General features: G+C 43.8%; 9 protein-coding genes across 11 annotated transcripts in view; 5 read left to right on the top strand and 4 right to left on the bottom strand.

Annotated features, from left to right (window-relative positions):
• The window catches only part of LOC142903390 (galectin-related protein-like), a 4,340-nt gene extending 3,540 nt beyond the window's left edge, over window positions 1–800 (bottom strand). Inside the window, exon 1 of the mRNA XM_076048974.1 lies at window positions 658–800. The gene's annotated coding sequence lies outside the window, so the exon portion shown is untranslated. The remainder of the gene's footprint in view (window positions 1–657) is intronic.
• Window positions 801–1,432: 632 nt separating this feature from the next.
• Window positions 1,433–8,759, bottom strand: LOC142903378 (equilibrative nucleoside transporter 2-like). Its single transcript, XM_076048960.1, has 13 exons — window positions 8,565–8,759; window positions 7,714–7,779; window positions 7,468–7,549; window positions 6,819–6,973; window positions 6,465–6,604; window positions 6,149–6,283; window positions 5,971–6,068; window positions 4,801–4,876; window positions 3,827–3,933; window positions 3,275–3,383; window positions 2,727–2,812; window positions 2,447–2,643; window positions 1,433–2,102 (listed from the first exon to the last, which is right to left on the bottom strand). The coding sequence occupies exons 2-13, from the start codon at window positions 7,743–7,745 to the stop codon at window positions 1,991–1,993; spliced, it is 1,329 nt and encodes a 442-aa protein (XP_075905075.1). The 5' UTR covers window positions 7,746–7,779; window positions 8,565–8,759; the 3' UTR covers window positions 1,433–1,990.
• Window positions 8,760–11,008: 2,249 nt separating this feature from the next.
• Window positions 11,009–21,506, top strand: LOC142903379 (E3 ubiquitin-protein ligase pellino homolog 1-like). Of its 3 annotated transcripts, none has more exons than XM_076048963.1 (8): window positions 11,009–11,255; window positions 11,957–12,244; window positions 14,758–14,893; window positions 16,940–17,069; window positions 17,194–17,295; window positions 18,739–18,936; window positions 19,112–19,300; window positions 20,136–21,506. In XM_076048963.1, the coding sequence occupies exons 3-8, from the start codon at window positions 14,808–14,810 to the stop codon at window positions 20,727–20,729; spliced, it is 1,299 nt and encodes a 432-aa protein (XP_075905078.1). In that variant the 5' UTR covers window positions 11,009–11,255; window positions 11,957–12,244; window positions 14,758–14,807; the 3' UTR covers window positions 20,730–21,506. The 3 variants fall into 3 exon arrangements, with proteins under 3 accessions (XP_075905078.1, XP_075905077.1, XP_075905076.1); XM_076048962.1 differs by having other exon boundaries at window positions 11,954–12,244; XM_076048961.1 differs by lacking the exon at window positions 11,957–12,244.
• Window positions 21,507–21,644: 138 nt separating this feature from the next.
• On the top strand, window positions 21,645–38,841 carry LOC142903305 (sialoadhesin-like). The gene is made up of 20 exons (XM_076048858.1): window positions 21,645–22,178; window positions 23,149–23,487; window positions 23,573–23,800; window positions 23,913–24,242; window positions 24,360–24,587; window positions 24,765–25,031; window positions 26,121–26,381; window positions 26,623–26,704; window positions 26,938–26,989; window positions 27,119–27,321; window positions 28,175–28,290; window positions 35,171–35,380; window positions 35,507–35,836; window positions 35,954–36,181; window positions 36,746–37,012; window positions 37,274–37,534; window positions 37,692–37,773; window positions 38,007–38,058; window positions 38,188–38,387; window positions 38,501–38,841. Exons 1-20 carry the CDS (start codon window positions 22,127–22,129, stop codon window positions 38,556–38,558), a joined length of 3,846 nt encoding a protein of 1,281 aa, XP_075904973.1. The 5' UTR covers window positions 21,645–22,126; the 3' UTR covers window positions 38,559–38,841.
• Window positions 38,842–48,615: 9,774 nt separating this feature from the next.
• On the top strand, window positions 48,616–52,159 carry LOC142903384 (B-cell receptor CD22-like). Its single transcript, XM_076048969.1, has 9 exons — window positions 48,616–48,698; window positions 48,825–49,154; window positions 49,272–49,499; window positions 50,064–50,330; window positions 50,592–50,852; window positions 51,010–51,091; window positions 51,325–51,376; window positions 51,506–51,705; window positions 51,819–52,159. The coding sequence occupies exons 3-9, from the start codon at window positions 49,331–49,333 to the stop codon at window positions 51,874–51,876; spliced, it is 1,089 nt and encodes a 362-aa protein (XP_075905084.1). The 5' UTR covers window positions 48,616–48,698; window positions 48,825–49,154; window positions 49,272–49,330; the 3' UTR covers window positions 51,877–52,159.
• Window positions 52,160–55,353: 3,194 nt separating this feature from the next.
• Window positions 55,354–64,749, top strand: LOC142903376 (B-cell receptor CD22-like). Its single transcript, XM_076048957.1, has 10 exons — window positions 55,354–55,478; window positions 61,391–61,720; window positions 61,806–62,015; window positions 62,142–62,471; window positions 62,589–62,816; window positions 63,381–63,641; window positions 63,799–63,880; window positions 64,114–64,165; window positions 64,295–64,494; window positions 64,608–64,749. Exons 1-10 carry the CDS (start codon window positions 55,427–55,429, stop codon window positions 64,663–64,665), a joined length of 1,803 nt encoding a protein of 600 aa, XP_075905072.1. The 5' UTR covers window positions 55,354–55,426; the 3' UTR covers window positions 64,666–64,749.
• Window positions 64,750–66,180: 1,431 nt separating this feature from the next.
• LOC142903391 (histone H3) lies at window positions 66,181–66,683 on the bottom strand. Its single transcript, XM_076048976.1, has one exon. It carries the CDS (start codon window positions 66,633–66,635, stop codon window positions 66,225–66,227), a length of 411 nt encoding a protein of 136 aa, XP_075905091.1. The 5' UTR covers window positions 66,636–66,683; the 3' UTR covers window positions 66,181–66,224.
• A 133-nt stretch (window positions 66,684–66,816) lies between these two features.
• LOC142903392 (histone H2A-like) lies at window positions 66,817–67,436 on the top strand. The gene has a single exon (XM_076048977.1). The coding sequence runs from the start codon at window positions 67,003–67,005 to the stop codon at window positions 67,387–67,389; it is 387 nt and encodes a 128-aa protein (XP_075905092.1). The 5' UTR covers window positions 66,817–67,002; the 3' UTR covers window positions 67,390–67,436.
• Window positions 67,437–68,615: 1,179 nt separating this feature from the next.
• LOC142903387 (histone H1-like) overlaps window positions 68,616–68,656 on the bottom strand; it is a 768-nt gene continuing 727 nt past the window's right edge. Inside the window, exon 1 of the mRNA XM_076048972.1 lies at window positions 68,616–68,656. This exon is cut by the window's right edge and continues 727 nt beyond it. The gene's annotated coding sequence lies outside the window, so the exon portion shown is untranslated.

Below are 68,656 nucleotides of genomic sequence, written 5' to 3'. Positions count from 1 at the left end.
AGAACTTGGTGGTTCTGCAGGATGTTGACTTTGTCCTTTGTTGCAACAGATTCAGAGTACAAGAACTACAATAATTTAGTTTTCTTATTTTCCATTTGTTTGTGTGCCTCAGATGCAGCCAAACCATTTGAAACGACAACAACAAAAATCAGACAAACATTTAATGACAATAATTGAGTGTCCAAAAACTTTTTTCCACTATTATAGTTCTTCCAGCCTTGTAATGGGGTGGGAGAAGAAAAACAGCGAGTTCATCTCTGTGTGTGAGTGTTAGCGGCAGGCAGAAGAGGCTGCAACGCTGATCCTCAGCATTAACCCTCTGTTTGTGTTCACAACGTTGAAGATGACTGCAAACACACGTGACAGCAGCGGACAGAGGTGGGGCCTTGGCAGGAAGTGACATCCAGTGATGTGGTCGCCACCCACAAGATTCGACAACCTCAAGGCCGTCAGCCAATGAAATCAGGTGGATTTTTTTTCTTACAGATGCTGTAGCATCTAGGCTAGGAGTAAGTGACTGGTCGTGAGAGCAGGCAGGGAAGTCTGAAAACAGACAGAACTTCCAGTTCCAGCTTCGTCCACTGTAACCACTTTCCAGATTTCAATGTTGCCATTTTTTTTTAAAGGGTGACAGAAATAAAAAGAAGAGAGACTCACCTGCATTTCCACGCTGCTTGAGGGAAAACTGTCTGTGTTGTCCTTTCCCTTGTTGGATGTTCTGCATGTTGGATGGTGGAAGAATGGGAGGAAGCAGGAAGAGGAAACACGTGACCCGCCTGGCCACCGTGACTTATTGAAGCGTCCCGACCGCCAGTCTGAGGAGAAAGTTTCCCTGGAAAACCCTCTGACGCCGTGCACAGAAGTCCAAAGTCAAAGCAATACAAATGATCACAAGTTACAAATGTGATCAATTAAGTTGAAGACAAATGCGGAGAACAAGACGGAGACGACAGGACCGAATCATCCAGTCAGATGATGGAGAAATGAGTCAGGTGGGAACTTTTAAAAAGGGTCCACATAATCTGTAAAAACCCTCTACAAGGGTATTTTTCAAATTTCATTTGTGATGTCACCGAGGGCGCAGACAGCAGCTCAGGCTGGCTTAGCAAGGTCCGACCAAGCGTCTGTTTTATTGGGAGGCTGTAAACAAAGGGGTAAGTATGCTGACGATCGGTAGGATGGAGGAACCTTTAAAAAACAAAGTCAGGATTTTTCAACTTGCAGACTTTGAAAATAAAGAAATAATAAAATATACGTAATATATGCTACTAAAAACAACACAGTAATATTTATTCAGTAGATTTACCAACTTTCAACTTTCTTCAAATTTCAATTTTTTCAAGTTTTGTCTTTATTTAGAGGATCAGTTGTTTCTGAGCATCACAAGAACAAGAACAAGAACAAGAACAAGAACAAGAACAAGAACACACTGAACTGCTTGTGCATTTAATATGAAACCAAACAGAACCAACCCAGAACAGTCCCAAACTGCTTGTTTCATTGGCTGGGGGAATCTGAGGTCACATGACTCTGTACCGGTAAACATCTTCAGTAAATAAACCGTAACAAACAACATTCAAAGTTCAGCAAGACAGAAGAAAAAGAAAAAAATGCTTTAGCTGCTCAATGTGTTGTGCTTCTTCTGCATGAAGCCTTTGAAATAAAAACATTTTAACAGATTTAAAAAAAAACAAAACAAAACGAAAAAACATTGCAATTGACAAATGAATAGTATTATCAATACTACTACTAGTAATAATAATAATGAGTATTTGGTTGCACTAGCGTGTCTGCTGCCACTAGATGGGGCTACAAGCCAGAACAACTTGACCCACTGCTGACTATATCCAAATATTAAAAGTCCTGCTGGGTTCGCTGGCTGACTGCAAACACCTGTAGCACCTGTGCAGCACCTTATCGGCTTCACTTGGAACACTAGGGGCAAGTTTTCCTTTTTTCTCAGAGGGGGACGACACGGCCTTCAGCAGGTTTAAACCAGTCGTCCCAGCAGGAAGGACAGAGACGCTCCCAGTGCCAGGCCCAGGATGAGGAAGAAGGTCATCAGTGAGCCGGCTGTCTCCCGGTCGGCGCCGTGGACGAACCTGAAGGATGGAAGAAGAAGAAGAAGAAGAAGAAGAAGAAGAAGAAGAAGAACAACAACATTTTTTGATTTTGTCCAACCACTCTTTGCTTTAAAAAACTGGAAATTATGCACATTTTTCACACATACATACATTTATGGAAAATAAAAAAACAAACAAATAAATACTAAACAAAAACAATCCAACAAAAGCCTAAAAGAAACATTCAATCTTTCAATGGTTCAGAAAAAAGAAGAAGAACACGTGGATCAGCTTGAAAAAAAAGTGCAATCCAACCAACAAAAATGCTACTTTGTAGCTGTCACATCTTTTTAAATCCTCGAAATTCCTGGACGAGGACTCACTGTGGAGCGTAGGCCATGCACAGTGTGGCCAGGTAGCCGTTGCTGAAGGAGAACAAGGCGTTGATGGCGACGAAGGCGGCGTCGTGGCTGAAGACGACGACGAGCCGCGTGTTCTCCACGTTGCACAGCATGAGCAGCGGCACGAAGAGCGTGCGGGACGCCACGGCAGCCGGGAACAGGGCGCTGTCCTTGGAGGGCTGCGTGAAGGTCGCTCAAGGTCACCGAAGAAGGAAAGAGAAGAGGGAAGGTGTGTTTTTACAATGCAGGCGGGCGCACTTACCCAGTGCAGCAGAGAGGGGGCGCTGCGGCCAGCCAGGTCCATGACGTTGAAGACGATGAAGCAGCAGACGCAGGTGAACACTTTGTCTGTGGGAGGAGAAAACCCCCCCCACAAAAAAATGTTTTAATACCCAGAAACAGAAACACACTGGGAGAGTGAGGCCTGGATGTGTACACTGCCACCTGGTGGCTGGGAACAGTGAAACTCATGCAAAACCTCTGGATGGATAGTAATGAAAGAAACATTAGACACTGCTGTTGGAGAAGAGTGAAGAAGAATGACGGAGTGAAGAAAAGTCACAAACAGGGAAGAGTGACAGACAGTGACAGAGTGAGGGAGAGTGAAAGAGGACTGAAGAAGAGTGATGGAGAGAAGAAAAGTGACCAACAATGAAGAGTGACAGAGAGTGACAGAGAGCAAAGAACATTGAGGAAGAGTGATGGAGTGAAGAAAAGTGATGGAGAGTGACGAAGGGTGATAAAGAGTGACAGAGAGTGACAAACAGTGACAGAGAGAGTGAAGAAGAGTGAAAAAGAGTGGCATCTCACCCCAGCCGGCCGAGTCTTTGTAGATGGTCTGCACTCGGACGGTGACGACAGGAAACACAGACAGGGTGACGGCAAACACGCAGGTCACACAGGCAGCCATGAGCCAGATCTGCAGGAAGATTCCACATTACCGACACGCACAGCAGGGAATCCTGGGAATTTGGAGAACTCTTCAGGGGCTTGACGCTTTGTCTTTGCTCGACAGCTCACTCCGCTCCGCTTTACTTCTGTTGCCTGACAAACTATGTGTATGATGAGACAGGCCCAGTGGCAGCACATTAGCTATCATGCTAACGTCATTAAGCTCAACACTCCAAAAAAATGAGGCCATGAACAAATCGCTGACGCACCCAAAGTGTTACAACAATTTTTTTTTTTTTGGAAGGTGGCACAAAGGTCAATATGAGATACCTGGTCAGAGAAAGAAACATTCAGGCTTATTAGGTTTGTTAATCTGATATATAGGAATGCAGAGAAAAAAATGTCACTGATTCTGTGGCTGTGGTTTGGGGAAAGCGCCGCTTCAAGCCCGGCAGACGAGGTGAATTTAACCTTTTTGAAGACGGCGAAGACGGACGAGCGTTCCTGGTTCTGTCCCGGCTTGCCGACGGACTTCCTGTCCACCTCCAGCTCCTTGTTGTTGTTATTCAAGGCCTTTTCTTTAAAAAGAGAAATGAAAATGAAAGAGGTGGGGGAAGAGTGGGGACACGTTGGTGACATTTTTAAATGACTCAACGGTGACATTGTGGATAACTCAGAATTCCAAATCAGATTCGAAACAGATTTCAATCTTGTGAAATTATAAAACTGATTTGGAACTGGCAGCTAGCCAGTGTGTGTCGCGCAGTGCGACAGGAGGCTTTTCAGTGGAAGGTCATGCTAGCCTGGGAGCGTGAAGTGATCGCATGTTGACACAGCAGGTGTGTTTGCCGACATTTAAATGAGAGTTTACTTAAACATTGCAGTATATTTAATGAACGCCTCCTCTGTATGGATAGCATTTTTTTTTTTTTGTTTATCACTTTATTTATGTGTATGTACATCCGAGGGGCCTGGATTAGCATGCTAGCCTCCAGCTAGCTGACACTTATTTATTGCCTTTATCTTCAACTTCACCTTCTGAAGCTCTTGTGACGATAGTAAAGAGGACAGAGTGTTTCTGCAATTCGGTTATATTGTGGTTGTTGTTGTGGTTTTCTTCGAAATTAGATATCAGATAATGCCGTTTTCCCAAAGAAAGGTGCTGGTGGATGACTTCCATGGCAAAACCAGCCAGATTTCTTCAAGTAAAGTCAGATAAAACCCAAATCAAATCTGATTGGTCTGCTGGGATGTAATCAAGTTTGGCTTCCAGTTTCCTCTGTGTGGGCTTTCTGCCAGCTGGAGTTTGAGATAAACGTCAGGTTAACTCGTTTTAACTTCGGTGTTTGGCCGACTAAAGAGATGAAACCAAAGAACGTTGAGTCAGATTTCCACTTTCAAACACAACTGGACTGATGACCTCTGACGTGAACATCAGAACCGACCTGCTCTGCTGAGGAGCTCTTCCGACGTCTGCGCCTCATCACGCTGACTTCGGTCCAGGTAGAAACGGGCAAATTCCTGCAGAGGAAGAAAAGATGAAGGATCAGGAAGGCGAAGGGTCACCGTTAAGGTTTCCTGAGGCTGTTTGCTCTGGTGGTTTGTTCAGTAAGAAGCCGCTGGGTGCCGGAAAGCAAGCACAGGTGTGGTCGCTACAAACCAATCAGAAGGCAGCAGAATAATTGGCTGGAGGGAAAAATAAACCAGACCAGACCAGAACCCTCACAAACAACCTGCTGCCCAGTTAGTCAGGGCAGATGTTTAGACCTCCGTGTCCAGCAGTCTGAAAATTAAATGTGCATGTGTAAAGCAGAAGAAAAAAAAAGAAAAAAAGAAAGACTAAAAAAAAATGTGACTGCAGGCTGTGGTTTTATGCTTCAAATGTTCTGGTTCCAATGGTGACTTTGGTCTTATTCACTCAGGTTCTGGTTCCTCATGTGGTACTGAGTGATCTGACTGTGGTCACTTGTTGTCGGCTGTCCCTAGTGGACCATAAAGTCAGTATCTCTTTTCTTTCAGAAGAAGTTCATTTGTAGTTTTAATCATGTTTGCTACATTAATTGTTATCATTCAGCACCACAGTGTCCGTCACAATGACATGAAATGGCCAATTCTGCAAATGAAGCAATGATGTCATCTAGCGACTTCTAGCATCTGTTATGACAGCCAATAGCTCCTTTTTTATTATTTTTTTTATTTTTTACCTTATTAGAAAAGTGTTTTATTCGTTTTTATTTGGTCTTTCCTCCTTTTCTCTAATTTTATGGAGTTTTTAAAATGATTTTCTCTCCCAGTGGATTTGTGATGTTTGTTTATGGTGTTTTTGTCTGTTTTTACACTCTGTAACACCTTGAAATTTGTAAAAATGTGAAGTGTGCTATGAATAAATTATTATTATTATTGTTATTATTATTATTATTATTATTATTATTATTATTATTATTATTGTTATTATTATTATTGTTATTATTGTTATTATTGTTGGGGACGTTGCCAACACTGCATCACTAAAATCACAGAATTAAATGAAGCCGACTGCAAATGGAGTGCTGGGGACGGGCAGAAACCCTCTCGCAGGGGATCTCCTCAGGGCGGATCTCCATGGGACTCCTCACCAGGTGTGGCAGCAGCAAGTAACACATCAGGGTTGCCAGCGTGGCCACGCAGGGCGTGAGGAAGTAGCCCAGTGCCGCCGAGCTCTTGTCCGCGTTGCCTGCAACGGTGAGCGGAGGTGATTGGAGGCAGCCGGTTGTGGGGACGCGACCTGAAAAGACCAGGATCGGCTGGACTCACTCAGGATGGAGAGCAGCATCGCCAGCGCGGCGAAGATCCCGGCCAGACCCTGACCACTCATCAGCAGGGTGCTGTAGCGAGGCGGCAGCAGGCCCACCACGCCAAACAGGCTGCCCTGCAGCACGGCGCCAAACACTTTACGTGCACGCACACACACACACACACACACACACACACACACACACACACACAGAATTAAGAGATGGGCTTTCATTTTTGGAGTCTGTTCTTGTGAGACGGCTACGTAAAACAAGAAAAAGAAAACATGTGATGCTATCAGATCCTTTCAGACATGTCACCTGCTGCTCTGACTTACTGTTGATGAACCAGATGGTGGCCATGGTGATGGAGAAGAAGGTGTCCGGCTCCATGGGCACCTGGACCAGAGCGGCCGTGACGGAGAAGAGCAGGAGGATGGCCATCAGGCTGAAGGCCACACGGTGGCGCTCTTTCACCCTGCACAGACACCATCATCATCTTCATCCTCATCCTCATCCTCATCCTCATCATCATCATCACCACTATCACCGTCATCATCATCATCTTCACGACCACCATCATCGTCATCATCACCATCACCACCACCATCATCATCATCATCATCATCATCTTCATCATCATCATCATCATCGGGACCAACTCTGCTATCAGCAGCTCTGTGTTTGCTCACCACTGGTAGAGGAAGGAGTTGAGCAGGGTGAAGAGCAGCAGGGGCAGCTGGGACAGCAGCGCCATCCAGCTGTCATAGTTGTATTCGTTGCCAGTGGCGCTAACTGATGTGTTGTTGGAGGTGACGTTGGCAACGGTGAGGCGCTGGTTGAAATACTACAAGCCAAAAGGACAGCACAGGGAGAGAGTGAGTTACAGATGCTGCTTCTGCGTTTTTCAGACTCATTTCTTCTTTTTTTTTTCTCCCAACGAGTGAAGGATGAACATTACTGTAATGGAGTGAGACAGGCAATTTTATTTGAAAGACAAATATTAATAAATAATAATACAGGAAATAGTATGATGTTTGATGTTTGATTTTGGGGTGGACTATACACTTAATTTGGCATCTCTTAGCAACCCCACCTACGGTAAATACTAGCTTTCACCTCGTGGTGAGAGACGTCATATTTCTTTTTTTTTTTTAAGAGAATCATTTTGTGCTAATGTGACAGGCATTTTATTTAAATAAACAAAACAAAAAACAAACCACAACTGTAGATGAAACAGCAGCGCGCGCTTTTTAACGACTAATTTTGTTTAAAAAGGTCTCATTCTATTTTTCTTGGGCTCTGCTGGCGTGGTTGCAGGTGAACCTGTGTGAGACAAACCTGTGAGGCGGTGATGAAGAAATTCCAGGGCAGCAGTGTCCCCAGGCCCAGCACGAAGATGATGAGGGCCACAGCGTGACCCCTGCAGAGAGAGAGAAGCACACACACACACACACACACACACACACACACACACACACACACACACACACACACACACACACACACACACACACCTCTGAGTCTGTAACACAGACAGACAGACAGACAGACAGACAGACAGACCCAAACAGAGCAACAACTGACTGGTCCGCCGGGGGATTCCTCATCTTCACCATCAAGGATTCTCGGGCCTCAAAGTGCAGCAGGAGCCTTCAGGACCAACAACACAATCACTGACAGACTCATAATATCAGGACTCGTTACATAAAGGACTTTTTCCCCCCTTTTCTCCCTCTGTTCAGGGAAAAACGGATTAAGGGGCGCCACATCTTGAAACATCTGTGATAAAACTGAAAGATCCTTTATGCACCGAGGAAATTCTCATTAATCCGAATGAACTCTTTGCTGGATTAGTTGAACTTGCTTCCACGCAGAGCTGAAAAGCCCCCCTAATAAAGTAAATATAGTGGAAAACTACCACACTGTACATGAATCCACTTTGTTAATACCAGCAAGGTTAACAAACCAATGAACTAAATCACCACATTACTGCTCTGTCACAAGAAGGGATCTTTTACTTTGGACTGAAAACTGAAGTAAAAGATGTAAGAGTAACCGACGTTAAACGGGCTGCTTTGCAAATGTGATGAAAGACTTTCTCAACGTACTTAGACTCTGGGCTTCATCCCAGAGGTTGGAATCAGTCGGTGCACAGTTATTACGTCTTTTTTTTTTTTTTTTGTCTGTTAAGCTATGAGGCGCATATTGCTCAAATTGTTATCAGCCTTTGGTCATTTTTACATATTACATGTTGTAATAGCATCCAAAGCTTTATTTCCAGTCTTTAAAAACAAAAACAAACAGAACGTAACAAATTCTCAATAAATAATTGAATCCACCTTTAACTGGTGGTTTTAATTCACCCGGGGATTAATTTCACCACAGACACCAGAACGTTCAGAAGTGCGTTAGAAAATCGTGAAATTGAAGCTCACCTGCGGTTGTCCGATCACCGGGGGAACCGAGGCTTATCAACAGGTGGACGGAGGTGACCGAGTCCAAGTCAAAGTCCAACTTGTCGGTCAATCGTCCTGGTCACGTCAAGTCACCGCTGCCGTTTGCGCCAATGTGGGCACACGCGCACCGGCTTTCCCGCGCCTCCCAAGGGAAGTAAATAATTAGGCCGAACAGGAAGTCGATGTCAGCGCCGCGCAGTATTTGCAAATGTAATAACGACACAAATGAAATGTTGTGGGATGTGTCTCTGAATGTGTGTGTCATAGGCAGCTTAGTGCGTGATTGGAAGGGAGTGAGTGTGTGTGCGTGGAGAGAGAGTTACAGTGCAATCAACAATAAACTCCTGTCTCAATAGCAACACGTCCTCCTCTGTGTGTGTGCGCCACCGCTTCAACCAGTGTCGGGGTCATAATATTGTTCAAGGGAATTAACCCCGGAGAAAACACGTTACTTCGGCCCTGGAGAAGACGAATCTCCCCCGTGTCTCCCGACCACGGTCCGGAACGGAAGCAGGAACGGTTAACAGAAAAGAGAAATCGTGCATTGTTAAACTTTTAACGCATGCCGTTTTGATACAATTCTAACACACACAAATGCAACCAACGGCACATTCTTATCATTAATCCTACATTTTACATTTTCCGCCCTGCCTGAAACAAACACTGCCTGCTGACCTTTGGTTATTTAAAATGGTGCTTTAATTCGACTAATTATAAAGTCTTCACTGAAATGGGTGTGAGGGTAAATATCTTTAGAGTGTTTTCAAAAGGTAGCAGGGTTATTGTCTAAATGAAGATAAAACATTGGAGAACCTAACTATAAGTAATAAGTAAAAGGAGAAAAAAAAGAGAGCGAAACAAAACAGGTTCTCATAGTTTGAATTTCTTTCTCAACCAGTTTCACCGAATTAAAGTAAAAATAAACATTGGCAGGCTCTTGGAAGAATTCCTTTAGGTGGATTTTCAGGTTTTTGGTCTTGTGAAAAGGTGTGACACCTTCATGAATCATCCAGTGGTTTGTCTTGCTTCTGTACACGCAGTGCCAACATTATCGTTTTCACTCCAGCAGCAACAGACAAAAGAAGAGGGAATTATAGTTTTGTTAGTTAGACAAAAAGTACTATTTGATGGACTGGCAGCAATTTGTGATGTTGGGTGTTCACAAGTCAACACTCATGGACTTAACCTGTAGGGTTCCCCAGGGATCGATTTTGAGACCAAAAATGTTAATTCTCTACATAAATGACATATGCAAAGTGTTATGTATTTAGTTAAGTAAATAGAACGATATAGGAGTGACCCACTAGGGGGAGCTATAGGATTAGGATTAAGCGTGTGGACTTCAAGAGTCAGCGTTTGAGTGGTTGTTGCTTGCTCTCTCGTCAGCGTTGTTAACCTGTTTTGACTTGGTTCCAGTTCCGTGTTATTAAAGCTAATTTATGTCCCTACAATCCTCGTCATTACTATATAAGTAGCGGACATAATACAAAGTATCAAATATTTTAAAATGTGTTTTATTTGCTGATATATAATACAAATATCTTCTGTTCTAGAGACACCCTGCAGCTGCTTTTGAGGGTGATCTCATGAAAATCTAATGAATTAAAACAGTGGTTTGACAGGAACAAACTCTCATTAAATCTGAGTAAAACAAATATTATGTTTTTTGGCAATCGTAAAATAGACAAACAAGCAACTGCAATGATCAATAATATAGATTATAATATATCTTTCAGTTCTTTCAGTTCTGCTGCTCTTGGAATCAGAGAAGCTGAAGATTCTTGATGGATGCTGTCACCTGGAATTAAATCCTAAACTACATGGTGTTAGAGAAATTCAGGATGTACAGAAAACAATATTGAGTTTTTTTGAGGGTGGGCAGTGTTGGTAACTAAGTGTGGGAAGATGCTGTGAACAACAACAACAACAAAAAAAGATTCAAAATTAGAAGAAAAATAGTGTAGGCGTCGTTGAGTCAAGCAACAAGTGAGATGCAATGTGCAACTTATGTCCAACTGAGGGAGCTAGAGAGTTGCTCGAGAGCAGCAACAGCAGCAACAGCAGACTACTGCTGACTACAAGTTCAGCCTCCAATTTCCAGCTTCACACCAGAAGAACCCTAAAATCCAGAGGGCACTGGATCCTTAACATTGATCTCAGTCACAGAGGAGGCTTAAAAGTCGGAGTACGACGGACTACCACAGTCCAACAGAAAAATCTAAGCCAGTGAAACACTCGAGTTTCTACAGAAAATAAAGGAACATCTTTGTAAATATAATGGCTTTTAATAAAAAACAAAACAACAAAAACAACAACCCTGTTATATGGCCCAAGTTGTTTTATTTATTTATTTATTCATTTATTTATTTATTTATTTTCAATTCCGGTCCGCTTTTATTCTGAAATGCACACACGAAGTAGGTAGAGTTGACTCCGTCAGAACAATCCAGAGCCAACTATCTCTGGAGAGACGCAGCAAAAAACAAACAAACAAACAAACAAACAACAAAATATCTCCGTGAGTTTTATCCGCGACAGTTGAACGAGTTTCAAGTTCCATTTCCGGAGGCCGGAGCCGGTCGCTGCACTGCCGGTGACTCGGTGCGCCGGTCAGCCACTTCCGGTTGGTGGAGGAGTTTCAGATCGCTGCTGCTGCTGCTCGGTGACACGGTGAGTTCCAAAAGTCTTTCTCCCGTCTTCCTCTGTTTCACACCATTTTCTTTACCTCAACTCTCCGCCAATCAAATCCTAAATGTCATTTACCTCCACAGTCTTCTTCTTCTTGTTTGACTTTTTTTTTTTCCTTTTGAAAAACTTTGTGAGCGAACTGGTTCGCTACGTGGACGGAAAGCAGCCAAAGTGTCGTTACAAGCTAACAGCAGCATCACCAAGCCGAGTAATAACAAAAGACGTCGAGCGTCCCGGAACCACACAAAAACATCTGTCGGACCCACTTCTTACTCACACTCACAGCCGGCTTAAACAAAATAGACACTTCCGTCGTTCTGACTGTTGAGGCTTCTGTTGTCAAACACGTTTTTAACCGGCTGTTGTTGCTGCTTTGTCTCCTCACCTCAACGCGCCGCAGTCGTGCATCCCAAAACAACACCAACAACAATAACAACACAACTTTTATTCAGTAGCTATGGTCTGTTTCCTCTTTTATGGTTAGTAAAATGTTGTTTGTATTTGTTTTTGTCCAGTTACAGCTTCTCCAAGTTCAAACAAACAGTCGTGTGTTAGTGATGTGATTCAGGTTCTTTCTCTCTCTCTCTCTCTCTCTCTCTCTCTCTCTCTCTCTCTCTCTCTCTCTCTCTCTCTCTCTCTCGCTCTCTGTCTCTGTCTCTCTCTCTTGCTTGTCATGTCAGTAGTACAAGGCAATGGTTTGTGCTATTCCTCTGTGTGTTGGGCTGTGTGGTGTTGTGTAGTCCAGCTGGGCCCTTTTGTCTCCGACCACACAAACCGATTAGCATTCAGCCTCCCGGCAGAGCATCTGTCCCGGCAGACGCTGCTTTTGTTCCCTCGGTGAACAACGTCAAAGTTAGCCAACCGTCCGTCCGTCAGTCCGTCCGTCCGTCCGTCCGCGCACGCCGGGGTCCAGTCTGTCGCCCCCCCCCGGGTGTCTGCATGTTGTCGACTCACAGCCCTTTAAGGGTCAGGTGCGTTTCTGCTCAAGACGTTCAGGTAGAATCAAGTTCCGCAAGTCATTATAATAATAATATTAATAATATTATTAATAATATTATTATTATTAATAATAATAATAATAATAATAATAATAATAATAATAAAAGACTGATTTCCTGTGGCGCCACCTTCCTTTATGTCCAGTTTTCTAGTTTAACTTCAAGTGTGAGATGGAACAAGGGGAAACGTTCCCTGCTACGCTGTGTTGCGACTGCAGGTGTGAAGATGACACACACACCCACACACACACACACTGATCGATAGGGAAACTTTCTCGATGGGGATTCTGGAGCACTTTCAGTTCATGAAACACACACTGGCTTGGTTTATCACCTCACACTTTGTTGCTTCTTTTTCATCTGTACAGTCTCCAGCCTTCAGCCTCACAGTGAGAACAGACCTGCATTAAACTGGCTGTGACGTAATCTAACATGATAAAAATAATAATAACGATAAAAAAAACATTACATCATGAGGCTTGCATGTGTATTTTTAAAAATCTCTGACTTGATCTTCTCTTCCTGGAACTTGAGGTTCAGAGTGATGGTTGACCTCTGACACAGCCTTTGACTACAGGGTCGAACGGCCCCTTGGCTGGTTTTCATTCAGCTGAAATAATCTGTTTACTCAGCGCAGCGACAGGATCAGTCTATTTCCTGTCCAGGGTGTCCAGTTTATCTGGGTGCGTTGCCATGGTTGGCTGTGTGTGTGTGTGTGTGTGTGTGTGTGTGTTGGAAGCAGGGTGGGTGGGTGGGGGGGTGCTCCTCAGTGCTGTAGTTCACTTTTCACATTTCAGAAGAATATAATATAATATTACAGGATAGCATATAGCATAATATATGCTATATACATGTATATATATATATACATATGTATATATATACATATATATAGCATATCATGTATGATAAAAGTGCCCGACGTCCTGATGCGTCAAGGTCAGAGACACTGGCGACGCTTCCTCTCGGCCAATCACAGCTGTAAACAAAAAAACAAAAAGCTAAATCCTGATCACCAACACGTTCAGGAATAATAAGTCAAACGAAGAAGAGTGTCCTTTGCATCTCCTCTTTATGATGTCATCAATTTATCCTGGTGTTGATTTGGCCTCGGCGTCCCTGTCTCCACCCGGCTCAAAGGAGCGCTTGTCTGTGTAGGAGTGAGGTCACCTCTGGGGTTGCGTGGCGTCCAGTGATGGAGGCTGAATGGGCCTCTGTCCCGTCTCCACTGAGCCCCAGGCTTTTCTAAAAGAACTGCATACATTGAGGGAGGGGGGTCCGAGCTCCTGACTGAGCTGCAGGACCAGTTAGATGTTCTGCAGCTGCAGGTCTGAGGAAGAAGAAGAAGAAGAAGGAGAAGGAGAAGGAGAAGAAGAAGGAGAAGGAGAAGGAGAAGGAGAAGGAGAAGAAGAAGATGATGAAGAAGAATTAATAAATAGATAAATAACAAATAAGTGAATTATAAACAAAGCACACAAAGTGTTTTTGTGACACCAGGCTGCCGAGAAGCTTTCAAGGTCTTTCATCATTTAAAAAAAGGCAAATTCGAGCTGGATTCTGCAGCAACTATTGCGGTACCACACCAATGTTGCATCGCTACTGAAAATCCCATCTTTTTGTGTTTCTTTTGGAAACGTAGATATCGCCGTTTTTGCTTCTCCAACAACAAAATTTAAGAGCTGAAACATTCTCCGGATTTTTGTTGTTGTAACCTGTACCTTAGATAAAATTAGTGATTGTAAATTTTTGATTAAAAGAAGAAGAAGGAGAAGAAGTTTTATTCATTCATTCAGAACCAACCAGCAAATCTGAAAGACATAAAAAACTGGAAAATAAACTTTTTTTTAAAAACAAACAAAAAAACTGCCATTATTAAAGTTTTACAGTGCAGCTGGCGTGTCGCTGCTGCTGCAGGAACTGGAGACGCTCCGACCCAAAGTAGGCCACCGCCACCGCCACCGTCACCGCCGCCACTGCCACCACCACCACCACCGCCCGCCCAGGTCACCTCTGCTGCACTGAAAGATGAACCTCTTTTAAACTTTGGAAACTGAAATCAACCACACCGCTGCAGAATTCGTCATGTCGGGCTGTTGCGGGAAGCCGCCACCCCCTGACCTCCTGACCTCAGACTTGTGGCTCTTAAGCACATGACTGGCGCACAAAGAAAAAAGAAGTTTGACACCGTGTCGTCGCTGATATCGCTGACTGTGGTTTCACACCATGGCGGCGGCCATTTACCTGAGAGTTGTGTGACCTCACTAAGGGCTGTGCATGTGTGTGTGTTTTATTTTTCAGCGTGCGCAGTCCGATAAGTCGAGCACATGGATGCTTTAAAGGAAACGTGTTTTTCTTTATATGTGAGATTGTTTTCTCTCTCTGTGTGTGTGTGTGTGTGTGTGTGTGTGTGTGTGTGTGTGTGTGTGTGTGTTGAAGGAAACGTGACCCGGTCACTGTGACGGTCTGTTCTCTGTCGCCCCCTGCAGTTGAGCCCATGGAGACGCACTGACGCCCTCGCTGGCCGTGCACAGCACAAATGTTTTCTCCGGCTCAGGAAAACATCTGCACCTCGCCGGCTTCCACCAAAGGAGCGGTCAAGTATGGAGAGCTCATCGTGCTGGGGTGAGATGGCTTTTTTAAAAATTTTTTATGCTTTGCCCTCTTCCTGTTCACAGGCAGCAACTGCAATATGGAATCACAGGAGTGCCAAAATGAAAAATAAATCAATCAATAAAAAGAGGAATAAATAAATGAATAAATACAAATATAAAGGTACATTTTGTCTTTGTCTTTTCCCTTTTTTCATCGTAAAAGACAAATTGGGAAAAACAATGACAAAAGTTATTTTTTGCCTTTGCCTTTTTTGTTGCTTGAAGGCCAATCAGATGGCTGTGGGTGGGGCTTTCCATCCAGGAATTAGTAGTCGATACCTGATCGCTCCTTAAGGGACGCGTTTCCGCTAGCGCTTCTTGGCTTCACGGTACGGCTCAGTCAGCACGGAGTTAGCTATGCGATTCACGGAGCGATCAGGTATCGATTGCTAATCCTGGTCAGAATGCCCCACCCACAGCCATTTGATCGTAGTTGCTTTTACCAGATGAATAAAAGGCAAAAAAAACAAACTTTTGTCATCGTTTGTCCAATTTGTCTTTTACAATGACAAAATGTACCTTTATTGTTCTATTTATTTATTTTCAATTTTGACACTCCTGTGACTCCATACGGTAATGCCAGTCGAAGCAAAAGAAAACTGCTGGTTTCCTGCTGCTGCAGCGGTGGCGGCGTCTCTGCAGAGGCTCTGATGAGGTTTTCTTTCCACCGCAGTTCCCAGTCAGATGCGGAGATGGTGAAGGGGTCTGGAGTGGGGGGGGGGGTCATGTGGGGTTTAGGGGAGGCGGTCCTCACTTTAACTGAGCCGCAGGAAGTTTGCATTATCCAGCAAAGGATGGCTCCACTTTCCCCTCCAACTCCAGTGTTTACTTGACCTGCGTCTGGCGCCAGAGATAACCGGCCGGATTCAGGAGCACTTTGTAGGATTTAAAGGTGCAACAGCGGTTCTACGGCTCAGGTCCAGCTCCAGGTCCTGGGTTCCCAGTCCTGAGAGAAATTGTTTTCTCAAAATGGTTGAAAATGAGAAAGTTTTTCCCTCTGACAGTGTAAACGTCTCAAACTAAATGATACATGAATCCTCTTTTGTAATCCAGCTTTTCATCATTTTCTTCTTCTTCTTCTTCTTCTGACTAAATGAATAAAATCTTCCGTTCAAAAGACACATTGTGCCTTTCCAGGCTTGTTAAAGCACAATTGTGAAAACGATCTCTTCACCCCCGCACCTCCATCAGACAGAAGCTGCACAGTTGCACAGAGAGCGCTCGGCCAACAAGGCTCTGATTGTCACAAACGCTCAGCGCATTTCTGCATTTACTTGTCATGGTGGCGTCACAAAGGAGGAATAAGAAGAAGAAGTGGAAGAAGAAGGAGAAACCGTTGAGTTCATTGTGATGGCTCGCTGCCCTGCTGTTCGTCCGTCTGTCCGTCTGTCTGGAACAGTGCCAATGGAAACAGTGCAGGGCAGCGTTTCTCAACTGGTGGGTCCCAAAAGTGGGTCGCGGAGATGTTTTGATTGGGTCGCGGCTTCGTGGGCCAGTTCCCTCTGTTCGTGTATGTATACTGTATATATTAGCGGGACAGAGAAACATGTTGGGCATTTATTATGCAGGCCAAAAACTTCAATTCAATAATTTCACGAGTCATTTCTTTACGAGACGATAGAACGGGGGCTAGCGTTTGTATTTTTGTGGAATGAATTTAGGTCTGGACTTCATAATAAGGAAAATGTGGACCCTGAGGCTCCGCCAGTTGAGAACTGCTGGTGCAGAGTGTCTTTCACTACGTCCTCACTCACTAAGACGGGTCTGTCAAGAGGCCATAGCACCCTCTGCTGGAGGGATTGGCCAACTACAGCAGTCTTTTCCATTCCGGTCAGCGTTCAGAAGTTCACTCTGCGTTTCGACGTCTCGGGACTTTTTTATTTATTTATTTATTTATTTATTTATTTATTTTTAATGCGCACAGAGAATAAACGGCAAACTCCCATTAGTATCGGGGCGTTCTTAACAAGTCCCGCCCCTGACCTCTCAACCCCTGCCTCGCTCCCTCCATCCGCAGGTGTAACGGCTCGCTGCCCAGCGGCGACAAGGGCCGGCGGAGGAGCCGCTTTGGTCTGTGCCGCAGGAACAAGGCCAACGGCGTGCGGCCCAGCACGGTGCACTCCTCATGCACGCCGCAGGCCGCCAAGGTGAGAGACGCCCCCCCCCCCCCCCACTCCTTCCCGACACCCCGCGAGCCCCGCCCCCACGCCGCATACACCTGACACTGGCAGGGGGAGGCGTGTTCACCGCACAGTGCGTCTTTCTCTGCAGGCCATCAGTAACAAGGAGCAGCACAGCATCTCCTACACGCTGTCCCGGGCCCAGACCGTGGTGGTGGAGTACACCCACGACGGCACCACCGACATGTTCCAGGTCGGTAGGCTCCGCCCACTCACCCGCCCCATTCCACACACCAGCCTGCATGAATTATTACAGGGAGTGGATGTTCTGGAGAGGCAGAAATGACTCATTTGCAGATATTAACCCAGTTGGATCCACTTGGCTAATAAACTAAAACAGTGGTGCTCAATAGATGGCCTGCGGGCTTCAATCCGTCATTAAGCACCACTGTTTTGGCCCTTGTGGCTCCTGCGGTTCCCGTATTTTTTTATTTTACTTTCACTGTTGTTTCAGAGCAGTTCACATCAGATGCTTGAATCCGTTTATAGGATATATGTTTTTTTTTCTTTTTTTTATTCTTCCTCCTTGTGGTTCTTTGTGTTTATATTTAAAAAAAAAAGAACCAGTCTTTCTCAACCCCTTGCTGACATGATTGTTTTGGATTCAGTCTCAATGTTTTGCTTCGTTCAGCTTTTTATTTTAATTTATGTCAAAATGGAAAGGACTATTTTAAATTTTATTTATTGTATTATTTTTTTTATTTTATTTTATTGATTTTTCTACATAGAGAGAATGTACATGTAGGGTGTACAAGCACATTCATTCAGAAGCAACATTAAACAGCAATAACCCCCCTTGCTCCAACGGAGCCCCATCCCTGCAAACATATTACTGTACCATTAACAATTACAAATGTACATATATATGTATACATAAAAAAGTATATGATAGTGAAAATATATATAAAAATATTACAGAAAATAAATAAGTAAATAGTAATTAAAACAGTAGTTTACTTAAGTGAATGAAGCAGATAACAAAGGAAAAAAACAACAACAAAAACAAATCAAAACTATCAATCCATAACGTTTTTTGAAAGTATACACAATGCAGGATCAGTCACATAAACAACCAATATTAGTGATATCTAATTTCTCTACATAGTTTAAGAGAGGTTTGCATGTAGTATCAAATTTTTGAACACACCTGGTATAATAGCAGATCTTATCTCATACCAGATGGTGTAGAAGGTCATTGACCCGCATCTTAAAGGTAGGGGGAAATTTCCCCTTCCACTGAAAGAGTATTATAATCGCCTAGTTATGAGAGATGCAAATGCTATCATATTCTTGGCCTGGCGATTAAAGTGAGTGAATTTTGTTGTTCTTGTTTTTTTTAATGATTTCCCCCCCTTTTTTTTGTTTCTCTTTTTTCTTTTTCCTTTTTTTCAGGAGAAAAAAAGTAAGAAAGGAAAAGAAAAAAAGAAATCTTATCGCATGTTCTCGTACTGTCACATGCAGCCTAAACAACCTCTTCACCAAATGGACCTTTGACTCATCGAAGAAGTTTGAATTTATTATTTAAAGGACCCCTGATATAAAAGCAACCGCAGCATTTCTCCTCCGGGCTGCACTGACTCTCTCTCACTCTCTCTCTCTCTCTCTCTCTCTCTCTCTCTCTCTCTTTCCCTCCCAGATCGGGCGTTCCACGGAGAACCCCATCGACTTCGTGGTGACGGACACCGTCCCCGGGGGCCAGGTCCCCACCGACGGCCCCGCTCTCCAGAGCACCATCTCCCGCTTCGCCTGCCGCATCATCTGCCAGAGGGACCCGCCCTTCACCGCCAGGATCTACGCCGCCGGCTTCGACTCCTCCAAGAACATCTTCCTCGGGGTACCAGCCACTTCCTGTTCCACTCCCCTTCCCCCTCTCCCTCTCGCTCTCCCGGCTGGGTGGAAGCTAAACCTGTGCGGGGCCTCCCTCACTCTCTCTCCCTCTCTCTCTCTCTCTCCCTCTCTCTCTCTCTCTCTCTCTCTCTCTCTCTCTCTCTCTGTCTCTCTCCGTGCAGGAGAAGGCAGCCAAGTGGAGGATGCGGGACGGCCAGATGGACGGACTGACCACCAACGGCATCCTGGTCACGCACCCCCAGCAGGGCTTCAGCCGGGACTCCAGACCAGGACTGTGGAGGGAGATCTCCGTCTGCGGACACGTCTTCACGCTGCGGGAGACCAGATCGTCGCAGCAGAGGGGCCGGATGGTGGGTGGAGCCAAGTGCCGAACTCTGATACAGCCGTAGCAGCCACCCTCCGATCCTGCCGAATATCATAAATCAGATCTTAATTTGCATAGTTAATTCAGAAATGAGTGAATCTCGGCGTCTCTCAGCCAATAATAATTTGCCATCAAGATCTAAAGTAGCTGCTGATTGGCTGTCACATTATAGAGGCGGGAACTGAGGATACTTGCAAACTTTTTTGTTATACGTTAGCGAGTGAAAATTAGCGTCATTAGCTCCAACGGTGCTAAAGTGGCTCCACGATCAGAATGAAGGACAGGAAGACAAAAAAAGTGGATTTGTAGGAAAATCCTGATTTGAATCAGTAGTAAAATGGAAAGTGAAAGTTTTGTGTGTATTAAGTAGTAAGTAAGTACGTGTTTGTAAGTGTATGTCGTAAGTAAGTAGTATGTGTATTAAGATAGCGTAAGTAAGTGTTGTACCAGTACCAGTATAGAAGATGGCTTGTATCATAATATTTGGAATGGTACCCAGCCCCAGATGGGTGGGGCTTCAGTTCACCTGCAGGATACTTGGCCTGCTAATGTATAGAATAGTATAGATGTACTTTATTGTTCCCAAATTTGGAAACTACACAATGATGTAGCGCTTTGCTTTCGTAGCCACTTAGCTTCTATGAATTTTTGAAGCTGCTGCTTACGAGAACGGAGGTTTCCGAGATTTTACTTTGTCTCTGTTCAGAATCAGTAATATTAGAACATCATATTACATATTAGGATTCCTGAGTACTAGTGTCTAACGCTAAGACCCTTTGTCACCTGACCTGCGGGCTCCTCTCTCCTGCCCCTCCCCTCAGGTGGAGTCGGAGTGCAACGAGCTGGTGGACGGCTCGCTCATCGACCTGTGCGGCGCCACCCTGCTGTGGCGGACGGCCGAGGGCCTGGCCGCCACGCCCACCGCCAAACACCTGGAGGCGCTGCGGCGGGAGCTGAACGCCGGCCGGCCGCAGTGCCCAGTGGGCTTCAACACGCTGGCCTTCCCCAGCCTGCGGCGCCGCGGCGTCCTGGACGAGCGGCAGCCCTGGGCCTACCTGCGCTGCGGCCACGTGCACGGCTACCACGCCTGGGGGGGGCGGAGGCAGGCGGAGGCGGAGCAGCAGCAGGCGGAGCCGGAGGAGCAGCAGAGGGAGTGCCCCATGTGCCGGGCGCGGGGCCCCTATGTGCCGCTGTGGCTGGGCGGCGAGGCGGCCTTCTACGTGGACGCCGAGCCGCCCAGCCACGCCTTCCGGCCCTGCGGCCACGTCTGCTCCGAGAGGACGGCCGCCTTCTGGCAGCAGGTGCTGCTGCCGCACGGCACCCACGCCTTCCACGCCGCCTGCCCCTTCTGCATCCAGCCGCTGAGCGGCGAGCCGGGCTGCGTCAGACTCATCTTCCAGAGCCCGCTGGACTAGGAGCCCCTCCCCCTCCACAACCTATCTCCCCCCACACCGCCCTGGGAGGTCACACGGCTCCTCTTAAACTTACTGCTTCAGCTTTTCTAACTTAATTTAACTCCATACTCACGCAGGAGGGTTTTGGTTTTTTATTTAATTTTTTTGTTTGGGGATTGTTTTTTGTGTTTCTCCTCAGTTTGTCAGGTCTTATTTATTCCTTTTTGTGCGTGTTTGAAACGCCGATGCAGAGTTTTTGCCGTCTCTTGTGTTGTTCTTGCAGGGTTTCCACCACACCACAGACTCACACTTCAGCCTCAGCGAGACTCCTTGTTTTGCTGTTGAATCAAGTAAACAGTCTTGCTCACCAGGTCACTCTTTGGTCCTCACTGCACCCCCGTCTCTGTCCAGGGTTGATGGCGTTTGTCTTTACTTTTGGCGACGGTGACGAGGTGGCCCAAAGCCCTCCGACCTCTGACCTCTCAGGTCATTGTCTACACCTGCATTTTTAAAAAAATGATTGATGATGTTAGTTTTGTTTCCCTCAGAATTCTTAGGATTTATTATTATTATTATTATTATTATTATTATTATTATTATTATTATTGTTATTATTATTGAAATCAAATCAGCAGGCTGTGTCACAACCAATGCAGTAACTTGAAAAAAATGTTCGATGTCAGATTAACCTCAACAACACTATTTGTTATGATTTTTATTGTCAGTTATTGGACACACTCACACACACACACACACACACACACACACACACACACACACACACACACACAAACACACTTACTAAAGGCCTCACTACAGCAGAATAACGGTGCTCTCATTTGCTGTGTTTTGGTTAAATCCACCTTTTTTGTGTCGTCAGTGATACAATATCAGGTGTGTGTGTTGTTTTTTTTTTAAATACATTTTTTTTAAAAAGTGAAATAAATGACTTCTGTGCCTTCTCTCCTCTTGTCTGAAACTAGATTGTATTGTCACGGAAAACACGTAAAGGCCTTTTACTTTCACTTTGCCACATTCTGTTTTTTTAGGGTCAGTGCGGCAAACCGATGTTTGCACTTACACAAAGCGCCATTTACTCCATTGAATTGATCAGTAAATAGAATTCCAATGGTTCAAAAAATGTTGCACACATTTTTAGGCATTTGGTATATGAACAGTTATACATACATGGGACTTTAAGTTATTTTAAGACATCCTGTGTTACCATGCCAGAATCATTTCTTCTTTTCACTTTGACGCTTCAATGAGGTTTCATGCATATGAAGGACGGAAAGAGGAAGTAGGAGGAGCTGATGCGTTTTGGTCGGCTTGCTTCCACTGTGCGACGGTGGGCGACCTGCCCCGCCACCAGACTCTCCTGTGAGTGAAGACGACCTGCTGGGTTTGACTGAAACGCCATGAGTTTAAAAGCAGCATGTGGACTGGTCCTCGTCCTTCTGTCTGTGAGAGGTATGTCTTCAGAACAGAGAGCAACTTTTTGGCTTGTATTCTGTTTTTCTTTTTGTTTAGAGTTCTTCGGGATGATTTCCGTCGTCCTCAGAAGTGTCTTTGGATGATTCTTCTGAGGAAGATGGAAGTTTCCGTCCAAACATGGCGAGGTATCAAACAGCTCATGACTGAGAGGAGAGAAAAACAAAAGATAAACATACATCAAAACATTAGGATCAACTGGTTGTCAATTTGGATTTTTTTTTTTTGCTAATCCACAATCACTTTTATATAGTCATCAGACATTTATTGTCATTTTATATACGTGCACATAGAAACATGAACTTTAACTGAGTTACTTTGGTTTAAGAGAAATAAACTGTACATATATAATGTACATACTGCACATGTATAAGTATTAATGTCTTACTGGATTAAAATTCATTCATCATAATGGTAGTTTAACAAACTACATAAAAAAAACGAAGTAGCAAAACTAATGGTAATTGAGTTACTTGTGATGCCTAGATTACTAGTTGCTGCCTAAAGTAATGGCGTTACTGTACAACACTGATCACGCAACAATGAACTTTCTTCCTCTGTTCTGCTGCAACCTGCCCACACAGAGTAAATCAGCTGTGAAGAATAATGAACCCTCAAGATTTAATCTGCCAAGCAAGATACTGCAAAACATTTTCAATTGTCCCATCTCTTTAATGCTATTATACAGCGAAAAAAATGTGTATATGTTTTATACATGTTTTATATATATGTACTTGTTTTAATTAAAAACAAACAAACGAGGCACAAGAATTTTGAAAATAAATCAAACAACATTATTTTTTGATTGCTTGAGGAGAGAAACTATGAAAACTAGTCACTTTTAAGACTTTTGACTTTCTACACACTGGACCCCTTTCTGTCTGAGCAGGTCTGTTTGCTGATCTTGTGTTGAGTTTGATTGTGTTTTCTGATTTGCTTTCTGTTGCAGTGAAGCATGCTTGGAATAATTTCAGAGTGAGTTACCCCTCATCAGAGGTCTGTGCCCTCGAAGGCTCCACAGTGTCCTTGCACTGTTATGTTGAACCTCAAGGACATGGATATGGACAAGGAGATGTGATCTGGGTTGTTGGATCTGGATCTGTTGATTTGAAAGCAGCTCCCCAATTTTCAGATCGAGTCAAGTACCAAAATGATGATTGGGGAATAGACACTGTGGAAATAAGTGACGTGAGACAGAGCGACTCAGCTGAGTACAAGTGCAGAGTCACAACAAAGCAACCAGATGTGCAATGGACTGGTTCACCTGGAGTCATTTTATCAGTCACAGGTGACGCTGCCTTTCTTCTGCTCAACTCATTCTGACTTCTCCTTCTGACTGACATGATGTTGCTGCTCCTGTTTCACATGTCCAGACCTCCAGGTGAAGCAGCCCTCATTTCGCTATTGGCCACTTGAATGTGCCAGCAGCTGTCGCCCATCTGGATATAATTCCTATAATTCCTACATCTGGTACAGAAATGGAAAGAAAATTCAAGGACAAACATCTTCCACCTTGTCAGACTATTACTCAGGCCACTGGAGTCAAAACAGTTTTTCCTGTGCTCTTGACAGACAAGGGAAGTTTGTCTCTCCTCCTGTGTGTGAGTTTAAAACAGTGACAACACAACACAGTTTATAAACACTTTACCATGTTCTGTGGGCTGTTCCGAGTCTGGACCATGTCAAATTTCCAATCACTGGTTTGTATTCCAGGTGTTGCTGGTCCTGAAAGCTGCTTCAAAGTGACATACGATTTCAGAAACATCTGCGCCACAGAAGGATCATCAGTCAACATTTATTGCTCTTACAGCAGTTATTACAGTGTCACATCTAAAATCTGGTTCAGAGGTGGACAGCAGTGGACTAGTTCTTCTGCTGCTGGTTCTCAGGGTCGTGTTCAGGTCCTAGAAAACGAACAAGGACGCTCCAGACTGAGAATTAATGACCTGACAAAGAATGACTCTGCAGAGTACCGCTTTAAATTCTTACGCTCTAGGTTTTCATGGGGCAGCGATTTACCTGGAAGCACTCTGACTGTCACAGGTACCAATAAAGACATTGATCTTTCACTATTGCTCTCCAATTGGACTTCTGGCTGAAGATTTCAGTTTCCCCTGTCTTCAACACTGTGATGCAAATATTTACCGTCCTCATCTTCAGATCTGCAGATTGAGGTGATCACAGCAACAACAGGGCAGTCCGGTGAGGAGGTTGAGCTCAAGTGTCACAGTGACTGCAGTCCAGCAAGTCGTCCCAAATTTGTGTGGTTCAAGAATGACAGCAGACTTGAAGGGACACAAACATCTTTTTATAAAGGCTGGATTTCCCCTGGAGAGGCTGTTTCTTGTTCTTTGGCAGGACACGAGGACCTTCGCTCGCCTCCAGTGTGTGAGTTTTTCAGCCGACAACACAAACACACACTTATGTTTGTAGAGGCTGGCGGTTTAAGAAAGAACTCTGCAGCCCAATAGTCAGACTGGTCTATTATCACTGTTTTAGCAGGTAATTTAAAGGACATGCAAACTTGAATTGTTCTCATCTAAACACCTTTCACATCTTCTTCAGACTCTCCGATGCTTCCCACTGTCTCAGTGACTCCCTCTGCTGTTCTGGAGAAGGGCAGCTCACTGACTCTGACCTGTAACACCTCTGCTAACCCTGACGCTAACTACGCCTGGTACAAAGAAGAAGACGGAGACCGTGATCTTCATGTACGAGGAAAGCAACTTGTCTTCACCTCCATCGAGCCCTCTGACTCTGGATCCTATTACTGTAGAGCTGAGAACCAGCTTGGCGTCGAACGGTCCGACTCCACCCTTGTTAATGTGATGTGTGAGTAAAAATGTCACACATGTGCATGAAGTTGCATCCAAAATGTTGCTGTCGCTTCCTTGTTTGTCCTCACCTCTTCTTCTGCATCAGTTATTTTCATATTCTAAAGTACGTGCACTGCATACCAGGAGGTTTGGCATGTCAGGGTGTGAGTGGTGGGTGATCATGTGTAACAGCACAGTGAGTGTGGGATGTTTGGTGTGTTACTTTCAGGGTTCCATCCTGCCTCTCATTAGGAGATGAGGTGAGCTGAATTCCCTGATTGGTTCTGAAGTCTTCATTTTGTTTCTCTGATTGATCTATCAATCAGACACTGGGCCCAAACCTTGACTTGTCCAATGTACATTGTGGAACAGACGACAGAGCCACAAATAGGTCACGTGAGGTCTGAACATACAAGAGCACACAGTGGAAAATTCTGGTTAGAAATGACTGAAAAAAGAACTTAGAGGTTCTCCCGACCTGCCTTCCCATTGGCCAACTGGATCAGGCTGACCTCCACCCACAGTGGTAGGACATTGATTCTCTTTATGAATTTGTGCAACTGTGGATCTCCAGGTGGTCCACTTCCACCTTTTGTGCAGGTGGCAGCTCTGGCAGGGTAATGAGACTTTATGTCGCCTTTGGCTCAACTGTTATATATTTGGCTCCGTGTTTCTCTCCATAGCAACAAGTTTAGAAGCAACCCCTTTATGTTTGTGCCCAGCAACTGTTAAATTCTCAATTAGGTAAAGTAAAAAATGAGCCTTTGACTCACAGAGGGATGCAGAGTGAAGATTTGTCAGGATGACTTGAAGATGGTTTGTGTGTCCAATGTGACAGGGATCAAATTGCTCTCTTTTTGACTTGCAGATGCTCCTTTTAACCTGTTAGTAAGGTGTAAATGTATAGCTCTTTTACATATTGACAGCCAGACTGTTTGCAACCATTTGTGGCCGTTCCCAGCTGGCCAAATGATAAAATGCAGTGTTTTGGCACTTCCGGGTTGGCCTCGCTGACCCGGAGTGCAGAAGATGCAGCGTCAGAAGATGGATGGAAATTGTCTTTCGGAGGTACGTCACTGTAATGTGTGTCGATGTTCTCTTCCAGATGCTCCGAGGCCTCCAATTGTGTCATTGGCCTCCTCTGATGTGGTGGTGGAGGGCAGCTCACTGACAATGAACTGTAGCAGTGATGCTAACCCTGAAGCTAACTACACCTGGTACAAGGAGAATGAAGACTCACCGCTAGCATCAGGACAGAGCTTGACCATAACAGACCTCAGAAGTGAACACAGCGGTTATTATTACTGTGTAGCCCGGAACGTGATAGGACTTGTCAACTCCACTTCACACCTGGTGGCTGTGGCAGGTACAGCAAGTTATCCTCACTGGTCTGATTACATAGAAGTTCATAAATCATGTTTTCAGCCTTGTAGATTCTTCTTATGACCATCTTCAAAGTATATATTTTTTATTTACAGCTATCAGGATCAACAAACGAAATGAGATCAATTAAACATTTTGAGTGAAAATTAGATCACCATCTTCACCTAGTGATTGCATCACTCTCTTCTTTTTTTTAACCTCTTTGAACCCTTTTATTTTAACAGGTTTCAAGACCTCAGTCATCATTGGCCCACTTGTTGCTGTGTTTTTGCTTCTTGTTTTTATTGCAGTCTTCTTATTGGTCAGGTGAGCATCTCCATTATACTCAGTCCACACTCAGAAATCGTACTTACTTTAAAGGAGCCATCTCAGAAAAAGTTTCACTTTTAAACACCAATGTTGCTTTGTTCAGACCTCTCAACCTCCAGACATGTAAAGTGGGAGGGCTGGTGGGGAGGACGCAGCAAAACCACAACATCTAGTGGTGGATGAATTGTGGTACAACTTAAATCTTCTTCTTCTCTTAAATTTGTCTTCAGAAGAAAATTGTTTTCAAAACACAGCGTGGATCAAGCCGTCAGCCGCACACAGGTTTGACGTCAAGTTCCTGTTTCATCATTACAACAGTTTGAGTTGTTGCCCAGGAATTCCTCAGGGCTACTACTCATCCATCTTCAAGCCAAAGTCAACAATGGCGCTTGCTGTTGTGTTTCCCTTCAGGTCAAAATGATTTCAGTGTGTGACAAGGAGCAGGATGACCTTTGCTACACCAGCGTTACTTTCATCAAGATCCAGGAAGATTCTCTCTACTCCAACATCAGGCTGACTCAGCCAGAGCTTTCCAGGCAGAACCAGGACCCGGACCAGGAGGAGGACGACAGCGTTGAGTACTCTATTGTCAGAGTGAAGAGCTCCTCCCCACTGTGAGTCCATGCTTGTTTCATTTGACTATACAAAGGTTTTCTGCTACCTTTGAAATTGTTTAATATCGTGAAACATTTTTAATACTTATATTTATCTATTTTTTCATCCTCAGATCAGGGAGAGACGAGGGAGATGAGGATTCTGCACTGTACAGCACAGTCAGAAAATAACATCACAACAGCAACATTAGTTGGTATATTCCTGTCTGCACTGTACATCTTGAGTATTTCATTTAGTGCATGTTCAGTTCTAACATGAGTATTGTAAATTGAGTTAGTGTTTTGTCTTTGTACCCATCTCACACACCCAGCGAGCTAATGAATGCTGACAGACGTCAATATGGAGCATTTAACAGTTTTATGAAGGTCTCCTTTGTACTTTTTTTTCAATGTGTTTTTAAATTGAGTGTGTATTTTTCAAATAAATGTTCTTTCTTTTTAAAAAAAATGATACATAATAATAATACTAATATAGTAATAACAATAATAATAATAATGATAATAATAATGATAATAATAATCAGTGACTTGTCTTCCAGGTTTATGGCTTGTTGTAAATCTATCAGCTTCAATATTATTTACTATACCAACTTGCCTGCGATAATTGTTTGTATAGAACGACATAGAACGATAGTGACAGTAAGAGCTGCTGTGAAATTGCAAAAAAAAAAAAAAAAGTCTGTGTTGCCATACAGATATATAACAGTCGGAAAGTAGCCACATTTAATGTTTAAAAGCTCTTGAAAAGGTCTCATAGAGAATATTTATCATGAGTTATCCACATATGGCTCGACTTTCGGTTCAGCACCACGGACAGAGACGGCGAGATGCTGTTTCTCTTGTTGTCCAATAGATGGGAGACACGATCGGTTAAACTGCCCCATCATGGCTCCCTTCAGAGGAAGAGAACGAAGCCGTTTCCCCTCTTGTCCTCGCAGCGAATTGGGGATCCCGTGAAGAACGTGCCAGGCGAGTCATCACTGACAACAAGGAAAACGCCACGCTGTTCCTCGACCACCTTGAAAATATCACAATAGACATCACAGACCAATGCAACGCACCACCTCACTCAGCCTCTCACCACCGACACAGTCAATTGCACTAGAAGACAATGAAATACAAAGTAACCATAAGAGGACACACTCGAGCTCGATGCAGTTTTAATAAAAAGGCACCAATCCATTACCTTCAACACCTTGGACAAGTGCACTTGTCACAATGATCTACAAACCAGGAAGAGACCCCCCAAAACGTCACCAGTTAGCGCCCCAGAAGCCCTCACAGTCACATTAGAAAACTGTTGGAATGCATGTTGACCTCATGTCTCAGGAACCACACTTTGAATCAATAGACCTAACTGCAATCCACCAAACTGGTTTCAAGGGAGGCTGAGCCACCACCGTCAACATTCTGTGTTTATCAGAAGACTTAAACAGAAATATCAACAAAAAAACAAAATAACCTCGGCAGTATTCTTTGACATTTAAAAAGATTTTGACAGAGTATGCACAATTGAATTGGAAGCCTTTGTTGTGAGTGTGCAACTCCTTGGGTACAAAATAAAAATAAATAATAATAAAAAAGCACAAAGTAAAATACAATAATTTAAAATGCATCAGTTTAATGTGCAGTAAAACAGACTCATGTATGGAATAATAGACTTTTGTCTCAAACTTCCACAACCCACCCAGTCCAGACCACTCCTCATCCATCTCAACACCCTTCACCCCCCAAAGCATGAGTTCCCCCCACATGCAGTTTCCTCCTCTTCCTCCTCAGTCATTGGTTCTCTGCCACTGGTCCAGCTCCAAAAATCTATGACTTGCAGCATAAAATAATTGTAATGGAAAACTGGGAAAACCTCTGGACAATCAAACTGAACCCGGCGAAGACAAAATGCATCCTCCTCCACAACAACAACTGCAACCGAATCTGGATGTGTCACATCACAACCAACGAACCCCCTTCAGTTTGAAGGACAATATATGTGATTTAACAACCTACTACTGTCAGTTAAATATTTCATTCACAGCTCCAAATGGAGAAAGATAAAGCCCTTTTTTCTGTCTTGAAGAAGGACCTCACAGTCAATCACCTCGGCTCTTTATAACTGATGAAAAGGAAAAATGCAGTAGCTCTACTCAATGCATATAAGGACTTTTGAATCTTCAATAACCTCTGACCTCACAGACTGAGAGATGTACATGCCTTTACATGCTTTCTTTGTTTATTTTTTTGTTGCTTTTTGTCTTCTGTAATGTTTACCTCAGAAGTGCCTCTGCCTTCTGGTTCTTGTGTGCCTTGTTAGATACTGTTACACTGTTGGATTCAAATTAGCCAATTTGTTTTCTCCAATTTTTGAACAACATAAAAAGGCTGTTCACTCCTGAAGGCAACACAAACCGACACACATTTTCCATTGTGCTTCTGCACTTGCCCCACTCGTTGCTATTGCACTGTATTTCCCTACGTACACACGTTTTACATTTGGCTTCATTTCCCCCCCCGCTTCATGATACGGCGTCTGACACTTTCTTCTCTTTCAGGTGGGGCAATGCACCAATGGCCGCAACTCTCCCACCGCGAAACCACCATACATGGCTGCACTGCTCAACAACACAAATCAATAAAGTTCTCAATTAATAGCAAATGTGCCGTTAGCCTGTAGCTATTTATGTGCAGATTTTTAATAAAGTGCATCATTATTAAAAGTGCTTTGTGCCGTTTGTTGCCATTAAGTCACAGTTCTACTGAATGACCCTGTTTTGTGTCTCTATTTCTGGACACCTCTCTTGACTTCTGCCACCTCACTGAAGAGCGCTGAGGAGCAGCATCATTGCCAAAGTCAACTTGCATTGCAACAACAAATTATTGATGGTGTGAAGACTTCAATGGTTTTCAGTTAAACACAGGAAACTCACGTCAGTCGGCAGCAGAAACATTTTACACCACTTGCAGCATAGAAGCTGCAAGTTGCCGCCTGTGACCACATCTGCATGTCGACTGTGATGAACAATCAAGACTGTGTATGTGGGAGGAGGCGGCGCGTGACGACGCTCTAAACCTGTCAATGGTGCTCAAAATTTGGTCACGTAAATCAACCTCGGACTCTGTGTCAGTGTCAATGCACGTCTCACCGTCAGGCTGAGAGCAATCAGTCGAACCTAAATCATTGTCAGAAGAAAAATCATCATCAACATGTAAATCTGTATACGTTTTGGAATAATCGACATCAGAATATGAATCAGTGTATTTGTCAGCAGGGGAAGGGAGGTTAGAGGGGACAGCAAGCATTTCTTCATTGCAAGAAGCGTGTTGCATGTGTGAGTGTGCATCACTTCCCTGCGAAAACGCTGTAGGCCGGGGGTCCGTCTCGCCGGGTCCATGCCGTGTCCCCCACTCCACCTCCTCTCCTCAGGTGCTCTGGGTTGGATTCACTTTTCCGGCCCTCGCGATCACTCTCTTGGCTGCGGTGGGCATGGTTCTGCCTGCGGTGCCTTCCTTTGTCAGGGCATTCTCTGGCCCAGTCACCCATTCGGCCGCAGATGTGGCACGCCCCCTTTTCGCCTCTGTCCCCGCTAGTCGCCCTTCGTCGGTTGTCGTTGTTCCTGTAGGGCCGTCTCGCCGTGTCACTAAGGTGCTTCATCATGGTGAGGGAGGCCTCCTGCAGAAGCCTCTCAGCGTGCACTGCATGACGTCGGACCTCTGTCAGCCGGGCATCTTCGATCCCCACGCAGCTTCTGTTAACTGCTTTGGCGATCTGGGGGAGCAGCCCTTGTCTGAAAGCAGTGATGAGGCTGGCCCGTTTGGTTGACGGCAGTCCTGATGAACGTGGCGACGCTGCGGCGTCGGTGCTGGAGTGCGCAGGGTTGTACGGTGGTAGCGTTGGATGAGGGCAGGCGGGAGGAGGGAAGACAGGCATGTCCAGGAGAAGGTCCCTCGGGCCTGTAAGAGAAGGATACAGACGATTTGGTGCATTTGAATGCTCGTGTGTGAGCGGCTCCTTTTCTCCCTCCTCCAGGGAGTGTGTGTGAGTGTGTTCACCCTCTGCCGTTATCTCTGTCACCCCTGTGCTCCAGCGCACAGCGCTGTTTACACATTTCTTTACTTGTTTCCTGTCCCTGACTCCTGCTTCAGTTTTCCAGAATGAAAAACACCTTTCACGATCTTTGATTATTTGAATTACCCACCTGTTTGGGTTTTTCTTTTTTGTAACCTTTCCCTTGGCTATATTCAGTTTATCCCGGAGGTTTCTCAATTCCTCCATACTCAGTGATCCCCCCGCTGGGAAATCATACTTTTCAACCCACACATCCAACATATCAAGACAATCTGGACCGTATTTTTTCCTCGTGTCGTCCACAATTCGTCCCCCCTGGGGAACTGCAGCAGCCACTTTGCTCTGGTTCTTCCCCATCCCTGACTAGACTTATTACTTGTAGCTGCACAGGAGTCCCTGTGCCCCCTTTTTCGACTCAGGCGCAAAAAGGTAGAGAAAAATTGACCCCTTCGGTGCCCTATCACCAAAGGTTTTACCCGCTCAGCCCTCACCAACCTTCTTGGATATCTGGTGAGCGGGACAGGCCCAGCCAACGCACACTCTGTACTGGCACTGCAGTGATTCACAATCACTGCCTACCCATACAGAAAACTACACATGCGTTTCGTCCTGCACGGGGACCGTTCGTGGACGACAAAGGGGAAAAAAAACCCTTGGTCACTGGTATGTCTGGAAAAAGAACAATTACTTCTCACCCGATCTCTGAATCAGCACTTTCTCTCCAGGTTCATTGGATAGACGTGAAGCCGATCAGATCCACTCTTAGACGCCGATCCTCTCGTCTCTGAATGCTTGGTTCGAGGTAGAGGTGGAACGAGGAGATTTCTCCGTTCCTGGTGCGCGGCCCTCGACGTCCCAGAGTTTCACTGACGGGTCTCCAGCTATCCTGTTCGTGACGCCAAATTGTTGTGGAAAAGAGCAAAGCTACTGAGGCAGAAATCCTGAGTGAATAAGTAATTTAATGAACAGAAAATAAAAGATTGGATATCCGAGGCACAAGCAAAGTACAACCAACAGAACAGATGCAACAAGTGCAACAGCTCGAATGAATGCAAGTGCAAGTGCAAAGAGGGAAGGAGGAAGAAGGTCTCTTATACAGTGGACCGGGAGAGAATGAGATAAGGAAAGAGGAGGGGAGGATGAGAGGAGACAAAACAACGAATACATCACCCTGGCGGGCGACGAGGAGAATGTCTCGAGACGGTTATACAGTGAGACATAACAGATTACACGGGATGCCAAGAATACTTATTTTCCATTACAAGGAGATATCATGACAATGTATTAACTGATTGATTAATGGATTGAACATTTAATTAAAATGTTAAGTTACAAATTTGAAATATTTAGAACAACCTGGAAAAAACCTGTGCAACAGTCTAAACATAAAATCCCTGTAATATGGGATTATCCTATTGATGCTTGGAGGTATTCCATTTTATTTTATTGGGTTCTATTCCGCTGTATGTATTCAGGTCTATTCAGCTTCTTCAAATCACATTTCTAGTTTTCGATCTCGGATCGGAAACGGCTCAACGTCATGCATGACACCAACCAAGATAACTGAAAATAAAGGGCTTGCTTAAAACCAAAGAAATAACAACAGCATTATGAAGAAAACAAAGAACAAAAAAAATATTATTCAAAATGCATTGTTAATTGTTACTGAAGAAGAAGAAGAAGAAGAAGAAGAAGCCTTTATTAATACAGTTTTTAAATAATTAAATTTAGGAAACACATAGTTCTACTTCCTGAGGTATCTTCTATTTCAAGCATAATGTATTACAAACATCCTATACTAAATATCAGAAGTTTAGTATCCACTTTTGTCTGCTGTGTGTACTTACTTAGGCCTTTGTATTCCTTTTGAAACATAGGCCATTGATGAAATTTTTCCACCCTCGTCTGCTTCAAGCCATCTTATCTAGCTGAGTCCACGTCAGTCCCTTTTTCTTCATTTCTTGCTCTGTGCTCCTTCTCCAGGTGTTTTTGGGCCTCTTTTGCCCAGTGGGTTCCATGTTTGAGCCTGTTTGGTTATTGCTTCCTTTTTTCTTCTGAGTGTGTTTCCAAGCCAGTTCCATTTCCTCCTCCTCAGCTGGATCTTCATGGTTTCTTGTTTGGTGTGGTCCCATAGGTCAAATTTGTTGATTTTATTTGGCCAGAGGATCCTGAGGGTGTGTTTTACACAGCAGTTGCTGATGGTTTGCACTTTGTTGATGATGTCATTGCTGGTTCTCCGGTTTTCTGATCCATGTAACAATAGGAGCTCAACTTTGAAGTTGAGAATCTTCAGCTTGGTATTGAGTGAGATGTGTTTTGTTTTCCAGATAGTGTTCAACATGTTGAAAGCTGTTCTTGCTTTTCCTATTGTTGGTTTGGTTTCTTTACCTAATATCATGCTACCAAAACCGCGTGTTCGTTTAATGAGGAAAAGAGACAAGTAGAATGTGAACAAGTCTTAGTAAACAGAAGAACAAGACATTTGTTACAGAGATCTCTGGAGTCGAGTCCTGGCCGTCGCCGGAGTCAGACTGACTCCTTTCTCCAAAGAAAGTCCTTAAATGCAAAGACAAACAATCTGACTCCTGATCTGAATGTCTTCTCAAGTGTGGTCCTCTGATTGGCTGTCCATTCTTCACCCTTCGATTGCAGGGCGTCACTGTCATTGTTTGTGAGTCAGGAAGCATGTCCTTATTTGGCCATGAGCCAAATGGTCCATCCTTCCTTCCGGTGTGACCTGTTGAAACCATTTTGTGGCAAGACGAGCTCAGGTCACAAGTTCCCATCCCTGTGATTGTATGGGTTGCAAACTTTATGAGGGTCGCAAAGGCAGTTCCTTCAGCTGACCGCTCTCTGTCCCCCCAGGTCACTGTTTACGAGACTTAATGGCACTGATCATGATCATCAAATATACACCAAAGCACTACATATAGCAACATTCAATACATTTATACATTCAACTCAATGTAATAATTCCAACATATAAATGTAATGTTACAAAAATAATAGCACAATATCCAATGATAAATGATATTAAATATCCAATTACAACACTATTCTGGCCTTTATGTCCGCTGCTCTACTCTGCCATGTGCAGATGCATTGATTTGTTTATCTTTTTTCACTGAAATCATCTCTAATATGTATTTTCTGAAATCCTCTGATTTAGTCATGGTCTTGAATTAGTCCTGGTCTTGACTGCGTCCTCGTCTCGATTTGGTCCTAGTCTTGACTTGCTCTGTTTCAGTCTCAGTTGAGGCGGTCTTGACCACATCGCTACTTCAACACACTGAACCACTTCCTGTCTGAGCAGGTTTGTTTGCTGATCTTGTGTTGAATCTGACTGTATTTTCTGATTTGCTTTCTGTTGCAGTGATGCATGCTGGGAATGACTTCAGAGTGACTTACTCCCCGACTTATGCCTGTGCTGTCAAAGGCTCCAGAGTGCTCTTATTTTGCAGATATAATTCCTCAAGACTACAAGGACAGAATGTGATCTGGGTTGTTGGATCTGGATCTGGTGATTTGAAAGCAGATCTGCAATACTCAGGTCGAGTAAAATACACTTATAATCAGACTGGATGTCTTCTGGAAATCAGTGACCTGAGAGAGAGCGACTCAGCTGAGTACAAGTGCAGAGTCACAAAAAAATCCACCAGATGTGCAATGGACTGGTTCACCTGGAGTCATTTTATCAGTCACAGGTGACGCTGCCTTTCTTCTGCTTATTGGAAGGATTCAGCTCATTCTGACTGACATGATGTTTCTGCTCCTGTTTCACATGCCCAGATCTCCAGTTGAAGAAGTCCTCATCTCTCTATTGGACACTTGAATGTGCCAGCCGTTGTCGCCCATCTGGACCTAATTACTACATCTGGTACAATAATGGAAAGAAAATTCCTCTCCTAACATCTTCCACCTTGTCAGGCTACTACAATTATGTCGGCAGTTTTTACTGTGCCGTTGAGGGACAAGAGAAGTTTGTCTCTCTGCCACTGTGTGAGTTTGCAACAGTGACAAACACAACACAGTCCACAGGTTTAAAACACTTTAACATGGATTTCAGGCTGTGCCGAGTCTGAAGCAGAAGTTTAAAAATTATCCAATCACTGGTTTGTATTCCAGGTGTTGCTGGTCCTGAAAGCTGCAACAAAGTGACATATGATGTCAGAAACATCTGCGCCACTGAAGGATCATCAGTCAACATTTATTGCTCTTACAGCAGTTATTACAGTGTCACATCTACATTCTGGTTCAGAGGTGGACAGCAGTGGACTAGTTCTTCTGCTGCTGGTTTTCAGGATCGTGTTCAGGTCCAAGAAACAGAACAAGGACGCTCCAGACTAAGAATCGATGACCTGACAAAGAGTGACTCTGCAGAGTACCGCTTTAAATTCTCAAATTATTTGTTAATATGGGGCAGTGATTTACCTGGAACCACTCTGACCGTCACAGGTACCAATAAAAACATTGAGCCTCCACTTTTAATCCCCAATTGGACTTGTGACTTACAATCTTTTTTTTCCTTGTCGTCAGCAATGCAATGCTAATATTTTCCGTCTTCATCTTCAGCTCTGCAGATTGAGGTGATCACAGCAACAACAGGGCAGTTTGGTGTGGAGGTTGAGCTCATGTGTCACAGTGACTGCACTCCAGCAAGTCGTCCCACATTCATCTGGTTCAAGAATGACAGCCGATTTGAAGGAGCACAAACATGTTTTTATAAAGGCTGGATTTCCCCTGGAGAGGCTGTTTCTTGTTCTTTGGCAGGACACGAGGACCATCGCTCTCCTCCAGTGTGTGAGTTTCTAGGAGCGCATTTACACTCGTGTAAGTTTGAGTCAGTTTGGCTCGACCTGACTGGTTACTGGTGAGTTTCCAGTACAACTGAGTAACACTTCTGCGTGGGTGTAGTCATCATAGCGAGAGCTGCTGAAAGTCCCTCGATGTTTGTAACGTTCCATGAAACCTTCTCTCAATCAGGACCCTCCACTGAGTAAGCCTGCTTGCCTTGCTCGGAACCCGAGTAGAGCAGGTACTAATATAGTAGTGGTTAGCACCTAATGGAAAGATGATCAATAGATGATTAGAAACGCTTCATTATTTTAACTGTTGAAAAAAAAAACATCAATCAACCAATCAAACAAAGTTAATTGGATGTCAATTTTCATCTTCATTTCATAATTTTATTTGTAAAGCGCTAAATCACAGCCAAAGGCGCTTCGAAGCATTTTGCACAATCAAGAGGAGCCCAACTGAACCCTCTACAGTAGCAAAAGTGTGACAGCAGGCAGGAAACTTTCCCTGGTAGGAGGACACCTGGTGCATTCACTCACATCTAAACTCCTTTCACACCTTCTCCAGACGCTCCGAGGACTCCCTCTGTGTCAGTGGCTCCCTCTGCTGTTCTGGAGGAGGGCAGCTCACTGACTCTGACCTGCAGCAGTGACGCTAACCCTGAAGCTAACTACACCTGGTATAGAGAAGATTACAGAGGCCATAATCTTCGTAAAGGAACAAAGCAACTTGTCTTCACCTCCATCGAGCCCTCTGACTCTGGATCATATTACTGTAGAGCTGAGAACCAGCTGGGCTCCAAACGAACCAACTCCACCCTTGTTAATGTTACATGTGAGTGAAAATGTCACACATTTGCATGAAACTGCACCCAAAGTGTTGCTGTCGCTTCCTTGTTTGTTCTCACCTCTTCTTTTACATTCTTTGGTGTTCTCTCTGCTTCTCTCTGCATCTCTAATCTCAGCACAATTGATTGGCCAAAGCCAATGTGACATCTGCAGTCTGCTCACATATCAACACGTCTTTTAGCACCTTCAAACTGGTTGAACTGTCTTCAGGTGTATCACCGTAATGTGTGTTGATGTTCTCCTCCAGACGCTCCAAGGCCTCCCTCTGTGTCAGTGGCTCCCTCTGCTGTTTTGTTGAAGGGCAACTCATTGACTCTGACCTGTAGCAGCGATGCTAACCCTGAAGCTAACTACACCTGGTACAAGGAGGATGAAGTCTCACCGCTAGCATCAGGACAGAGCTTGACCATAAGAGACCTCAGAGCTGAACACAGTGGTTATTATTACTGTGTAGCCCAGAACGCCATAGGACTTGTGAACTCCACTTCACACCTGGTGGCTGTGGCAGGTACAGCAAGTTATCCTCACTGGTCTGTATACATGGAGGTTCATACATCCTGCTTCAAATTTCACATTTTTGGAGAAAATGAGTTCACGATCTTCAGTTGGCGGTCGCATCATTCTTTTTTCTTTTTAACCTTTTTAAACCTATTTTCTTTCAACAGGTTTCAAGACCTCAGTCATCATTGGCCCACTTGTTGCTGTATTTCTGCTTCTTGTTTTTATTGCAGTCTTTTTATTGGTCAGGTGAGCATCTCCATTATACTCAGTCCACACTCAGAAATCGTACTTACTTTAAAGGAGCCATCTCAGAAAAAGTTTCACTTTTAAACACCAATGTTGCTTTGTTCAGACCTCTCAACCTCCAGACATGTAAAGTGGGAGGGCTGGTGGGGAGGACGCAGCAAAACCACAACATCTAGTGGTGGATGAATTGTGGTACAACTTAAATCTTCTTCTTCTCTTAAATTTGTCTTCAGAAGAAAATTGTTTTCAAAACACAGCGTGGATCAAGCCGTCAGCCGCACACAGGTTTGATGTCAAGTTCCTGTTTCATCATTACAACAGTTTGAGTTGTTGCCCAGGAATTCCTCAGGGCTACTACTCATCCATCTTCAAGCCAAAGTCAACAATGGCACTTGCTGTTGTGTTTCCCTTCAGGTCAAAATGATTTCAGTGTGTGACAAGGAGCAGGATGACCTTTGCTACACCAGCGTTACTTTCATCAAGACCCAGGAAGATTCTCTCTACTCCAACATCAGGCTGACTCAGCCAGAGCTTTCCAGGCAGAACCAGGACCTGGACCAGGAGAACGACAGTGTTGAGTACTCTGTTGTCAGAGTGAAGAGCTCCTCCCCACTGTGAGTCCATGCTTGTTTCATTTGACTATACAAAGGTTTTCTGCTACCTTTGAAATTGTTTAATATCGTGAAACATTTCTAATACTTATATTTATCTATTTTTTCATCCTCAGATCAGGGAGAGCCGAGGGAGATGAGGATTCTGCACTGTACAGCACAGTCAGAAAATAACATCACAACAGCAACATTAGTTGGTATATTCCTGTCTGCACTGTACATCTTGAGTATTTCATTTAGTGCATGTTCAGTTCTAACATGAGTAAAATTGAGTTAAATTGAGTTAGTGTTTTGTCTTTGTACCCATCTCACACACCCAGCGAGCTAATGAATGCTGACAGACGTCAATATGGAGCATTTAACAGTTTTATGAAGGTCTCCTTTGTACTTTTTTTTCAATGTGTTTTTAAATTGAGTGTGTATTTTTCAAATAAATGTTCTTTCTTTTTAAAAAAAATGATACATAATAATAATACTAATATAGTAATAACAATAATAATAATAATGATAATAATAATGATAATAATAATCAGTGACTTGTCTTCCAGGTTTATGGCTTGTTGTAAATCTATCAGCTTCAATATTATTTACTGTACCAACTTGCCTGCGATAATTGTTTGTATAGAACGACATAGAACGATAGTGACAGTAAGAGCTGCTGTGAAATTGCAAAAAAAAAAAAAAAAAAGTCTGTGTTGCCATACAGATATATAACAGTCGGAAAGTAGCCACATTTAATGTTTAAAAGCTCTTGAAAAGGTCTCATAGAGAATATTTATCATGAGTTATCCACATATGGCTCGACTTTCGGTTCAGCACCACGGACAGAGACGGCGAGATGCTGTTTCTCTTGTTGTCCAATAGATGGGAGACACGATCGGTTAAACTGCCCCATCATGGCTCCCTTCAGAGGAAGAGAACGAAGCCGTTTCCCCTCTTGTCCTCGCAGCGAATTGGGGATCCCGTGAAGAACGTGCCAGGCGAGTCATCACTGACAACAAGGAAAACGCCACGCTGTTCCTCGACCACCTTGAAAATATCACAATAGACATCACAGACCAATGCAACGCACCACCTCACTCAGCCTCTCACCACCGACACAGTCAATTGCACTAGAAGACAATGAAATACAAAGTAACCATAAGAGGACACACTCGAGCTCGATGCAGTTTTAATAAAAAGGCACCAATCCATTACCTTCAACACCTTGGACAAGTGCACTTGTCACAATGATCTACAAACCAGGAAGAGACCCCCCAAAACGTCACCAGTTAGCGCCCCAGAAGCCCTCACAGTCACATTAGAAAACTGTTGGAATGCATGTTGACCTCATGTCTCAGGAACCACACTTTGAATCAATAGACCTAACTGCAATCCACCAAACTGGTTTCAAGGGAGGCTGAGCCACCACCGTCAACATTCTGTGTTTATCAGAAGACTTAAACAGAAATATCAACAAAAAAACAAAATAACCTCGGCAGTATTCTTTGACATTTAAAAAGATTTTGACAGAGTATGCACAATTGAATTGGAAGCCTTTGTTGTGAGTGTGCAACTCCTTGGGTACAAAATAAAAATAAATAATAATAAAAAAGCACAAAGTAAAATACAATAATTTAAAATGCATCAGTTTAATGTGCAGTAAAACAGACTCATGTATGGAATAATAGACTTTTGTCTCAAACTTCCACAACCCACCCAGTCCAGACCACTCCTCATCCATCTCAACACCCTTCACCCCCCAAAGCATGAGTTCCCCCCACATGCAGTTTCCTCCTCTTCCTCCTCAGTCATTGGTTCTCTGCCACTGGTCCAGCTCCAAAAATCTATGACTTGCAGCATAAAATAATTGTAATGGAAAACTGGGAAAACCTCTGGACAATCAAACTGAACCCGGCGAAGACAAAATGCATCCTCCTCCACAACAACAACTGCAACCGAATCTGGATGTGTCACATCACAACCAACGAACCCCCTTCAGTTTGAAGGACAATATATGTGATTTAACAACCTACTACTGTCAGTTAAATATTTCATTCACAGCTCCAAATGGAGAAAGATAAAGCCCTTTTTTCTGTCTTGAAGAAGGACCTCACAGTCAATCACCTCGGCTCTTTATAACTGATGAAAAGGAAAAATGCAGTAGCTCTACTCAATGCATATAAGGACTTTTGAATCTTCAATAACCTCTGACCTCACAGACTGAGAGATGTACATGCCTTTACATGCTTTCTTTGTTTATTTTTTTGTTGCTTTTTGTCTTCTGTAATGTTTACCTCAGAAGTGCCTCTGCCTTCTGGTTCTTGTGTGCCTTGTTAGATACTGTTACACTGTTGGATTCAAATTAGCCAATTTGTTTTCTCCAATTTTTGAACAACATAAAAAGGCTGTTCACTCCTGAAGGCAACACAAACCGACACACATTTTCCATTGTGCTTCTGCACTTGCCCCACTCGTTGCTATTGCACTGTATTTCCCTACGTACACACGTTTTACATTTGGCTTCATTTCCCCCCCCGCTTCATGATACGGCGTCTGACACTTTCTTCTCTTTCAGGTGGGGCAATGCACCAATGGCCGCAACTCTCCCACCGCGAAACCACCATACATGGCTGCACTGCTCAACAACACAAATCAATAAAGTTCTCAATTAATAGCAAATGTGCCGTTAGCCTGTAGCTATTTATGTGCAGATTTTTAATAAAGTGCATCGTTATTAAAAGTGCTTTGTGCCGTTTGTTGCCATTAAGTCACAGTTCTACTGAATGACCCTGTTTTGTGTCTCTATTTCTGGACACCTCTCTTGACTTCTGCCACCTCACTGAAGAGCGCTGAGGAGCAGCATCATTGCCAAAGTCAACTTGCATTGCAACAACAAATTATTGATGGTGTGAAGACTTCAATGGTTTTCAGTTAAACACAGGAAACTCACGTCAGTCGGCAGCAGAAACATTTTACACCACTTGCAGCATAGAAGCTGCAAGTTGTCGCCTGTGACCACATCTGCATGTCGACTGTGATGAACAATCAAGACTGTGTAGGAGTGAAACTTGTTGGGTTTTCAAAGTTTCCTGTTCATTTTCCTGCTCTCAGTGGCTCAAGCAAATGTTTGCTGCTGTGTTCAACCAACCAACAAAGACAAGAACAAAATTAAACAAATAACATTACAATTCTGACTAACCTGTCTGAGAGAGAGGTCCATCCCACTGATTGTAATATTTATGTCAAGATTTCTATGGTGTTTTGTCATTGTTAGTCTTATATTATTGTTTTGATGTGTTTTTGTTTGAAAGGTCAGAAGGAGGCTGGACAATAGAAGCTTTTGTGTTCCTCGGCTTGTCCCAACTCATTTTGATCCTTGGCCCTACTACAACATCTAGTTTCTCACTAAAATCACTCATTGATGATGACGTCTTTTTATCCGTCTAATTCAAAATAGTAATTATTCATTAAAATGATTTTCGTAAAATTTTTACACTAAGTTTGTGTCAAGTTATGTTTCCTTTAAATGAAAAATTCCGACACACTCACTTAAAAATGACTGAAACAACTAAATGTTATCATCCTTTATTCGAGCAAAATGACTTCTTCTTCACAGCATGCGTCTCAAAGAGGAAGTAGGCGGGGATTTTTATTTTTGGTCCTTGTGACACCACGGAAATTGAGAGCTCAAACTGGACACCAGCTTGTGTGAAGGTGACCTCCTGTTTTTAATAGAGACGCCATGAGTCTAAAAGCATCGTGTGGATTGGTCGTCATCCTCCTGTCAGTGGAAGGTACGTCTACGCCTAGAACACAGAGGAATTAGTGTTATAACAATTCTCTGAATCAACCCGTCCCAGAGCTGGGCCGGGACAAAAACATTGTTGTTGGCATTTTTGTCGGCCTCTCATAATTAGCGGAGCACAACCGAATTTATGCACGTGTTCTTTCCATTCATACCCAACAACTTTGTACCATCTTGCTTTGGATGATGATTTTAAAATAATTGCATTCTAGCAGGTTGAGGATGGAAAAATAGCTTAGTCTCTCTTCTCAACTTCTATCTCAATAACCTGGTTTGACTAGATGGGAAGAGAAGGAGTGTTGCTGAAAAGAGCAAAGCTACTGAGCAGTGTTGTTTTTGGCAGGCATTTTAGATTTAGTCTTAGTCATAGTCTTTCGGACGAAATGCTTCTTCGTTTTAGTCACATTTAGTCATTTTGTTTCCTTAGTAGTTTTAGTCGACTAAAACTGAAAAGGTTTTCGTCACATTTTAGTCATTTTGTATCCTTAATAGTTTTAGTCGACTAAAACTCAAATAGATTAGTAAATTTTTTGTCAACGAAATCACTCAAGGTTATGGTCCAGGTTGAGTTAGTTTTTTATGATGTTTATCAATAAGGCCAAAATTACATTGAATCCAAGTTGACAGGTCATATGAAGTGCAATTGAATTCATAAAGCAGTTCATTTTCCTAACCCTTTTGTAAAATAACTCATTCCTTACCACCACTTACCAGATTGATATCTCTCTAGCCTAGACTTCCCAATTGAGTGGAATCTGTTTATTATTATACTCTACAAGTTAAGAGACAAAAGATTCTTTCTTTTGTTTTATTTTTGAGAACCATCAAATCTGCAATCACAAAGTGATAAAAACAGATATAACACTAGGCAATCAGAGACACACACACACACACACACACACACACACACAAAACTTGTCCCGTTTTTTCCCAGAATTGTTCTCTTTCTTCACCACCTGTCCCGGGAAAAATAAAAAATAAAATCTCTCCCGGGACACAATTTGTCCCGTTTTTTAGGTAAAAACCTCATTTGATTACCGTCTGTGGTCTAGATAGGCTTGCCAACCCTGCAAACAAAACTTCAAAAGGACTGAGATTAGCGCGTGCGCGTCTCCTCATTCTCACGTACATCAGGACAATGGGAAGAGCTTTTGGCCACGGCAGGCCGGTGTCGGCACAACATTTGGCTAACTTACTTTTTGGCGTTCCATTTTCACGCTCCACCGCCCCACCACTGGCAGGGTGATAAGCACAATGTTTTCTGAGGTCAATGCCAAACAATTTGCCAATTTGATTAAGTGCCTCGTTTGCGAAATGTGTCCCATTATCGCTGGAGATTTTGTTTGGAATCCCCCATCTTGGAATTATCAGCAAGGCCTTGGCCACGCCATTAGCTGATTGTGTGGCGCTGGGGAACGCTTCGACCCATTTCGACCACATATCAACCATGACCAGACAATACTTTTTCCCTGCTGACGGTGTCAATTCGAAAAAGTCCATCATGACGTGTTCAAACGGTCTGGTTGGAGCCGGGTGTGCTGCTATTGCTGCCATCTTGACTGGTCGTCCTGCATTTTGCGAGAGGCAGATTAAACACGCTTCACAATGCTTTTGTGCTACGACTGAAAACCCTCTAGTGAACCAAAATTGATTGATTAACTCCAACATCCCCCCCTTTGACACATGGTCTAACCCATGTGTCAATTTAGCGAAATGTGGGAATAAATGCTTTGGCAGACACGGGTTACCGTTTGGTCCTACCCAAATGTCAGTAACGCGGTCCCAGCGTGCGCCGGCGGAGCGCCAAGCGGCCTTCTCCTTGCTGTGGCGAGGGACTGCATCTCAGCCAGCGATGCATCAGCTTCCTCAAATGAGGCTGTCATCATTGGGGCTGACGAGGGTGCCACTTTTCCGGCCCTCGCGATCACTCTCTTGGCTGCGGTGGGCATGGTTCTGCCTGCGGTGCCTTCCTTTGTCAGGGCATTCTCTGGCCCAGTGACCCATTCGGCCGCAGATGTGGCACGCCCCCTTTTCGCCTCTGTCCCCGCTAGTCGCCCTTCGTCGGTTGTCGTTGTTCCTGTAGGGCCGTCTCGCCGTGTCACTAAGGTGCTTCATCATGGTGAGGGAGGCCTCCTGCAGAAGCCTCTCAGCGTGCACTGCATGACGTCGGACCTCTGTCAGCCGGGCATCTTCGATCCCCACGCAGCTTCTGTTAACTGCTTTGGCGATCTGGGGGAGCAGCCCTTGTCTGAAAGCAGTGATGAGGCTGGCCCGTTTGGTTGACGGCAGTCCTGATGAACGTGGCGACGCTGCGGCGTCGGTGCTGGAGTGCGCAGGGTTGTACGGTGGTAGCGTTGGATGAGGGCAGGCGGGAGGAGGGAAGACAGGCATGTCCAGGAGAGGGTCCCTCGGGCCTGTAAGAGAAGGATACAGACGATTTGGTGCATTTGAATGCTCGTGTGTGAGCGGCTCCTTTTCTCCCTCCTCCGGGGAGTGTGTGTGAGTGTGTTCACCCTCTGCCGTTATCTCTGTCACCCCTGTGCTCCAGCGCACAGCGCTGTTTACACATTTCTTTACTTGTTTCCTGTCCCTGACTCCAGCTTCAGTTTTCCAGAATGAAAAACACCTTTCACGATCTTTGATTATTTGAATTACCCACCTGTTTGGGTTTTTCTTTTTTGTAACCTTTCCCTCGGCTATATTCAGTTTATCCCGGAGGTTTCTCAATTCCTCCATACTCAGTGATCCCCCCGCTGGGAAATCATACTTTTCAACCCACACATCCAACATATCAAGACAATCTGGACCGTATTTTTTCCTCGTGTCGTCCACAATTCGTCCCCCCTGGGGAACTGCAGCAGCCACTTTGCTCTGGTTCTTCCCCATCCCTGACTAGACTTATTACTTGTAGCTGCACAGGAGTCCCTGTGCCCCCTTTTTCGACTCAGGCGCAAAAAGGTAGAGAAAAATTGACCCCTTCGGTGCCCTATCACCAAAGGTTTTACCCGCTCAGCCCTCACCAACCTTCTTGGATATCTGGTGAGCGGGACAGGCCCAGCCAACGCACACTCTGTACTGGCACTGCAGTGATTCACAATCACTGCCTACCCATACAGAAAACTACACATGCGTTTCGTCCTGCACGGGGACCGTTCGTGGACGACAAAGGGGAAAAAAAACCCTTGGTCACTGGTATGTCTGGAAAAAGAACAATTACTTCTCACCCGATCTCTGAATCAGCACTTTCTCTCCAGGTTCATTGGATAGACGTGAAGCCGATCAGATCCACTCTTAGACGCCGATCCTCTCGTCTCTGAATGCTTGGTTCGAGGTAGAGGTGGAACGAGGAGATTTCTCCGTTCCTGGTGCGCGGCCCTCGACGTCCCAGAGTTTCACTGACGGGTCTCCAGCTATCCTGTTCGTGACGCCAAATTGTTGTGGAAAAGAGCAATGCTACTGAGGCAGAAATCCTGAGTGAATAAGTAATTTAATGAACAGAAAATAAAAGATTGGATATCCGAGGCACAAGCAAAGTACAACCAACAGAACAGATGCAACAAGTGCAACAGCTCGAATGAATGCAAGTGCAAGTGCAAAGAGGGAAAGAGGAAGAAGGTCTCTTATACAGTGGACCGGGAGAGAATGAGATAAGGAAAGAGGAGGGGAGGATGAGAGGAGACAAAACAACGAATACATCACCCTGGCGGGCGACGAGGAGAATGTCTCGAGACGGTTATACAGTGAGACATAACAGATTACACGGGATGCCAAGAATACTTATTTTCCATTACAAGGAGATATCATGACAATGTATTAACTGATTGATTAATGGATTGAACATTTAATTAAAATGTTAAGTTACAAATTTGAAATATTTAGAACAACCTGGAAAAAACCTGTGCAACAGTCTAAACATAAAATCCCTGTAATATGGGATTATCCTATTGATGCTTGGAGGTATTCCATTTTATTTTATTGGGTTCTATTCCGCTGTATGTATTCAGGTCTATTCAGCTTCTTCAAATCACATTTCTAGTTTTCGATCTCGGATCGGAAACGGCTCAACGTCATGCATGACACCAACCAAGATAACTGAAAATAAAGGGCTTGCTTAAAACCAAAGAAATAACAACAGCATTATGAAGAAAACAAAGAACAAAAAAATATTATTCAAAATGCATTGTTAATTGTTACTGAAGAAGAAGAAGAAGAAGAAGAAGAAGCCTTTATTAATACAGTTTTTAAATAATTAAATTTAGGAAACACATAGTTCTACTTCCTGAGGTATCTTCTATTTCAAGCATAATGTATTACAAACATCCTATACTAAATATCAGAAGTTTAGTATCCACTTTTGTCTGCTGTGTGTACTTACTTAGGCCTTTGTATTCCTTTTGAAACATAGGCCATTGATGAAATTTTTCCACCCTCGTCTGCTTCAAGCCATCTTATCTAGCTGAGTCCACGTCAGTCCCTTTTTCTTCATTTCTTGCTCTGTGCTCCTTCTCCAGGTGTTTTTGGGCCTCTTTTGCCCAGTGGGTTCCATGTTTGAGCCTGTTTGGTTATTGCTTCCTTTTTTCTTCTGAGTGTGTTTCCAAGCCAGTTCCATTTCCTCCTCCTCAGCTGGATCTTCATGGTTTCTTGTTTGGTGTGGTCCCATAGGTCAAATTTGTTGATTTTATTTGGCCAGAGGATCCTGAGGGTGTGTTTTACACAGCAGTTGCTGATGGTTTGCACTTTGTTGATGATGTCATTGCTGGTTCTCCGGTTTTCTGATCCATGTAACAATAGGAGCTCAACTTTGAAGTTGAGAATCTTCAGCTTGGTATTGAGTGAGATGTGTTTTGTTTTCCAGATAGTGTTCAACATGTTGAAAGCTGTTCTTGCTTTTCCTATTGTTGGTTTGGTTTCTTTACCTAATATCATGCTACCAAAACCGCGTGTTCGTTTAATGAGGAAAAGAGACAAGTAGAATGTGAACAAGTCTTAGTAAACAGAAGAACAAGACATTTGTTACAGAGATCTCTGGAGTCGAGTCCTGGCCGTCGCCGGAGTCAGACTGACTCCTTTCTCCAAAGAAAGTCCTTAAATGCAAAGACAAACAATCTGACTCCTGATCTGAATGTCTTCTCAAGTGTGGTCCTCTGATTGGCTGTCCATTCTTCACCCTTCGATTGCAGGGCGTCACTGTCATTGTTTGTGAGTCAGGAAGCATGTCCTTATTTGGCCATGAGCCAAATGGTCCATCCTTCCTTCCGGTGTGACCTGTTGAAACCATTTTGTGGCAAGACGAGCTCAGGTCACAAGTTCCCATCCCTGTGATTGTATGGGTTGCAAACTTTATGAGGGTCGCAAAGGCAGTTCCTTCAGCTGACCGCTCTCTGTCCCCCCAGGTCACTGTTTACGAGACTTAATGGCACTGATCATGATCATCAAATATACACCAAAGCACTACATATAGCAACATTCAATACATTTATACATTCAACTCAATGTAATAATTCCAACATATAAATGTAATGTTACAAAAATAATAGCACAATATCCAATGATAAATGATATTAAATATCCAATTACAACACTATTCTGGCCTTTATGTCCGCTGCTCTACTCTGCCATGTGCAGATGCATTGATTTGTTTATCTTTTTTCACTGAAATCATCTCTAATATGTATTTTCTGAAATCCTCTGATTTAGTCATGGTCTTGAATTAGTCCTGGTCTTGACTGCGTCCTCGTCTCGATTTGGTCCTAGTCTTGACTTGCTCTGTTTCAGTCTCAGTTGAGGCGGTCTTGACCACATCGCTACTTCAACACACTGAACCACTTCCTGTCTGAGCAGGTTTGTTTGCTGATCTTGTGTTGAATCTGACTGTATTTTCTGATTTGCTTTCTGTTGCAGTGATGCATGCTGGGAATGACTTCAGAGTGACTTACTCCCCGACTTATGCCTGTGCTGTCAAAGGCTCCAGAGTGCTCTTATTTTGCAGATATAATTCCTCAAGACTACAAGGACAGAATGTGATCTGGGTTGTTGGATCTGGATCTGGTGATTTGAAAGCAGATCTGCAATACTCAGGTCGAGTAAAATACACTTATAATCAGACTGGATGTCTTCTGGAAATCAGTGACCTGAGAGAGAGCGACTCAGCTGAGTACAAGTGCAGAGTCACAAAAAAATCCACCAGATGTGCAATGGACTGGTTCACCTGGAGTCATTTTATCAGTCACAGGTGACGCTGCCTTTCTTCTGCTTATTGGAAGGATTCAGCTCATTCTGACTGACATGATGTTTCTGCTCCTGTTTCACATGCCCAGATCTCCAGTTGAAGAAGTCCTCATCTCTCTATTGGACACTTGAATGTGCCAGCCGTTGTCGCCCATCTGGACCTAATTACTACATCTGGTACAATAATGGAAAGAAAATTCCTCTCCTAACATCTTCCACCTTGTCAGGCTACTACAATTATGTCGGCAGTTTTTACTGTGCCGTTGAGGGACAAGAGAAGTTTGTCTCTCTGCCACTGTGTGAGTTTGCAACAGTGACAAACACAACACAGTCCACAGGTTTAAAACACTTTAACATGGATTTCAGGCTGTGCCGAGTCTGAAGCAGAAGTTTAAAAATTATCCAATCACTGGTTTGTATTCCAGGTGTTGCTGGTCCTGAAAGCTGCAACAAAGTGACATATGATGTCAGAAACATCTGCGCCACTGAAGGATCATCAGTCAACATTTATTGCTCTTACAGCAGTTATTACAGTGTCACATCTACATTCTGGTTCAGAGGTGGACAGCAGTGGACTAGTTCTTCTGCTGCTGGTTTTCAGGATCGTGTTCAGGTCCAAGAAACAGAACAAGGACGCTCCAGACTAAGAATCGATGACCTGACAAAGAGTGACTCTGCAGAGTACCGCTTTAAATTCTCAAATTATTTGTTAATATGGGGCAGTGATTTACCTGGAACCACTCTGACCGTCACAGGTACCAATAAAAACATTGAGCCTCCACTTTTAATCCCCAATTGGACTTGTGACTTACAATCTTTTTTTTCCTTGTCGTCAGCAATGCAATGCTAATATTTTCCGTCTTCATCTTCAGCTCTGCAGATTGAGGTGATCACAGCAACAACAGGGCAGTTTGGTGTGGAGGTTGAGCTCATGTGTCACAGTGACTGCACTCCAGCAAGTCGTCCCACATTCATCTGGTTCAAGAATGACAGCCGATTTGAAGGAGCACAAACATGTTTTTATAAAGGCTGGATTTCCCCTGGAGAGGCTGTTTCTTGTTCTTTGGCAGGACACGAGGACCATCGCTCTCCTCCAGTGTGTGAGTTTCTAGGAGCGCATTTACACTCGTGTAAGTTTGAGTCAGTTTGGCTCGACCTGACTGGTTACTGGTGAGTTTCCAGTACAACTGAGTAACACTTCTGCGTGGGTGTAGTCATCATAGCGAGAGCTGCTGAAAGTCCCTCGATGTTTGTAACGTTCCATGAAACCTTCTCTCAATCAGGACCCTCCACTGAGTAAGCCTGCTTGCCTTGCTCGGAACCCGAGTAGAGCAGGTACTAATATAGTAGTGGTTAGCACCTAATGGAAAGATGATCAATAGATGATTAGAAACGCTTCATTATTTTAACTGTTGAAAAAAAAAACATCAATCAACCAATCAAACAAAGTTAATTGGATGTCAATTTTCATCTTCATTTCATAATTTTATTTGTAAAGCGCTAAATCACAGCCAAAGGCGCTTCGAAGCATTTTGCACAATCAAGAGGAGCCCAACTGAACCCTCTACAGTAGCAAAAGTGTGACAGCAGGCAGGAAACTTTCCCTGGTAGGAGGACACCTGGTGCATTCACTCACATCTAAACTCCTTTCACACCTTCTCCAGACGCTCCGAGGACTCCCTCTGTGTCAGTGGCTCCCTCTGCTGTTCTGGAGGAGGGCAGCTCACTGACTCTGACCTGCAGCAGTGACGCTAACCCTGAAGCTAACTACACCTGGTATAGAGAAGATTACAGAGGCCATAATCTTCGTAAAGGAACAAAGCAACTTGTCTTCACCTCCATCGAGCCCTCTGACTCTGGATCATATTACTGTAGAGCTGAGAACCAGCTGGGCTCCAAACGAACCAACTCCACCCTTGTTAATGTTACATGTGAGTGAAAATGTCACACATTTGCATGAAACTGCACCCAAAGTGTTGCTGTCGCTTCCTTGTTTGTTCTCACCTCTTCTTTTACATTCTTTGGTGTTCTCTCTGCTTCTCTCTGCATCTCTAATCTCAGCACAATTGATTGGCCAAAGCCAATGTGACATCTGCAGTCTGCTCACATATCAACACGTCTTTTAGCACCTTCAAACTGGTTGAACTGTCTTCAGGTGTATCACCGTAATGTGTGTTGATGTTCTCCTCCAGACGCTCCAAGGCCTCCCTCTGTGTCAGTGGCTCCCTCTGCTGTTTTGTTGAAGGGCAACTCATTGACTCTGACCTGTAGCAGCGATGCTAACCCTGAAGCTAACTACACCTGGTACAAGGAGGATGAAGTCTCACCGCTAGCATCAGGACAGAGCTTGACCATAAGAGACCTCAGAGCTGAACACAGTGGTTATTATTACTGTGTAGCCCAGAACGCCATAGGACTTGTGAACTCCACTTCACACCTGGTGGCTGTGGCAGGTACAGCAAGTTATCCTCACTGGTCTGTATACATGGAGGTTCATACATCCTGCTTCAAATTTCACATTTTTGGAGAAAATGAGTTCACGATCTTCAGTTGGCGGTCGCATCATTCTTTTTTCTTTTTAACCTTTTTAAACCTATTTTCTTTCAACAGGTTTCAAGACCTCAGTCATCATTGGCCCACTTGTTGCTGTATTTCTGCTTCTTGTTTTTATTGCAGTCTTTTTATTGGTCAGGTGAGCATCTCCATTATACTCAGTCCACACTCAGAAATCGTACTTACTTTAAAGGAGCCATCTCAGAAAAAGTTTCACTTTTAAACACCAATGTTGCTTTGTTCAGACCTCTCAACCTCCAGACATGTAAAGTGGGAGGGCTGGTGGGGAGGACGCAGCAAAACCACAACATCTAGTGGTGGATGAATTGTGGTACAACTTAAATCTTCTTCTTCTCTTAAATTTGTCTTCAGAAGAAAATTGTTTTCAAAACACAGCGTGGATCAAGCCGTCAGCCGCACACAGGTTTGATGTCAAGTTCCTGTTTCATCATTACAACAGTTTGAGTTGTTGCCCAGGAATTCCTCAGGGCTACTACTCATCCATCTTCAAGCCAAAGTCAACAATGGCACTTGCTGTTGTGTTTCCCTTCAGGTCAAAATGATTTCAGTGTGTGACAAGGAGCAGGATGACCTTTGCTACACCAGCGTTACTTTCATCAAGACCCAGGAAGATTCTCTCTACTCCAACATCAGGCTGACTCAGCCAGAGCTTTCCAGGCAGAACCAGGACCTGGACCAGGAGAACGACAGTGTTGAGTACTCTGTTGTCAGAGTGAAGAGCTCCTCCCCACTGTGAGTCCATGCTTGTTTCATTTGACTATACAAAGGTTTTCTGCTACCTTTGAAATTGTTTAATATCGTGAAACATTTCTAATACTTATATTTATCTATTTTTTCATCCTCAGATCAGGGAGAGCCGAGGGAGATGAGGATTCTGCACTGTACAGCACAGTCAGAAAATAACATCACAACAGCAACATTAGTTGGTATATTCCTGTCTGCACTGTACATCTTGAGTATTTCATTTAGTGCATGTTCAGTTCTAACATGAGTAAAATTGAGTTAAATTGAGTTAGTGTTTTGTCTTTGTACCCATCTCACACACCCAGCGAGCTAATGAATGCTGACAGACGTCAATATGGAGCATTTAACAGTTTTATGAAGGTCTCCTTTGTACTTTTTTTTCAATGTGTTTTTAAATTGAGTGTGTATTTTTCAAATAAATGTTCTTTCTTTTTAAAAAAAATGATACATAATAATAATACTAATATAGTAATAACAATAATAATAATAATGATAATAATAATGATAATAATAATCAGTGACTTGTCTTCCAGGTTTATGGCTTGTTGTAAATCTATCAGCTTCAATATTATTTACTGTACCAACTTGCCTGCGATAATTGTTTGTATAGAACGACATAGAACGATAGTGACAGTAAGAGCTGCTGTGAAATTGCAAAAAAAAAAAAAAAAAAGTCTGTGTTGCCATACAGATATATAACAGTCGGAAAGTAGCCACATTTAATGTTTAAAAGCTCTTGAAAAGGTCTCATAGAGAATATTTATCATGAGTTATCCACATATGGCTCGACTTTCGGTTCAGCACCACGGACAGAGACGGCGAGATGCTGTTTCTCTTGTTGTCCAATAGATGGGAGACACGATCGGTTAAACTGCCCCATCATGGCTCCCTTCAGAGGAAGAGAACGAAGCCGTTTCCCCTCTTGTCCTCGCAGCGAATTGGGGATCCCGTGAAGAACGTGCCAGGCGAGTCATCACTGACAACAAGGAAAACGCCACGCTGTTCCTCGACCACCTTGAAAATATCACAATAGACATCACAGACCAATGCAACGCACCACCTCACTCAGCCTCTCACCACCGACACAGTCAATTGCACTAGAAGACAATGAAATACAAAGTAACCATAAGAGGACACACTCGAGCTCGATGCAGTTTTAATAAAAAGGCACCAATCCATTACCTTCAACACCTTGGACAAGTGCACTTGTCACAATGATCTACAAACCAGGAAGAGACCCCCCAAAACGTCACCAGTTAGCGCCCCAGAAGCCCTCACAGTCACATTAGAAAACTGTTGGAATGCATGTTGACCTCATGTCTCAGGAACCACACTTTGAATCAATAGACCTAACTGCAATCCACCAAACTGGTTTCAAGGGAGGCTGAGCCACCACCGTCAACATTCTGTGTTTATCAGAAGACTTAAACAGAAATATCAACAAAAAAACAAAATAACCTCGGCAGTATTCTTTGACATTTAAAAAGATTTTGACAGAGTATGCACAATTGAATTGGAAGCCTTTGTTGTGAGTGTGCAACTCCTTGGGTACAAAATAAAAATAAATAATAATAAAAAAGCACAAAGTAAAATACAATAATTTAAAATGCATCAGTTTAATGTGCAGTAAAACAGACTCATGTATGGAATAATAGACTTTTGTCTCAAACTTCCACAACCCACCCAGTCCAGACCACTCCTCATCCATCTCAACACCCTTCACCCCCCAAAGCATGAGTTCCCCCCACATGCAGTTTCCTCCTCTTCCTCCTCAGTCATTGGTTCTCTGCCACTGGTCCAGCTCCAAAAATCTATGACTTGCAGCATAAAATAATTGTAATGGAAAACTGGGAAAACCTCTGGACAATCAAACTGAACCCGGCGAAGACAAAATGCATCCTCCTCCACAACAACAACTGCAACCGAATCTGGATGTGTCACATCACAACCAACGAACCCCCTTCAGTTTGAAGGACAATATATGTGATTTAACAACCTACTACTGTCAGTTAAATATTTCATTCACAGCTCCAAATGGAGAAAGATAAAGCCCTTTTTTCTGTCTTGAAGAAGGACCTCACAGTCAATCACCTCGGCTCTTTATAACTGATGAAAAGGAAAAATGCAGTAGCTCTACTCAATGCATATAAGGACTTTTGAATCTTCAATAACCTCTGACCTCACAGACTGAGAGATGTACATGCCTTTACATGCTTTCTTTGTTTATTTTTTTGTTGCTTTTTGTCTTCTGTAATGTTTACCTCAGAAGTGCCTCTGCCTTCTGGTTCTTGTGTGCCTTGTTAGATACTGTTACACTGTTGGATTCAAATTAGCCAATTTGTTTTCTCCAATTTTTGAACAACATAAAAAGGCTGTTCACTCCTGAAGGCAACACAAACCGACACACATTTTCCATTGTGCTTCTGCACTTGCCCCACTCGTTGCTATTGCACTGTATTTCCCTACGTACACACGTTTTACATTTGGCTTCATTTCCCCCCCCGCTTCATGATACGGCGTCTGACACTTTCTTCTCTTTCAGGTGGGGCAATGCACCAATGGCCGCAACTCTCCCACCGCGAAACCACCATACATGGCTGCACTGCTCAACAACACAAATCAATAAAGTTCTCAATTAATAGCAAATGTGCCGTTAGCCTGTAGCTATTTATGTGCAGATTTTTAATAAAGTGCATCGTTATTAAAAGTGCTTTGTGCCGTTTGTTGCCATTAAGTCACAGTTCTACTGAATGACCCTGTTTTGTGTCTCTATTTCTGGACACCTCTCTTGACTTCTGCCACCTCACTGAAGAGCGCTGAGGAGCAGCATCATTGCCAAAGTCAACTTGCATTGCAACAACAAATTATTGATGGTGTGAAGACTTCAATGGTTTTCAGTTAAACACAGGAAACTCACGTCAGTCGGCAGCAGAAACATTTTACACCACTTGCAGCATAGAAGCTGCAAGTTGTCGCCTGTGACCACATCTGCATGTCGACTGTGATGAACAATCAAGACTGTGTAGGAGTGAAACTTGTTGGGTTTTCAAAGTTTCCTGTTCATTTTCCTGCTCTCAGTGGCTCAAGCAAATGTTTGCTGCTGTGTTCAACCAACCAACAAAGACAAGAACAAAATTAAACAAATAACATTACAATTCTGACTAACCTGTCTGAGAGAGAGGTCCATCCCACTGATTGTAATATTTATGTCAAGATTTCTATGGTGTTTTGTCATTGTTAGTCTTATATTATTGTTTTGATGTGTTTTTGTTTGAAAGGTCAGAAGGAGGCTGGACAATAGAAGCTTTTGTGTTCCTCGGCTTGTCCCAACTCATTTTGATCCTTGGCCCTACTACAACATCTAGTTTCTCACTAAAATCACTCATTGATGATGACGTCTTTTTATCCGTCTAATTCAAAATAGTAATTATTCATTAAAATGATTTTCGTAAAATTTTTACACTAAGTTTGTGTCAAGTTATGTTTCCTTTAAATGAAAAATTCCGACACACTCACTTAAAAATGACTGAAACAACTAAATGTTATCATCCTTTATTCGAGCAAAATGACTTCTTCTTCACAGCATGCGTCTCAAAGAGGAAGTAGGCGGGGATTTTTATTTTTGGTCCTTGTGACACCACGGAAATTGAGAGCTCAAACTGGACACCAGCTTGTGTGAAGGTGACCTCCTGTTTTTAATAGAGACGCCATGAGTCTAAAAGCATCGTGTGGATTGGTCGTCATCCTCCTGTCAGTGGAAGGTACGTCTACGCCTAGAACACAGAGGAATTAGTGTTATAACAATTCTCTGAATCAACCCGTCCCAGAGCTGGGCCGGGACAAAAACATTGTTGTTGGCATTTTTGTCGGCCTCTCATAATTAGCGGAGCACAACCGAATTTATGCACGTGTTCTTTCCATTCATACCCAACAACTTTGTACCATCTTGCTTTGGATGATGATTTTAAAATAATTGCATTCTAGCAGGTTGAGGATGGAAAAATAGCTTAGTCTCTCTTCTCAACTTCTATCTCAATAACCTGGTTTGACTAGATGGGAAGAGAAGGAGTGTTGCTGAAAAGAGCAAAGCTACTGAGCAGTGTTGTTTTTGGCAGGCATTTTAGATTTAGTCTTAGTCATAGTCTTTCGGACGAAATGCTTCTTCGTTTTAGTCACATTTAGTCATTTTGTTTCCTTAGTAGTTTTAGTCGACTAAAACTGAAAAGGTTTTCGTCACATTTTAGTCATTTTGTATCCTTAATAGTTTTAGTCGACTAAAACTCAAATAGATTAGTAAATTTTTTGTCAACGAAATCACTCAAGGTTATGGTCCAGGTTGAGTTAGTTTTTTATGATGTTTATCAATAAGGCCAAAATTACATTGAATCCAAGTTGACAGGTCATATGAAGTGCAATTGAATTCATAAAGCAGTTCATTTTCCTAACCCTTTTGTAAAATAACTCATTCCTTACCACCACTTACCAGATTGATATCTCTCTAGCCTAGACTTCCCAATTGAGTGGAATCTGTTTATTATTATACTCTACAAGTTAAGAGACAAAAGATTCTTTCTTTTGTTTTATTTTTGAGAACCATCAAATCTGCAATCACAAAGTGATAAAAACAGATATAACACTAGGCAATCAGAGACACACACACACACACACACACACACACACACAAAACTTGTCCCGTTTTTTCCCAGAATTGTTCTCTTTCTTCACCACCTGTCCCGGGAAAAATAAAAAATAAAATCTCTCCCGGGACACAATTTGTCCCGTTTTTTAGGTAAAAACCTCATTTGATTACCGTCTGTGGTCTAGATAGGCTTGCCAACCCTGCAAACAAAACTTCAAAAGGACTGAGATTAGCGCGTGCGCGTCTCCTCATTCTCACGTACATCAGGACAATGGGAAGAGCTTTTGGCCACGGCAGGCCGGTGTCGGCACAACATTTGGCTAACTTACTTTTTGGCGTTCCATTTTCACGCTCCACCGCCCCACCACTGGCAGGGTGATAAGCACAATGTTTTCTGAGGTCAATGCCAAACAATTTGCCAATTTGATTAAGTGCCTCGTTTGCGAAATGTGTCCCATTATCGCTGGAGATTTTGTTTGGAATCCCCCATCTTGGAATTATCAGCAAGGCCTTGGCCACGCCATTAGCTGATTGTGTGGCGCTGGGGAACGCTTCGACCCATTTCGACCACATATCAACCATGACCAGACAATACTTTTTCCCTGCTGACGGTGTCAATTCGAAAAAGTCCATCATGACGTGTTCAAACGGTCTGGTTGGAGCCGGGTGTGCTGCTATTGCTGCCATCTTGACTGGTCGTCCTGCATTTTGCGAGAGGCAGATTAAACACGCTTCACAATGCTTTTGTGCTACGACTGAAAACCCTCTAGTGAACCAAAATTGATTGATTAACTCCAACATCCCCCCCTTTGACACATGGTCTAACCCATGTGTCAATTTAGCGAAATGTGGGAATAAATGCTTTGGCAGACACGGGTTACCGTTTGGTCCTACCCAAATGTCAGTAACGCGGTCCCAGCGTGCGCCGGCGGAGCGCCAAGCGGCCTTCTCCTTGCTGTGGCGAGGGACTGCATCTCAGCCAGCGATGCATCAGCTTCCTCAAATGAGGCTGTCATCATTGGGGCTGACGAGGGTGCCACTTTTCCGGCCCTCGCGATCACTCTCTTGGCTGCGGTGGGCATGGTTCTGCCTGCGGTGCCTTCCTTTGTCAGGGCATTCTCTGGCCCAGTGACCCATTCGGCCGCAGATGTGGCACGCCCCCTTTTCGCCTCTGTCCCCGCTAGTCGCCCTTCGTCGGTTGTCGTTGTTCCTGTAGGGCCGTCTCGCCGTGTCACTAAGGTGCTTCATCATGGTGAGGGAGGCCTCCTGCAGAAGCCTCTCAGCGTGCACTGCATGACGTCGGACCTCTGTCAGCCGGGCATCTTCGATCCCCACGCAGCTTCTGTTAACTGCTTTGGCGATCTGGGGGAGCAGCCCTTGTCTGAAAGCAGTGATGAGGCTGGCCCGTTTGGTTGACGGCAGTCCTGATGAACGTGGCGACGCTGCGGCGTCGGTGCTGGAGTGCGCAGGGTTGTACGGTGGTAGCGTTGGATGAGGGCAGGCGGGAGGAGGGAAGACAGGCATGTCCAGGAGAGGGTCCCTCGGGCCTGTAAGAGAAGGATACAGACGATTTGGTGCATTTGAATGCTCGTGTGTGAGCGGCTCCTTTTCTCCCTCCTCCGGGGAGTGTGTGTGAGTGTGTTCACCCTCTGCCGTTATCTCTGTCACCCCTGTGCTCCAGCGCACAGCGCTGTTTACACATTTCTTTACTTGTTTCCTGTCCCTGACTCCAGCTTCAGTTTTCCAGAATGAAAAACACCTTTCACGATCTTTGATTATTTGAATTACCCACCTGTTTGGGTTTTTCTTTTTTGTAACCTTTCCCTCGGCTATATTCAGTTTATCCCGGAGGTTTCTCAATTCCTCCATACTCAGTGATCCCCCCGCTGGGAAATCATACTTTTCAACCCACACATCCAACATATCAAGACAATCTGGACCGTATTTTTTCCTCGTGTCGTCCACAATTCGTCCCCCCTGGGGAACTGCAGCAGCCACTTTGCTCTGGTTCTTCCCCATCCCTGACTAGACTTATTACTTGTAGCTGCACAGGAGTCCCTGTGCCCCCTTTTTCGACTCAGGCGCAAAAAGGTAGAGAAAAATTGACCCCTTCGGTGCCCTATCACCAAAGGTTTTACCCGCTCAGCCCTCACCAACCTTCTTGGATATCTGGTGAGCGGGACAGGCCCAGCCAACGCACACTCTGTACTGGCACTGCAGTGATTCACAATCACTGCCTACCCATACAGAAAACTACACATGCGTTTCGTCCTGCACGGGGACCGTTCGTGGACGACAAAGGGGAAAAAAAACCCTTGGTCACTGGTATGTCTGGAAAAAGAACAATTACTTCTCACCCGATCTCTGAATCAGCACTTTCTCTCCAGGTTCATTGGATAGACGTGAAGCCGATCAGATCCACTCTTAGACGCCGATCCTCTCGTCTCTGAATGCTTGGTTCGAGGTAGAGGTGGAACGAGGAGATTTCTCCGTTCCTGGTGCGCGGCCCTCGACGTCCCAGAGTTTCACTGACGGGTCTCCAGCTATCCTGTTCGTGACGCCAAATTGTTGTGGAAAAGAGCAATGCTACTGAGGCAGAAATCCTGAGTGAATAAGTAATTTAATGAACAGAAAATAAAAGATTGGATATCCGAGGCACAAGCAAAGTACAACCAACAGAACAGATGCAACAAGTGCAACAGCTCGAATGAATGCAAGTGCAAGTGCAAAGAGGGAAAGAGGAAGAAGGTCTCTTATACAGTGGACCGGGAGAGAATGAGATAAGGAAAGAGGAGGGGAGGATGAGAGGAGACAAAACAACGAATACATCACCCTGGCGGGCGACGAGGAGAATGTCTCGAGACGGTTATACAGTGAGACATAACAGATTACACGGGATGCCAAGAATACTTATTTTCCATTACAAGGAGATATCATGACAATGTATTAACTGATTGATTAATGGATTGAACATTTAATTAAAATGTTAAGTTACAAATTTGAAATATTTAGAACAACCTGGAAAAAACCTGTGCAACAGTCTAAACATAAAATCCCTGTAATATGGGATTATCCTATTGATGCTTGGAGGTATTCCATTTTATTTTATTGGGTTCTATTCCGCTGTATGTATTCAGGTCTATTCAGCTTCTTCAAATCACATTTCTAGTTTTCGATCTCGGATCGGAAACGGCTCAACGTCATGCATGACACCAACCAAGATAACTGAAAATAAAGGGCTTGCTTAAAACCAAAGAAATAACAACAGCATTATGAAGAAAACAAAGAACAAAAAAATATTATTCAAAATGCATTGTTAATTGTTACTGAAGAAGAAGAAGAAGAAGAAGAAGAAGCCTTTATTAATACAGTTTTTAAATAATTAAATTTAGGAAACACATAGTTCTACTTCCTGAGGTATCTTCTATTTCAAGCATAATGTATTACAAACATCCTATACTAAATATCAGAAGTTTAGTATCCACTTTTGTCTGCTGTGTGTACTTACTTAGGCCTTTGTATTCCTTTTGAAACATAGGCCATTGATGAAATTTTTCCACCCTCGTCTGCTTCAAGCCATCTTATCTAGCTGAGTCCACGTCAGTCCCTTTTTCTTCATTTCTTGCTCTGTGCTCCTTCTCCAGGTGTTTTTGGGCCTCTTTTGCCCAGTGGGTTCCATGTTTGAGCCTGTTTGGTTATTGCTTCCTTTTTTCTTCTGAGTGTGTTTCCAAGCCAGTTCCATTTCCTCCTCCTCAGCTGGATCTTCATGGTTTCTTGTTTGGTGTGGTCCCATAGGTCAAATTTGTTGATTTTATTTGGCCAGAGGATCCTGAGGGTGTGTTTTACACAGCAGTTGCTGATGGTTTGCACTTTGTTGATGATGTCATTGCTGGTTCTCCGGTTTTCTGATCCATGTAACAATAGGAGCTCAACTTTGAAGTTGAGAATCTTCAGCTTGGTATTGAGTGAGATGTGTTTTGTTTTCCAGATAGTGTTCAACATGTTGAAAGCTGTTCTTGCTTTTCCTATTGTTGGTTTGGTTTCTTTACCTAATATCATGCTACCAAAACCGCGTGTTCGTTTAATGAGGAAAAGAGACAAGTAGAATGTGAACAAGTCTTAGTAAACAGAAGAACAAGACATTTGTTACAGAGATCTCTGGAGTCGAGTCCTGGCCGTCGCCGGAGTCAGACTGACTCCTTTCTCCAAAGAAAGTCCTTAAATGCAAAGACAAACAATCTGACTCCTGATCTGAATGTCTTCTCAAGTGTGGTCCTCTGATTGGCTGTCCATTCTTCACCCTTCGATTGCAGGGCGTCACTGTCATTGTTTGTGAGTCAGGAAGCATGTCCTTATTTGGCCATGAGCCAAATGGTCCATCCTTCCTTCCGGTGTGACCTGTTGAAACCATTTTGTGGCAAGACGAGCTCAGGTCACAAGTTCCCATCCCTGTGATTGTATGGGTTGCAAACTTTATGAGGGTCGCAAAGGCAGTTCCTTCAGCTGACCGCTCTCTGTCCCCCCAGGTCACTGTTTACGAGACTTAATGGCACTGATCATGATCATCAAATATACACCAAAGCACTACATATAGCAACATTCAATACATTTATACATTCAACTCAATGTAATAATTCCAACATATAAATGTAATGTTACAAAAATAATAGCACAATATCCAATGATAAATGATATTAAATATCCAATTACAACACTATTCTGGCCTTTATGTCCGCTGCTCTACTCTGCCATGTGCAGATGCATTGATTTGTTTATCTTTTTTCACTGAAATCATCTCTAATATGTATTTTCTGAAATCCTCTGATTTAGTCATGGTCTTGAATTAGTCCTGGTCTTGACTGCGTCCTCGTCTCGATTTGGTCCTAGTCTTGACTTGCTCTGTTTCAGTCTCAGTTGAGGCGGTCTTGACCACATCGCTACTTCAACACACTGAACCACTTCCTGTCTGAGCAGGTTTGTTTGCTGATCTTGTGTTGAATCTGACTGTATTTTCTGATTTGCTTTCTGTTGCAGTGATGCATGCTGGGAATGACTTCAGAGTGACTTACTCCCCGACTTATGCCTGTGCTGTCAAAGGCTCCAGAGTGCTCTTATTTTGCAGATATAATTCCTCAAGACTACAAGGACAGAATGTGATCTGGGTTGTTGGATCTGGATCTGGTGATTTGAAAGCAGATCTGCAATACTCAGGTCGAGTAAAATACACTTATAATCAGACTGGATGTCTTCTGGAAATCAGTGACCTGAGAGAGAGCGACTCAGCTGAGTACAAGTGCAGAGTCACAACAAATCCACCAGATGTGCAATGGACTGGTTCACCTGGAGTCATTTTATCAGTCACAGGTGACGCTGCCTTTCTTCTGCTTATTGGAAGGATTCAGCTCATTCTGACTGACATGATGTTTCTGCTCCTGTTTCACATGCCCAGATCTCCAGTTGAAGAAGTCCTCATCTCTCTATTGGACACTTGAATGTGCCAGCCGTTGTCGCCCATCTGGACCTAATTCCTACATCTGGTACAATAATGGAAAGAAAATTCCTCTCCTAACATCTTCCACCTTGTCAGGCTACTACAATTATGTCGGCAGTTTTTACTGTGCCGTTGAGGGACAAGAGAAGTTTGTCTCTCTGCCACTGTGTGAGTTTGCAACAGTGACAAACACAACACAGTCCACAGGTTTAAAACACTTTAACATGGATTTCAGGCTGTGCCGAGTCTGAAGCAGAAGTTTAAAAATTATCCAATCACTGGTTTGTATTCCAGGTGTTGCTGGTCCTGAAAGCTGCAACAAAGTGACATATGATGTCAGAAACATCTGCGCCACTGAAGGATCATCAGTCAACATTTATTGCTCTTACAGCAGTTATTACAGTGTCACATCTACATTCTGGTTCAGAGGTGGACAGCAGTGGACTAGTTCTTCTGCTGCTGGTTTTCAGGATCGTGTTCAGGTCCAAGAAACAGAACAAGGACGCTCCAGACTAAGAATCGATGACCTGACAAAGAGTGACTCTGCAGAGTACCGCTTTAAATTCTCAAATTATTTGTTAATATGGGGCAGTGATTTACCTGGAACCACTCTGACCGTCACAGGTACCAATAAAAACATTGAGCCTCCACTTTTAATCCCCAATTGGACTTGTGACTTACAATCTTTTTTTTCCTTGTCGTCAGCAATGCAATGCTAATATTTTCCTTCTTCATCTTCAGCTCTGCAGATTGAGGTGATCACAGCAACAACAGGGCAGTTTGGTGTGGAGGTTGAGCTCATGTGTCACAGTGACTGCACTCCAGCAAGTCGTCCCACATTCATCTGGTTCAAGAATGACAGCCGATTTGAAGGAGCACAAACATGTTTTTATAAAGGCTGGATTTCCCCTGGAGAGGCTGTTTCTTGTTCTTTGGCAGGACACGAGGACCATCGCTCTCCTCCAGTGTGTGAGTTTCTAGGAGCGCATTTACACTCGTGTAAGTTTGAGTCAGTTTGGCTCGACCTGACTGGTTACTGGTGAGTTTCCAGTACAACTGAGTAACACTTCTGCGTGGGTGTAGTCATCATAGCGAGAGCTGCTGAAAGTCCCTCGATGTTTGTAACGTTCCATGAAACCTTCTCTCAATCAGGACCCTCCACTGAGTAAGCCTGCTTGCCTTGCTCGGAACCCGAGTAGAGCAGGTACTAATATAGTAGTGGTTAGCACCTAATGGAAAGATGATCAATAGATGATTAGAAACGCTTCATTATTTTAACTGTTGAAAAAAAAAACATCAATCAACCAATCAAACAAAGTTAATTGGATGTCAATTTTCATCTTCATTTCATAATTTTATTTGTAAAGCGCTAAATCACAGCCAAAGGCGCTTCGAAGCATTTTGCACAATCAAGAGGTGCCCAACTGAACCCTCTACAGTAGCAAAAGTGTGACAGCAGGCAGGAAACTTTCCCTGGTAGGAGGACACCTGGTGCATTCACTCACATCTAAACTCCTTTCACACCTTCTCCAGACGCTCCGAGGACTCCCTCTGTGTCAGTGGCTCCCTCTGCTGTTTTGTTGAAGGGCAACTCATTGACTCTGACCTGTAGCAGCGATGCTAACCCTGAAGCTAACTACACCTGGTACAAGGAGGATGAAGTCTCACCGCTAGCATCAGGACAGAGCTTGACCATAAGAGACCTCAGAGCTGAACACAGTGGTTATTATTACTGTGTAGCCCAGAACGCCATAGGACTTGTGAACTCCACTTCACACCTGGTGGCTGTGGCAGGTACAGCAAGTTATCCTCACTGGTCTGTATACATGGAGGTTCATACATCCTGCTTCAAATTTCACATTTTTGGAGAAAATGAGTTCACGATCTTCAGTTGGCGGTCGCATCATTCTTTTTTCTTTTTAACCTTTTTAAACCTATTTTCTTTCAACAGGTTTCAAGACCTCAGTCATCATTGGCCCACTTGTTGCTGTATTTCTGCTTCTTGTTTTTATTGCAGTCTTTTTATTGGTCAGGTGAGCATCTCCATTATACTCAGTCCACACTCAGAAATCGTACTTACATTAAAGGAGCCATCTCAGAAAAAGTTTCACTTTTAAACACCAATGTTGCTTTGTTCAGACCTCTCAACCTCCAGACATGTAAAGTGGGAGGGCTGGTGGGGAGGACGCAGCAAAACCACAACATCTAGTGGTGGATGAATTGTGGTACAACCTAATTCTTCTTCTTCTCTTAAATTTGTCTTCAGAAGAAAATTGTTTTCAAAACACAGCGTGGATCAAGCCGTCAGCCGCACACAGGTTTGATGTCAAGTTCCTGTTTCATCATTACAACAGTTTGAGTTGTTGCCCAGGAATTCCTCAGGGCTACTACTCATCCATCTTCAAGCCAAAGTCAACAATGGCACTTGCTGTTGTGTTTCCCTTCAGGTCAAAATGATTTCAGTGTGTGACAAGGAGCAGGATGACCTTTGCTACACCAGCGTTACTTTCATCAAGATCCAGGAAGATTCTCTCTACTCCAACATCAGGCTGACTCAGCCAGAGCTTTCCAGGCAGAACCAGGACCTGGACCAGGAGAACGACAGTGTTGAGTACTCTATTGTCAGAGTGAAGAGCTCCTACCCACTGTGAGTCCATGCTTGTTTCATTTGACTATACAAAGGTTTTCTGCTACCTTTGAAATTGTTTAATATCGTGAAACATTTTTAATACTTATATTTATCTATTTTTTCATCCTCAGATCAGGGAGAGACGAGGGAGATGAGGATTCTGCACTGTACAGCACAGTCAGAAAATAACATCACAACAGCAACATTAGTTGGTATATTCCTGTCTGCACTGTACATCTTTAGTATTTCATTTAGTGCATGTTCAGTTCTAACATGAGTATTGTAAATTGAGTTAGTGTTTTGTCTTTGTACCCATCTCACACACCCAGTGAGCTAATGAATGCTGAGACGTCAATATGGAGCATTTAACAGTTTAATGAAGGTCTCCTTTGTACTTTTTGTCAATGTGTTTCATTAAAAAAAAGAGAGTTTCCCGTTTTCTTTTTAGACAACCTTTGATGCTTTCAGTGCATGTGTATTTTTTCAGTAATTGTGCTTTCTTTTTAAATTAAATTTAAATAAAGCTATAAGAAAGCTTTTCGTGGTGATCCAGACTTCCACATCCAAAGAAGAAATGAAGCATGTATAATAATACTGAATGTCTCCATTTTGCACATCTGCCTCCTGACTGAAAAGCGCCGAGTAGTGACGTCATTACCAAAGTCAACTTGCATTGTAACTACAAATTAGTGATGATGTGAAGACTTAAAGTTAAATACAGGAAACCCATGTCAGTCAACAGCAGAAAAAAATTTATGCTTTTTGCAGCACAGAAGCAAGTGGCCGCTCATGACCACATCTGCACGTCAACTTGGTCAAAAGAGAAGAGTGTGTGAACGAGGTCAACTTAGTCGTCTTGGCTGGATTTTCAGTGTCCTGTTTTATTTTCCTGCTCTCCGTGGCTAAGCAAAGGTTTGCTGCAATGTTAAAAAATAAAATAAAATAAAAAATAAAAAACAAACTCAGCAAACCCTACCTTTCTGACTAACCTGTCCGAGAGAGGGGTCCATCCCTCTGATTTTATATTTTGGGAAGACCAGGGCTGGTAATTGGCAAACTTGTTGAGATCAAAATCTTGAGCGTCAGAAAGGTCATGGGTTCAAAGTATTTGCCATAACATGTCCTAACCTATGTTGTATGAAAAACTTGAAAGCAAATTAGAAAGGGTAGCCAGATCTTGTGAAATGTATCTTGAGAACCTGAAAGTGAAAATTTTACCTTCTCTAAGGTAAGACAGTGCATGTCTCAGAGCCACTGAGTGTGTGGGCATGGCCTTCCATCTGAGCAAAATGGCCTGTCTGGGCAAAAGCAAGGAGAAAGACTGCATGATGCTCAGTGGGAGTCATCTGTGGATTCTCATCTCCAGAGGTGCCATAAAGGGCTTCGGATTTAGATTACGCTTCAGGTTTTTAGAGATGGTTTAAAAAACTTCATACCAAAAAAAAAAAAAAAAACTCTAAACGAGGGAACAGCCAGTACATATTAAAAAAAGAAAAAAGTTAAATGCACTCACTCTTTACTCTCATTTGTGTTGCCTCCTGTTTGGTCAGAAGAGCAAACTGAAATTACTTTTAATGTCCATTATCCATATATAGTGAAACAGATATTGGTCATCAGCTAAAACACCAATTTGTATCAAGTCATCAATTAGGCCAATTATCATTTATCTCAGCCGGAATGAAATTGTCTTTTGTGAAGTGTTGAGTGGCTCTTAAAAGAGCCGTTGTGTCGAGTAGGGAGGAGACGCTTTAAGCCCTCTCTCCGCGGATGCGGCGAGCCAGCTGGATGTCTTTGGGCATGATGGTGACTCTCTTGGCGTGAATGGCGCACAGGTTGGTGTCCTCGAAGAGCCCCACGAGGTAAGCCTCGCTGGCCTCCTGCAGAGCCATGACGGCCGAGCTCTGGAAGCGCAGGTCGGTCTTGAAGTCCTGAGCGATCTCTCGCACCAGGCGCTGGAAGGGCAGCTTGCGGATGAGCAGCTCGGTGGACTTCTGGTAGCGACGGATCTCCCTGAGAGCCACGGTACCGGGCCTGTAACGGTGAGGCTTCTTCACTCCGCCGGTGGCCGGGGCGCTCTTGCGGGCAGCCTTGGTGGCCAGCTGCTTCCTGGGAGCTTTGCCTCCGGTGGACTTACGGGCGGTTTGCTTGGTTCTTGCCATGCTAAATTTTGCTGTCGAGTCGTTGCTCAAAGTAACTCGTGGAAGAGACAATCGCTCTTTTTAAACGCTCCGAGCGGCTGCAGCACCGTGACGCAGCGGCAGCTGCCTGGCTGCTGATTGGATCGGCCACCTTGCACCTCCTCTCCTCCGTCGGGGGGGGGGGGTCGTCGCACAGTCGGACGCTCTGCTTCCTATTGGCGGAGAGGTGAGCGGGGCAGTCCGCCAAAATTGGAAGGCGGCCCGCTTCCTGCAGGCTTCTCCGGGTTGGTCAGGCACGAGGCGCCCCTCGAGCTCCAACATATAAGGAAGACTTTGTCCCTGTGCTCGCCACATTTTCTCTGCGATCTCCCGAGAAAGTTCAACTATCATGAGTGGAAGAGGCAAAACCGGCGGCAAGGCCAGAGCGAAGGCCAAGACCCGCTCCTCCAGAGCCGGGCTGCAGTTCCCAGTGGGCAGAGTCCACAGGCTGCTGCGCAAAGGCAACTACGCCCAGCGAGTGGGCGCCGGTGCCCCGGTCTACCTGGCCGCCGTGCTCGAGTACCTGACCGCTGAGATCCTCGAGTTGGCCGGCAACGCTGCCCGCGACAACAAGAAGACTCGCATCATCCCGCGTCACCTGCAGCTGGCGGTGCGCAACGACGAGGAGCTCAACAAGCTGCTGGGCGGCGTCACCATCGCTCAGGGCGGCGTGCTGCCTAACATCCAGGCCGTTCTCTTGCCCAAGAAGACCGAGAAGCCCGCCAAGAGCAAGTAAACTGCTCCTCCTGCTGCTGCAACTACTGCAGCAACAACAACCCAACGGCTCTTCTAAGAGCCACACACTTCTCTAGTAAAGACTTGACACTCTTCCTACGTCGTATTGCTCAATATGCACAGTACATATACAAATATTGGATGCTCTGAACCTCTGATGCATATTTATTATTCATGTATTTTGCAATGCATCATTTTCCTTATTTTAACGAAAATGTAATCAAAGTAATGAACCACACTACAGTTTGCTGTCATCCTTTCAATTGCTGTCTGCCAGTCATTATACAAAGTACTCATACAACTTGACTTTGCAAAGAAAATGTGGGCAAATAAATGCTTCCCATTAACTAGTATTGGTCTTCTGGGCGGGGAAAAAAATAAAAACGAAATCCCACAGTTGTACAGAGACTAACTGCTGAAGTATCTCAAGAGACTTCATGGGAGAGAAGAGAAAATGTAGTGAAGACGGTAAAATGCATGCCACTTTTAACCTCCATGCTACCTTGCAGAAGTAGTCTGTTCCAATTAAATGATGGGGGGGAAATGAAGACCATGTATGTAAATGTCTGTTAAATGAAATGTATTATTCAAATCTTTGATATTTAGATTGAACCTAAATCTTGCTGCCCCAAGTATTAAAAATGTAACTGCTGAGGTGACTTAAGAAAAACTTGCACCATGAATGCAGTAGCACTAAAATATCCTCCAGCGCGTTAATTTAACATGAGATGTCACTTTTAACTTCCATTGCATCTTACTGAAAGTCTTTTCCATGTAACTTTAAAATTGAAGACGCCAGGTAAATGTATTTTTAAATGAAATGTATTATATTGGGTACTTGAATTCTATAACCCCAGAGTGACCAACCTTTTTGAACCTTCAAACTACTTGATGAGTACTGAGTGATATGGAGGGCAAGCAGTTTGCTAGACTCTGCTGAAATTCTTATTGGGGACTGAGCCTGCTGTTATTATTGTTGTGATTGTTGATCGTGATCTATGTGAAGACAAAGGTCACGTTACTGAGTTGGTTGGTTAAAATTGAATTTTAGACACAGCTCAACAAGATGTGCAATTATTATTTTTTTTAGGGCAGGCCTTGTGCCCATGGGCACCATGTTGGTGATCCCTGCTATAACCCGTCCTATTCCTCCTGCTTGTTAATTCAACATGACAGTAAGTTGTTGATGACCCTGTTGGTTGTTGAGACTGTACTGAAACAACACTATATTGACCGACATGATAATCCAGCATACAAGATGAATGCTA

The sequence above is a fragment of the Nelusetta ayraudi genome, unplaced genomic scaffold (assembly GCF_046127955.1).
Source record: "Nelusetta ayraudi isolate G7.1 ecotype Tasmania unplaced genomic scaffold, CSIRO-AGI_Nayr_v1 ptg000109l, whole genome shotgun sequence".
Taxonomy (NCBI): Eukaryota; Metazoa; Chordata; class Actinopteri; order Tetraodontiformes; family Monacanthidae; genus Nelusetta; species Nelusetta ayraudi.
The sequence above is the reverse complement of the archived record's forward strand: the minus strand, read 5'-3'. Positions and strand labels throughout refer to the sequence as shown.

Coding starts and splice junctions, on each gene's coding strand:
- LOC142903378 (XM_076048960.1), bottom strand. CDS start 7,745: ATGGTGAAGATGAGGAATCCCCCGGCGGACCA. Junction 6,605..6,818: donor AACTCCTTCCTCTACCAGTG/GTGAGCAAACAC, acceptor GTGTCTGTGCAG/GGTGAAAGAGCGCCACCGTG. Junction 2,644..2,726: donor CCCCCTCTCTGCTGCACTGG/GTAAGTGCGCCC, acceptor ACCTTCACGCAG/CCCTCCAAGGACAGCGCCCT.
- LOC142903379 (XM_076048961.1), top strand. CDS start 14,808: ATGTTTTCTCCGGCTCAGGAAAACATCTGCACCTCGCCGGCTTCCACC. Junction 17,070..17,193: donor GCACGCCGCAGGCCGCCAAG/GTGAGAGACGCC, acceptor CTTTCTCTGCAG/GCCATCAGTAACAAGGAGCA. Junction 18,937..19,111: donor CCAAGAACATCTTCCTCGGG/GTACCAGCCACT, acceptor CTCTCCGTGCAG/GAGAAGGCAGCCAAGTGGAG.
- LOC142903305 (XM_076048858.1), top strand. CDS start 22,127: ATGAGTTTAAAAGCAGCATGTGGACTGGTCCTCGTCCTTCTGTCTGTG. Junction 22,179..23,148: donor CGTCCTTCTGTCTGTGAGAG/GTATGTCTTCAG, acceptor TTTCTGTTGCAG/TGAAGCATGCTTGGAATAAT. Junction 36,182..36,745: donor CCATCGCTCTCCTCCAGTGT/GTGAGTTTCTAG, acceptor CACCTTCTCCAG/ACGCTCCGAGGACTCCCTCT.
- LOC142903384 (XM_076048969.1), top strand. CDS start 49,331: ATGTGTCACAGTGACTGCACTCCAGCAAGTCGTCCCACATTCATCTGG. Junction 49,500..50,063: donor CCATCGCTCTCCTCCAGTGT/GTGAGTTTCTAG, acceptor CACCTTCTCCAG/ACGCTCCGAGGACTCCCTCT. Junction 50,853..51,009: donor ACACCTGGTGGCTGTGGCAG/GTACAGCAAGTT, acceptor TTCTTTCAACAG/GTTTCAAGACCTCAGTCATC.
- LOC142903376 (XM_076048957.1), top strand. CDS start 55,427: ATGAGTCTAAAAGCATCGTGTGGATTGGTCGTCATCCTCCTGTCAGTG. Junction 55,479..61,390: donor CATCCTCCTGTCAGTGGAAG/GTACGTCTACGC, acceptor TTTCTGTTGCAG/TGATGCATGCTGGGAATGAC. Junction 62,016..62,141: donor GTTTGTCTCTCTGCCACTGT/GTGAGTTTGCAA, acceptor TTTGTATTCCAG/GTGTTGCTGGTCCTGAAAGC.
- LOC142903391 (XM_076048976.1), bottom strand. CDS start 66,635: ATGGCAAGAACCAAGCAAACCGCCCGTAAGTCCACCGGAGGCAAAGCT.
- LOC142903392 (XM_076048977.1), top strand. CDS start 67,003: ATGAGTGGAAGAGGCAAAACCGGCGGCAAGGCCAGAGCGAAGGCCAAG.